The 63,237-nt window shown below is 25.1% G+C and overlaps 3 protein-coding genes across 4 annotated transcripts; 2 read left to right on the top strand and 1 right to left on the bottom strand.

Annotated features, from left to right (window-relative positions):
* The first annotated feature begins 23,572 nt into the window (after window positions 1–23,572).
* LOC145844262 (uncharacterized) lies at window positions 23,573–33,405 on the top strand. Of its 2 annotated transcripts, XR_014370278.1 has the most exons (7): window positions 23,573–23,669; window positions 24,146–24,442; window positions 25,500–25,685; window positions 25,822–25,932; window positions 28,596–28,834; window positions 31,641–31,751; window positions 33,312–33,405. XR_014370278.1 is itself a non-coding variant. In XM_082951643.1 (5 exons), the coding sequence occupies exons 1-5, from the start codon at window positions 23,604–23,606 to the stop codon at window positions 28,809–28,811; spliced, it is 876 nt and encodes a 291-aa protein (XP_082807769.1). In that variant the 5' UTR covers window positions 23,573–23,603; the 3' UTR covers window positions 28,812–29,547. The 2 variants fall into 2 exon arrangements, 1 of the variants encoding a protein (XP_082807769.1); XM_082951643.1 differs by lacking the exons at window positions 31,641–31,751; window positions 33,312–33,405 and having other exon boundaries at window positions 28,596–29,547.
* A 1,464-nt stretch (window positions 33,406–34,869) lies between these two features.
* Window positions 34,870–44,225, top strand: LOC145843797 (leucine-rich repeat-containing protein 51-like). The gene is made up of 6 exons (XM_082951027.1): window positions 34,870–34,946; window positions 38,009–38,208; window positions 39,365–39,525; window positions 39,793–39,882; window positions 40,288–40,472; window positions 44,044–44,225. The coding sequence occupies exons 1-6, from the start codon at window positions 34,902–34,904 to the stop codon at window positions 44,167–44,169; spliced, it is 807 nt and encodes a 268-aa protein (XP_082807153.1). The 5' UTR covers window positions 34,870–34,901; the 3' UTR covers window positions 44,170–44,225.
* Window positions 44,226–44,234: 9 nt separating this feature from the next.
* LOC145843796 (cysteine sulfinic acid decarboxylase-like) lies at window positions 44,235–54,813 on the bottom strand. The gene is made up of 10 exons (XM_082951026.1): window positions 54,506–54,813; window positions 52,755–52,845; window positions 51,917–52,023; window positions 51,061–51,311; window positions 50,153–50,269; window positions 49,457–49,521; window positions 48,262–48,340; window positions 45,947–46,060; window positions 45,213–45,353; window positions 44,235–44,643 (listed from the first exon to the last, which is right to left on the bottom strand). The coding sequence occupies exons 1-10, from the start codon at window positions 54,807–54,809 to the stop codon at window positions 44,371–44,373; spliced, it is 1,542 nt and encodes a 513-aa protein (XP_082807152.1). The 5' UTR covers window positions 54,810–54,813; the 3' UTR covers window positions 44,235–44,370.
* Between the last annotated feature and the right edge of the window lie 8,424 nt (window positions 54,814–63,237).

Consider the following 63,237-nt stretch of genomic DNA (forward strand, 5'->3'; position numbering starts at 1 on the left):
ATCCTTTTAATTTACAGTTGTGGTCTACCTTAAGAAAAAATCACCAAAGAAAAGTTGTTTTGCGAAACATATCTGCTAAAAATGTTTTGATTAACCCTAGAACTAAAGAGGCTAAATTCACAAAATTTGATTGTGCTTCTCATTATCGCGTAATTTTACTCGTTGTTTATTATATATACATATATATATATATATAAAATAAGGTTAATGTTTAAACTTAAACACTTTCAACTGAGCCCACTTGAAGGGCTTTTAAATAATTTATTCAAATGGCGATTTTAAAAATTCTGGAACATATGTTTCACAAAGCTTTAATTTTTCATAAAGCTTTGATCATCAGCCAGTTAAATTCAAAATAAAAAGCACTGTACTAAACAAAGATACAAAAGTTATGCAAAAAAACAAAAAACAGTATGACGTAATATTGTACATTACAAATATTCAGTACAAAAATCGATCTACCTTCTAACTAATTAAACAACTAAAATTTTAGTTGTTTAATTAGTCAGAAGATAGATCGATTTTTGTACTGAATATTTGTAATGAACAATATTACGTCATACTGTTTTTTGTTTTTTTGCATAACTTTTGTATTTTTGTTTAGTACAGTGCTTTTTATTTTGAATTTAACTGGCTGATGATCAAAGCTTTATGAAAAATTAAAGCTTTGTGAAACATATGTTCCAGAATTTTTAAAATCGCCATTTGAATAAATTATATATATATATATATATATATATATATATATATATATATATATATATATATATATACAAAAAGATTTGCACAAACATTAGTAAAAGATTTTCATTTATTTTTAAAATAACTATAAAAATATGTTATATCTCTATTAATACTTTTAAGTTCAGTATAGTGTTTTTATTAGTATTTTATCGGAAAAATGTTTCTATACTTTTAGTTTTACTAGTATGCAGCTTATATAGTTTTTAGTTATAATAAAATAATTTAAACTTTGTTTTTCTTTACTAAGTAACATTTATTTTCTTCACTATCAAAAAGAATAAGATTTTATCAAGACAAATAAACATTAAAAAGAAAATTTCCAAAACGTTTAATTTGGTCGTCCAGTATTTAGAGTTTGTAAAAATAGTATGAAAATTAATTAAAACAAAATTAATAAAGTTCAAAAGATTAAACTTTGCCTTTACGGTTTACTTTTGCTGCATATCAATTTAAATGTTTTAAAACTAATTCATAATAAATCAGTAAATTATAAACATACTCGTTTTTTTTACTCAACCTAGCTTTAAAAAACACCTTCAAATATAGTTTTGGTTGGCAAACCACTATAGTGGACCCGAAGGAACTAAGCCCTTTGTCATTCAGTCGTACTCTGGACCAGAGCACTGCCAACTCCCAGAGTTGTTCAACAAAAACAAATTCTACGAGTATGATTTGGATAGGTGGAGCATGGGACTGGTTCTCTACTTCATGGTTTTTATTTGACTTGTTTCAGTTTGTTATTTTGTTTTTTTGAATATTTTTTTCCTTACTATTTTATTTGTTTTTTTAGGTTGAGGGCAAACCTGCGTTCAACAGCAAAGAAGAGGTGATCAGTAAGGATCATGAAGTATCGGAGGGCTCGAGGAATTTCGGGTCGTTCATCAGGAAACTTCTGAACAAGACAAGAAAGAGAGGTTTACTCACGCACTCATAACTGGCGGGGTGAAAGCTCACCCTTGGTTTAAAAAAAAATAATATGGTGTAACAGCAATAATACATCTAAAATATAATTAATTTTTTACTTTTGTAATATTTTTTTCCTTTCTTAACTAGTTCCAGTTATTCAATAACTGTTTGAAACTTGTATTCCAGAAAATCAGTTTTACTGAAATTAAGTATATATCTTTGATTTATTTAGCTGGTTTTTTAAAATAATATTTAAATTAGTGTAATTTTCTGAATTTTTTTTGTTTTAATGATTTACTTATTTTTTTTAAAACTGATAAATTTAAACATGAGTGACAAATGTTAATGAGTTAATGATGTTTTAGAATTAATGTTTTTAGCTAGTGTTCGACGAACAGATAAAGTTGTAATTGAACTCTTTTTACTATATATTACATACTAATTAAAAATAAGTCGCTGACTGTACTATAGAAACCTAAGAAACTGTGCAATATTTTTTGCTGTGATGCAAAAACCACAAATAAATAATTTACTTAGCTAATTAGTTTTTTATTATTTATTAGATGATAAAAAGAAATAAAAAAATTAAAACATATAATCTTACTTACATAATTTTTTTTAGAACCTTATAATTGAAACTAATTGAAAAGTTGCTTAAACAAGTTAAATCTAATAATCTAAATTAATAAATAATCTAAAATAACTAAAACTTAAAATTATATCTTTTCCAAAAAAAAACTTAAACATAAAATAAGGTATACAAAATTAATTTATACAACCTTCAAGACTACAGAGCTAAAATAGTTTAATTGTGTTATAAAACTGTCTGTAAACAATAGTGGTAGTGTGAGATTATTTTAAATTTGAGGAAAATTACTAGAATCAAGAAGTTTAGCCTTTTATTATCCATATAGATAAGTACAAAGATAAATTATTTAACATAAACGGTCTCAATAGAGCATTACAAACGCGTCAAATGTAATAGTTTAGATAACATTAGATAATTTATAATTAAACTAATAAGTACTTTAGATAATTAAGAATAAAAATAATTGATTATAAAAATAAAACGATACAAAAGTCACAGTGATTTTCGAGTATCTAAATATGCTTTAATTCTACTTATTAAACAAGGGTAAATAAGCAGATTTTGAACCCAACATCCAACTAAACAAACATAATGTTCAAACACAAAATCTAACATGCATTCAAACAACGGAGAAGCTTTTATCTTAATTATATAAAAACAAACATATAAAATATAGTATTTAATTTAGAAAAATAACTGCAAAGTTATACCTGTTTTAATTATTTAAAGTCGTTCTAATAGTTATCCTTGATTGAAGTTTTTGTGCAAAACTTAATAAATGTTTGAATTTATCAAATTCTTAAACTAGGATAATGTAGTTTTTTATAAACTTCTGTGTTTTCTAATAGATACACAGTCTTTGTATTTTAATTTTAATATTTTTTAAAGAAATAGAAACTGATTAAGACCATTCGGGTTAACTTTAGCATTTATTACATAGTATAAAAAATAGGTTAGCTTTTTGCTTCGAAAAGTTCAATGATTAAGATAAAAAACGCTAAAAATTAACTAGCGTTAAAGATACTGATTAGTAATGTAATCAGGATTTATTAGGTAATTAAATTGTATTTTGGTTGAAGAAATGTAATGAAATCAGTTGTATTTAAAAGAGCTAGAGCCAACATATTCTAGTTGAAAATGATTTCGAATAGTAAAACTTTTTGTGCAAAACTTAATAAATGTTTGAATTTATCAAATTCTTAAACTAGTATAATGTAGTTTTTTATAAACTTCTGTGTTTTTTAATAGATACACAGTCTTTGTATTTTAATTTTAATACTTTTTAAAGAAATAGAAACTGATTAAGACCATTCTGGTTAACTTTAGCACTTATTACATAGTATAAAAAATAGGTTAGCTTTTTGCTTCGAAAAGTTCAATGATTAAGATAAAAAACGCTAAAAATTAACTAGCGTTAAAGATACTGATTAGTAATGTAATCAGGATTTATTAGGTAATTAAATTGTATTTTGGTTGAAGAAATGTAATGAAATCAGTTGTATTAAAAAGAGCTAGAGCCAACATCTTCTAGTTGAAAATGATTTCGAATAGTAAAACTTTTACTCAAGTCGAGTTAACGGTTGGATAAGTTGTTTTGATGTATCTAACAGTTAACTATTGATTAATCTTGAAAACATTTTACAATTATGTGTATTTATTCTAAGATAAGTACAGTGAAAACTTTTGTTAAATGTAATTGCTACATCTAATTAATATTCTTGTATAAAATACACTTTTATACAATTTCCTTACTTGTTTCAAAGTAAAAGAACAATAGCCAAATATAAAGATATAAAATTAAACTAATTTCATTAGTTATAATTTCTGTCTTTACCATTAAAGTTTTTGCCTTGATAAGTTTTAATAGTTTAATATTAAGACTTTGTGCAATATGCTTAATTTAAAAACAGCATCTGACCAAGGCTTGTTTTTTTATTTTTTCAAAATCTTATGCTAGATTTTATCAGTTAAAAGTATTTTTTATCTAACTTTTAGGTACTAACTCTTATATTATTATTACAAACGAATAGTTTTTTAAGCCTAAATGTTTTTTTTGTTCATATTGTCTATTGATTTTAACGTATCTTAAACTCAAACTGACTTGGGCTAGTTAGATGAAGCATAAGCAAGTTTTTAAAAACTAAGATAAATTTTTACTCCCATAAGTAGCAAGCATTTAAACAGTAGAAAATATATTTATTTTGCTCATCGTTTTGACAAAAGGCAAGAGCTGTTTGTGTTTAACACGCCAATAAATCTATTTAGTCTGTTTTTATTGGAACAGCCATAACATTTACCTGGATATAAACTTAAAAGTTTTAAAACTTTAAAGTTAAAGAAGTATAAGTATTTGAAACAACTTAGTTTATTGAGTTAAAATACAAACTGAAATTGTATTACAAGTAATGAAGTTTAAATACCTTTTGATTACTGCATGTCTGTTTATAAAGGCGTATTAATAAATTTAAATTGTTAGTAAGATAAAAGTACAAATAGTTGTTGTTAGATAGTTTACAAGTTTTTGTTGTTTAGGGACAAATATTAGCATAGGTTTCATTTATGTAAAACACAACAATATTAGTCATAACATCCAAAAATTATCATTTTGTACTAAATTGATATAGTTGATGAATAAAAAATATTTGTGTTACTTTCATTAATGTATTATTACCTATTAATAATTTAAGCTATTTAACATAAAAAGTATGACTCATAATAAGTTGTTAAAAGACGCTCAAGATTTCTTCAATCAGAACAAATGCTCTGACGCCATCCGATGCTGGGAGGAAGTTTTAAAACTGGGAAAGTCCCTAAACAGTGAGGGGTTTGGTCTCATGCTCAAGCCTTACATCAAAATGAAACAAGAATCATTGAAGCGTGTAAGATCTGGTAAGTTTCTTGAGTTTAGCTTAGCTCTATATCTCAACTATACTGACGTTAATATTTTGATAACAGTTATGAATATTTTTTAAAGATTTTAATATTCTTTTAACATATAAAAAACTATAATTATCTAAAGTCAGTGATTAGAAAACAAATATTATAATCACAATTTAAAATGTTTATTTTTACTACTATCAACAGGTGAAGTTAAACACAAGGAAGAAGTGGAACTCAGATGTAAAGAGATAATATACCACGTTGACGACTACTTACTTAAAAACGAAAATCGTGTAGATCAGGGGACTTTCGAGAAGCTTTCAAGGCTCCGAGGCGAATGCTACTATGATCTATTCGAAGTAAAAGGCAATAGAAACACTATAGCGCGCATGTTTGGTTTTTACCTCCTGTTAAAATTTATTTGCTCTTTGGTTTATTCTATTACTTCCGGGTCAATTCGCTTTCTCGGCAATTTCTTGTACCAGATTTGCTTGACTTTTTTTATAGTTTTTTGCCAAACTTTATCTTTCACAACAACCTGTTGGCAAAAACTTCGTGCAAACTTCAAAAAGTTTTTCCAAACGTCAGAAGGAGAGCATTTGAAGGAAAACATGCGCAAGTTAATAAATATAATCCATTTATTTGGTTAGATACTTTTTTTGTTCATTCTTGTAATGTATAACTTACAGTTAAAAACTTTCTGTGCTTAAAAAACATCTATGAACATTTTGTTGTCATTATTTTAAATAAACCTGTTAAATGATTATCATTTGTTGTATTATTATTTAGTGCAAACATACTAAATTTTGGTTTAATAGACGATGAAATAGAACAAAACGAAATAATAAACGTCAAGTTTATCAAAATGATTGACTGTATAAGGCCATTGTCATGACTTAACTTTTTTTTTAATGCTAGTGTTTATCTAAATTAATACTTAAAAACAATTTTGTTGAAATCAAAGAAAATTTTGCTACATAAGCGATAAAAGGTAGCGACGCGTGGGGAGATAACACTCTGATAAGTTGAAAAAAAAAGTTTTACAAAATGAATAAGTTTTATCCTTTTTGTTGTAATTTATTATCTGAACAAATATTTCATATAGTTTTATTAAATATTATTACAAAAATCGCCGAGGGGCTCAGTAAATGTGAACATGATATTCTTTAGCTGTTATTTGTAGTAACATAAAAAAAAATTATCTAAGTTTTTTCTTATATTTTTTATATTTTGTTCAAAAGAAGAAATCCATTACAGCACCTAATGCATATTTTTGTAAATGGCTATAAAAACAAATTTAAATATAGACAACACAAAATGTTATAATTGTAAACAAATGCTTTACTTTAAATTGAATTTGCTAAGTAGAATAGAATAAAAATGTTAAGTATTAAATAAGTCAAATATAAATAAAGATAAAGATAAAATCTACTCGTTATTAAAGTTAGTAAAATTTTTCTTTTATATTACTATTTTATATAAAGTTAAATCCTTTTCCTTTTAATATATGTATAGTATTGTCTTTTGTATTTATAATTATAAATACAATAAAAAAATTGTTAAAAGTGGGAAAGTCCCCAGTCTGCTTTTAACTAGAAGCAATTTTAAATAAAAAGCCATTATAGTAAGTATATTTGGTACATCTCGTATCTTTACGCGTTTTTTCTGTGGACACAATGTGCGTAAATAAGCGAGAGGTGACTGTACTGTTTTAAATTACTAAGTGTTGAAAACTGTTTTAATACAATAATGTTACATTAATGCTTCATAATGTTTTAAGTCACGCGGAACACGTAAATGGCATACGAGTGATTCAGTTTGCTTAACTTTTATAACATAAAACGTCGTATAGTTTTCATTGTCCGGAAGTTATTTCTTTAACTACAACTTTTGATTTGTTTTCAAGTTCTAAAACTTATATCTAAAAAATGTTTTAATTAGCTTCAGTTTACCAAAAAAAAATTAAAAGTCGTGCTTTTATAGAAAATTAAGAGTTGTACTAAGATTTCAAAAATCATTAACAACAAAAAGATGTAATATTCTAAATAACTGTACAATATCATAAGTTACAATTGCTTCAAAGCAGCAAAAAGTGCTTTTAAGTTAATATAAAAGTTAAAAGGTTTTCATAATAATCTTATCATAAAACAACTCAAAGTTTTACAAAATCACATACGAAAACTACGGTTAATAGCCTTTTTGTTATATGGGTTTTCATTTATCTATTTTTAGAAGTCTTAAAATGAATTTTACGCAAAAACTTAATTTGCTTTTAAAACGATTTATCAAAGAAGATAAACTTTTCTTTGTTTAGACACTTTAAAACTGCAATTTATTTTATTTTATTAAAACTAAAGCAAATAAACAAAATTTGCTTTTATCCAGTTTAAGTGTATCTAACTAAGTTAAAATTAAGCTGTCGTATAAGTTTTTAATTTGTTTAGATAAAAGGCAAAAGCATTTTCATTTAATTCGTTTTATACTTTTTACAACCTCTTTGATCTGACTACAAACAAGCTATAAAAAAATGTTGATATGTACATACACTATATTACTTTAGTATGTCGATACATGTTGCTTTCAAAGTAACATTTAACAAGTTTAACTGTTTGTTTATACAACATTTAGAAAATTTAACTATTTGATCGGTTAACTACTAATTTGTAGATTTTAATTTTTATCTATACTTTTAGATAAACAAAAACATATCATTTTCTCGAAAACATGATTGGAATAAAAAATTAACAATATTTCACTTGTAAATATTTATTATGTGTCACAAACTTTACTTCAAATCTAAGGCACAATTTTCTTTAAAACTAATAAAAAATGACGAACAAAACATTTAAACTAGAATACTCATACTTGCACTACTATAAGTATACTACTGCTAAAATGTATACTGCTAAAAGTATTCATAAAAGTATATAGTATATAAGTGCAAATCTAAGGCACAACTGTCTTTAAAGCTAATATAAAGTGACGTATAAGATTTCAAATGTAAATCTTCATACTACCACTGTTATGTATACATTCCAACTAGTATTTTTACACTTTTCATTTAAAATTAAACTACTTTAAACGTAAAATAATTATAACTTTTGTTTTCAGTAACCTATTTAGGTAGTTAACTGTTAAACCACGTAAGTAAATTTTAATTTATTTTTTTTACATCACAGTATGTTCAGTTTAATGTTGTAGCTTTTGATGATTATCTTTTAAAAAACTAACTTTGTTGTTTTAACTTTTTAAAATAAAAGCTTTTAAATTAAGAAATGTGTATAGGTTGTACACTTTTATGATCTTCCGTTATAATCTAATAGCTAGCTTGATATAAAATAATCAAATTACAAAATAAGCAAATAAATGTGTACAAATAATTTATTTTACTTATATTTTTAATAGATTTAAAACAAAATGATACTTATAAACTAACACTTATAAGTTTTTATATATATACATATTATTCAATGCATTACAAACGGATTGTATTTACCTTTTTAATGGTTTTTGTCCAGATTTGGATTTTATTTACTTATGTTATTGATTATCATACGTGAAAACAAATTACTTTAAAGAATTTTTTTCTGGCCTTTCTCTTAAACTAACAAGTTTACCAATCAAAGTTGACGGTAGTTAAAACAAACGATTTTTAAATTAAAATTAAAAGGAACTGCTTGCAAATATGTTTGCCTAACACAGCTATTCGTTAATAAAATGTTTGTATATGATTTTAGACGTTGAACAAGGAAAATTGAAATGATTTATACGCAGGTCCAATATCTTTTTGTAGTTTAAATTTGTTTGATTAGTCGAATCTTAAAGTTTTGTGTGGTAAAATGACCATGAAAATATAACTATTCAAGTCTCAATAAAATTGTTTAGATTGAAAAATAATTAAGTAAATAGCATTAAAACCTGAAACAAAATAAATTTAAATTATAAATACTTTAAATTGAAAACAGTTTTTTATTAAATAGCCAAGAGTATCGCACACCGCGCGCAAAGCGCGCTTTTGTGCTAGCCGAATAAGGCAGATAAATATCATAATAAGTAAATAATAATTATTAATTTAAAATTTTTCAAATTTATGATAATTTTGAAATACTATTAAAAACTCTTAAAACTTTAGAAAACTTATTCTAAACTAAGGATTAGAACAAATTAGTTTGAAACAGATAATGTAAAAAGAAGAAAAAAATTAATATATCTATTCACTTAACTATAAAACAAAAAGAACTACATAAGTAAGAAAAGAAAGCACGCTTCGCGCGCGATCTTGCTTTAACTTTCATGCCTCAAAAGCTTCGCTTTCTTTGTACGTCCCAACCTTAGAAAGCTCCGCTTTCCGGTTTTGCTCCGCAAGATAAGCACATCAGCGCGCTTTGCGCGATCTTGCTTTAACTTCCATGTCCGAAAAATTCGCTTTCTTTGTACGTTTGAGCGCGATTGTGCGATCTTGCTTGCAGCCTTTTCCGTACTGCTGTTTTTGATTTTGTTTTCCAACCCACTAGCCCCAAAAATTATATCCAATATATACTTTAAACTATTTTTTAAATTTCAGAAATTTCATGTTACGTCACTAACTCTTCCAGATGTCCTGTTTTAGTCGACATAAAATCGTTTAAAAATATGTATAAAAAATTTGCATAAAATTAGCATAACTTTTTTTTTTGAGTTTATTATCAAATTTAATAACTCTACTTTAAAATTACTGTAATAACGTTAATTCTTAATAAATAAAAGTGTTATACGTTGAAGAAATAAATAAAATACTACACAACTGTAATAACTAATAAATAAATCAAAGAAAGTCAATGTGCTATAAGAAAACATCACTTGTGTTTTTTTGAAGATTGATAAATCATTGCGATCTAGTATTGGTTTGAAAAAGAATAAAGTTTATATGTAGCTTACTTACAAATCTTAAAGTAAACATTAATGATTTTAAACAAAAAACTATAAAAAGATAACGCTTTTAAATTAACTTTGGTTGAATTAAGTCTAAAGTTATACTTTAAAAGCACTAGTTGCTTTAAGTTAGTTCAGAAACTGAATAGATAAATTGAATGTTTCGGAATAAAACAATCGAGTTTATATTCAAGATATTTGTTAAGCTTTAAAATAAAAATCTTCAAATTTTTTTTTGAAATCTACTTGAATTTTACTTGGTATACTTCATTATACTCAGTATACTTTATCAAAATAAGATTACAATTATTTAAAATAGTCCTAACATAAAACTATTTACCTCCATAATTTTATTTTCTACTTGGCTGCCTTCCTTTCCAAGTAGAAATAATTCCTTTCCAAGTAGAAATTTGATTTACTTTTCACAAAAATTGTTTCAAATGTTTTTCAAACTATGGAACTTTTAACTGCAGAGCTTTAACTCTTTCAAACTTTAACTTGAATTTTGTATTTTTCTGAACAACCTAAAGAATGTGTAAATATGATAGCGTGTTTAGAACATTTTACTAATTGAAGTTCTTACAAAAGCTTAATTTATGGTGTTTTTAAATTACAGTTTTAACCAAACTCTCGTATTACTCAGTCGTTTGTGATAGTCTTATTTAATCAACATGTTGCTGTTTACAAAAAAAATTAACATATAAAAGAACCGAAATTTATGCTGTTAAATAACTTCTACGATAAAAGTACAACTTAAAAAACAAATTTAGGTTAATAAATTATCGTTATGTTAGTACTTTTTAACTTGTTTCTATCGAAAACATTTTCCTTTTTACTTTTACTATAAGTTTATACCACATCTAATATTACTTTTGTTTATACCAGAACAAGCAAATAAAGTGACTTGTTTGGATCGAATATAAACGCATCCATGCATAGTAGTGGATGTACCAGCCCTCCAACATAGTCAGAAACCTTTTATCAAAGTATGCAGATAAGTATTGATTATAACGAAACAGCGTCAGTTAGACTTACTATTTTTTAAGATCGCACTCTTCGCAAGATGATCTTTAACAAAACGGTGTCTTGCAAGGTGGCGCATCCAATTATTCAAGTCCTGCGCAACAAAATAAAGTGATTAATTTTAATAAGACATTAAGCTCTATAGAAGTCTCATATGGAAGTAAATCATTTTTGCACCAAAGTAAACCAACTCAGTTAAAAGACAAGCTCACAGGTGCACGAGCAAAAAATAATAAAAAAGAGTTCGGCTTAATTGCAGCACGAAAATATGTCGCTTAATATACAAGAGAAGAAAATGAATGGAAACTCTAGGCCAAAAAAAAAAAAAAGCTTACCAGTGGTCAACAGTTTGTATCAAAACGATTGATTAACAAAACATTTGTTCGATGAATTGAATGTAGAGCTTCATAACCTTTTTGAAGAAAAGCTTAGAATGATGGGTTATAAGATCGAAAATGTTCTTAACAAGCTAGGCCTATTTAGTTTTAAAATAAATTGAAAAAGAATTTAAAATATTTCTTTTAGAGGAATTTATTGAAAACATGAAAGAACTAGACTTTCCCATTCATGTATACTCATAGTGCAAATAAAAATTTTATTTGATAATAATAACGCTGTATATAATTGAGTTAATAAAGCTTTCCACTATGATATACAATAAAAATTAATTACTTGCACATCTAGTAGATTTTTTTATATATTTATATTTTGAAATAATTAATGGGTCAACGCTTGGAAATAGTAATAACTTCATAGTTACAAATGTAATCCTAATAAGTTTAAAAATTATTAAACAATTAACTTCATCGCACGACCAACAACAACAGCATCCGAGACAATCCTACAACCGGTTTCGTCCTAGTTAGGACCCATCAGGCAAGCTTAGTCGCGAGAAACCGCTATTGTAAAACTTGATGAAACGAGCGTAGAGAGTAAAATCTCACATTAAGCTGACAATGATGTCTTAGACGTTGGGCTGTGAACGATTTGCCTTAGTCAATTTTTGGACTTTACCCTCAAACGGTTAAGATCACAACAGCGGTTTCTCGCGACTATGCCTGCCTGATGAATCCTAACAAGGACGAAACCGGTCGTAGGATTGTCTCGGATGCTGTTGTTGTTGGTCGAGCTGTGAAGCTCATTGTTTATTATCGATGGCATAAAACATCTCAACTTTGTTGACGATGGCCGAAATAAATACTGGCTAAGTTTAAAAATAAAAATAATCTAAATAGTTTAGAAAAATATTATATTGTTATTTTGGCCGTTTAACTTTCTAGTTTGATCCAATATTCAAATGATGTAACTGCTTTTATTTGAAACAAGCTTTTATAATTAAGATTATTACAATTTTTAACTGCCCAGACATATAAAAACGAACAGTCAACATAAAAATGTCTATCAAGATTTTTAGAATAATTTTAGTACAAATTTAGAATTATCTAAATTAATATTTACAGTTTCCCGACAAAATTTTATTACTTAGTATTTTAATCAATATTTTAAGAGTGTATCTCAACATTCTTATAATAAACATATAAAATTTATGTATTACAGGTAATTTAAAAAAGAAATATAAATTTTTGACATCAAGTTATGTTAAAAATTAATATAAACAATGTTCGGCGATTGAGATGTAGTTAGCAAGAAGTATTTTCATAAAATCGCCTCGTTACAAATGTTAAGAAGTTTTTAAGAACTTTGAATTAGGTTTTTATTATCTGGTATGAACTTTAATCTAACAGTCAGATAAAAAATATAATAGACTTTATCTTATTTATTTTAAAAGTTTTACGTAAGTAATTTGGATAAAGCTTACTTGTGATTAAATTTTCAGTTTTGACTTAGTTTTTATCATCTAAATATCCCTAAAATATTAAACAAACTATTAAAAAATTGACATTCTTTACTTTATATTAATTTTGCCAGTTTAATTAATGTAAAATGTATAATTAGTTACCTCGACTAAAAGTATTATATCGTACCGGGTAAGAAATTTATTAAGATATTTATAAAAACAAGCTAGACATGTTTAACAAATTTGTTGCAGTAACCTGCCGCTTGAGTACGTGCTTTGAAAACGGTGCAAAATTACATACTGCAGAACTTCTAGAATTTATAAAACAAATTAGAACACAGCGTTTTTAGATAAAAAGTGCATGCTTGAGAAATACGTACTCAAACGACAGGCTACTGTAATAAAAAAGAACAAATTTTGTATTATAAATACTTTATAATCTTACAACAAACTTTAAGCTTCAAGTCACAATAAAATTAATTAATTTTACAGTTCTTCAGCTTTGGGATCTCACAAATCCCGTAGAGATTTTTGCCGTCTCCACCGGCTTCGTCATACCTAGAAATTTTTAAAGTAGATTTTAATGAAACCAAAAATTAGCTCGTTCACACATTTTCATTTGTGTTCAAAGTATGAATTAATTAAAAAAAAAATTCAAAAATATAAAAAATTAAACTGAAAAAGTTACGGTTTGCAAACACTAAGTGGTGAGTTTTAATTTAAAGAAGAAATATATGAACAGAAAACTTTATTGTTAGTTTTATTAGTTAAAGGGGCAGATTCTAACTTTAGCAAACATTATAAGTTTATTCATTATTCTTTTATGTATAAACAAAAACGAAAATAAACATCTAAAATTAAAAGGGACGAAGATATTTTGTTTACAAATGTATTTACGAAGTTTCAAAAAATAGTACAAAATGTAAGTTTTTTAATTATCACAAACATATATCTTAAAAATACTGAAAGAGTGCTTTAAAAGTGTAAAAAGTTGTTTTTATAACTAAGAAAAAAACTTAACAATGTTGTTTGATAATGAATAAATAAAAGAACTAGTACTCATTAAGTGTAATAAAAATAAACTAAAACTAATAAATTATTATATTAAATTATCTAGTTTAACTTTTTATTTAGACAAATAATAATGACTGATACTAACAATCTTTTAAAGAACCAGAATCAGTCCCTAAAAAGTGCACCAGATAGCGGTAATTTAAAAATTAAAGTAATATTAAGTAATATCAGATCTTCAATTTATTATTTAGAAGAAGATTGATATAAAAACTAATTTACCTGTCACAAGGCAGGTCGTTCAGTCCGTTGTAAGTGGTCCATATGTGTACACAGTCTTCCCCATTGTGGTTATCAGGATTGTTCCCCAGTCCAATCGTACAAGGTCTCGTCCGAAGGTTCGAACCTGGATCCGTTCATCATCCTAAAAGATCCTTCCACTCCGATGTCGTGCGCTCCTATCCAGTAGTTCTTGCTGTAGTCTCGATCAACAAGGGCCGTAAGTTCGCTAATAAAATATTGAGATAGGCTCAATTTCTTAAAAGTTTTTGTAGTATGTTTGTTAGAGTATTTTTTTTGACATTTCGGTTAATTTATCAAAACTCAAAACGATTAAATTTTCAACTTAAAAATTGTTTATAGTATATCTGTTAAAAAAAAACTATTTCTACTTTTATGTTTTCAGATAATTTACCAAAAAATAATTCTAAGTTAAAGTGTTTAAATAAATACTTCTAACAGCTTTTCAATAAGTAGTCACTAGATCAAAAGTAGTTAACGATTTTCGTCTGAGAAAACAATTTCAATTTAAAGACTCATAAACCGTGAAAAAAATAACTTTGATTGCGTCGGTAATGTGTAAAAATAGATGTTTTTAAACAAACTCATGATATCGTGACCCCTCTGAACCGAAGTTGTGGTACAACAAGTCGCCCCCCATGTCAAGACACTGCTCACGACACTGCCAAAAACCTCCTCTGTTTGTCGTCACTTTGAACTCGTATTCAACTGAGTAACGTATAGTACGTTTTTATCAAAAAGAAAGTTTTGTAAAAACAAAATATTTAATTTAAGATATGTAGTATTATGTTATGCCAAAGTGTCAACAATTCTTTTCTAGGAATTAAGACTTTACAAAATTTGGTTCAATAAACTATTTTTTTTAAATATACTTAACTTTAAAATGTATATTCTAATTACTTTTACTAAAACTATCGAGTTCTATTTTAAAGAGAGCAAGATAACACGTGATAAAGAAGCACAGTTGCTAACTGAAACCATATACAGTTGCTAACTGAAACTATTACTTATAAAGTTATTAAACATGTTCAAACTACATCTAAAGCTTTAAAAAATTTGATACAGACAAAGGTTACTACTAGACTAACTGAAGTTGTCAAGAAAAGAATCTTTCATGTTTTCAACTTCTTTACAAGTGTATGCTACTTCTGCTTTGTTTTGATTTGCGGCTACAAAGTTTGCAAAAGCGGTACATATCAGTACTAATGTGCAAATAAACTTCATGCTTTTTATCTGAAAACGTCTATAAACAGTTTTAATTAAAAGTGCAGGTATGTAGATAAAATTGATTGATAACTGAAAATAACTTTGCAATGAAAGGAAAGTTGCTGGCAAAAATAGTTATATCAGTGAATAGTTTAACTACAATACTTTTAACTATTTTTCATATAATAATGATTTTTAGAAGTAATAAAAAACTTTTAAACAATCCTTATTAGACTTCTGTAATATAGAACAAAACTGTTCAAAAAGTTTTTAAATTTATAAATAACTATTAATTCTCTTTATGTATAACTAAGCTTTTTTTATACATAAATTTTATTTTATTGTTGTTCTTTGCTTTTTAAACTTGATTGTTATGTGCTTAAGTTTGCTAATGTTTTTACATTGTACTTGTTTTGATCGTGTTGTAGCCTGAGAGTTAAGCAAGCTGTCAGGGTTTGTGGAACACAGTTTTTTAACTTATATAACTATCTCGTTGAAAGCGAATTGCGTTTAACCTAAATAATAGCTAGTGCTGCTAGTTATTAGTTTATGATTTAAGCAGCAAAATATTGCTTTAAGTTTTTCTTTAAAGTGTATAACTTAAAATTAAAATTAAAATTAGATATAAGGCTGTCATGCAATTAAATTTAAAAATACAACCTGTTTGATAAGACGCGTTAAACTTTGTTATGAAATAAAACTTGGCACTTATTTCTCCTCTCGCAAAAATTTTTAAAGAAAACAACATTTGGTTTGTATTCACTTTAGACTTATGATGATTAAAAAACTAAAGTTTTAAAAATTCAGCTGCAATGTATTTTGCTGTTTACATTAGTTGAAATAGTTAAATTTATTGTTACTCTAATGAATTAGTCTAATTATATTCAAACTGGTCAAAATATTGATTATAGTACAATTTATTTCATTTGCACTTTAATCTATTTAGATACTTCGATATAAAAGTAAAATTATTGTTCTACAATTGATTTATTACTCAGTTACTTGGTTGAACGTAAATCGTTTGTTTATAACCTCTATAAAATTTGCAACATAAAAAAATATTTTACGTACTAAAATTCAAAAAAAGATTTAAAGAATAATCGCCCCAATTTATTAGATATTTTCCCTCCCCTTTACTAGTTAATTATCAATTTACTTTTAAGCTTCCTTACTAATTAACCACTGCTTTAACATTTTACCATACTAAGTACTTTTATAGTTTGTTTTAAGTAATATTGATAAAACATTGTATATTTATGCGTGTCAGAAACAAGTTCTAAATAAAAAACTACAACGTTTTATTTACCTAAAATGCTACTAAAACGTTTTTAACTCATTTCATTTCTATAAGAACTATTTATTGAATTTTAGTTGAAAAAAAGAACAATACACTTATACTTATCCATTGAAATTTTTTAAATTTAATATATAGTGTTAGTTTAGCCTGTTTGAGATGCAAATCTTTCAAACTGTTTAGTTTATATTTTATACTAAACACGTGAGTATTTTGCATCTAGAACTTTTAACGTGGTTGAAATTCTTTTTTAAAACACAAACGTAATACCAAGTTTTAAAATCATTAAAATTTTCAGTTTTTTGTGATCTACACTCATTCTTAGTAAATTGCTGCATACATTTCCTTTTGTGTTGTACGAAACTAGATAAAAACTAGTTGTATCATGAATTTTTTAAATACTACCTATAAAACTATTCGTTTTAAAATATTAGTGTTTGTTCTTGAATAAATCAAGAGCTCATGCAAGAAATTACAAATTTATAAAAATTTTAACTTTTTTAAATTCAAAAGTTAAAAGTACAGAAGTTTTACCAACTATTTTATTTTTGGAAGTATTTTAATTACTTACAAAAAGACACTTGAGTTTTGCTATCTAACGATCAAAAACGTTTTGTTAAGATTAAAACAAGTATTCATTATTTTATATAATAACTTATAGAAAAAATGAACACTTGGTATGCAGCGAGAAGTTAAAAAATCATTTTATCACAGAAAATAAAAAGTTGAACTACTTTACATTTAAAACGATCAAAAAGGTTAGAACATATTTAAAAACACTTTAAAAACAAAGTACCATACAAAACTTAAAACAACAAAAGTATTTTGATAAACTTCAAAGATATCAAACGTACACTTTAATAAACAAATTTAAAAGTTTAAAAAACAGTTTGAAAAAAGCAAATTTCGATACAATAGGCCTATAAACTACGTACACATAAACGTACTCACAAATTGAACATCAAATTTAATTTAACTTAAATAGAGAATTACAAGAAAATTTCACTTGATCATATACCAAAAAAAAAATTATACCGTTTAAACTTATTTAAATTATTTAAAAGGCGTTTATAACACAAAATACAAAACCGTTTTTCCTTTGATAGAAGATGCCAAGATAATGACTTGACGATAAACAAAAACAATTAACTGCGAGTTTTTGTATTTCTGTACATAAGATTACTTGAGTTACGAAATAGCAAAAGCAAAGTGCGTTAATTTAAAATGTAAAAACATGTATCTTTTAATAGTAAGTAAAATTTAAAAACAAAACCATGTTTTTTTCATCTTAAGGTTTTTTAAACTGCTGTGGTCAGTTATAGTTCGAAGTAACTGTTTATTATTTTTTCGAAATTTTCTTTTATTTTTTTGTTTTAATTTTGAATAGTAGTATTTTCTTTGAAATGCTTTTGCAAAACATAGTCTTTCTTATTAACGTTTCATCTTTTACATATTCTTTTAAAATTTTTATTTAATAAGCTTTAGAGTTTTATGAAAAAAGACATATCTAATGTTTTTAGTTTTAAAAAATCTTTGCGGGCTTCAGTTGTATTTTTAGTTACGACATGATTTTTTTTATAAACAGATCCGATATACTTAGTGTAGGTTTTAATTATTTGTTTTGACATTTTTACCTTAGACATTTTTACTCTTAGTTTAAACGAAAGAATGTCTAGTGTATGTTTCAAAATTTTATTTTGCGGACCGCAACTGATTTATAAAGAAAGTATGGTTGTGGACCGCACCTTTACTTTTCTTGGGACGTATATGGCCTGTGGGCGGCAGTTTGCCATCCATTGTTTTAAGATTTTACTATACTAAATGCTTTTATAGTTTTTTTGAAATAATATAAATAAAACTTTTACACTTATGCATGTCAGAAACAAGTTTTAAATAAAACACTAAATACTTTTGTTAACGAAAATGCTTACTAAAAAACATTATAACTTCGTTCTTTATTGTAAGAATTTTGAAATAGATTACAAAAAAAAAATTATAAACTTTATTTCATACTTAAAAATACTTTAAATAAATAAAATGTTATTTTAGCTTCTTTGAGTTGCAAACTTTTCTATCATTTCACAACTATTTTTAGCGGTTATTTAGGTGTTTATTTTGTTTGTAGAACTTAAAACGTGGTTGAAATAATATTTTAAAAGACAAATGTGATATCAAGTTTAAACTATATTTATTTTCAGTGTTATATGATCTACACCCATTTGTTAGTCAATGCTATATGCACTATATATTTCCCTGTAAGTAGTACGACACTAGATTAATGCTAACTAGGTCATAATTTATCAAAACTTTTTAAGACTTATTTCTTAAAAGTTTGTTTACTTTGTTTTTTCTAAAACATTTTAACATTTAATACAAAAGGTTAAAAATTGTAAAAACTTCAAAATTTTAACATTTTAAAGTCAAAGTTGAAAAAAAATAGAAGTTATACCGATATTTTTACTCCCATATTTTTTTTTCAATTACTAACAAAAAGACACTTAGTTTTTAGGTAATTAACAATTAATATATTTTTGTTAAGCTTAAAATCAAAGTAAAACTTTCGAGTAGAATTTATAGAAAAAAAAAACTATGTCAGAAGGGCTAATTGAGTGTAGCTAATCTAATTTAAGTAAGTGACAAGAGTCTAGTATCATCGCAAACGTATTTGTCGCCAAGTATAACAAGTTAAGTCTATTGGGAATAATCATGTTAAAAAATTGAAATTTATGATGTTAAAAACTACTAGACAGACGACGTTTATAACTAGACAGATCACGAGATGGAAGCAAAAAAAAGATTTTAAATTTTATTGGTTAATAAAATGTTTATGAAACAGTTATTTAATATTAAAATAAAAGTTTCAAATATTGATCTGATATATGGTATAGTTTATAATTATTATGACTGATTAGTGTTGATAATTGATTTTTATTGGAACAGTTAAATTATTACTTGCTTAATTAAATTATATCTTCAGTTTTATATTTTTTATAAGTCTAGTACAGTCTTAGAGTGATCTTTTTGCCTATTTCTATATATAAAAGTCTATTCTTTAACAGTTTTAAAGTTACTTTGTTAACTATATAAATACTTACAAACGTAAAACTTGCTGAGATTTAAAAAAATTTACTGTTGTTTCATTACTTTTTCTACTCAATTTAAATTAAATATTTTTACATAATTACAAATTAAAAATAAACTAGATTTTTAGTTGCTTCAAGTCAGGGTACGGCAAACTGCCACCCGCGGGCGAAATTAGTCCAAAAAGTAAAATATGCAAATTTTATTTTATTTTTTAGTTTATAAAATACGTTTTTAAAATAATAAAAAAAGTTGATGTGATAAAACAAAAGCCTACTGATCTAAAACTAGAAGTTACTAGTGCTTTACTGTTGCTTATTTTGTCACATCTCTGGCTAAAACATTTTATCAATTAACACGACAGTTTTAAATAACTGCGAAGCACGTAAGATTTTTTTTATATAATGACAGCCAAAGTGAAACTACTTCTAGAAAAGTTGATATATTTCTCATAAGAGGCTGTAGGTAGACCCTTGTATTTTGCCATTTAAAACATAACTATAAACGTAGTTTTTTAAATATGATACACAAATTAAATGTGTTAAAGAGACTCATAAAAGTAAAGTTTTATATATATATATTTTAATATAAAAACTTCCATACTAATTTAAATTTTGATGGTAAGTTAAACTATTCTATAGCAAGCCTAAAAATATTTTAATAAACTTAAAGGTTTAAGCGATTTTAGTCACTTACTATTTACTTTAAATGCAAGCATGCTTATAAGATAACTGCAAACCTGTGTAATTATTTTACTTCTTAACTATTCTAACTATCTTATTCTAAATTAATATCTCACTTTAAATTATGTACACTTACATGGTTAAAAAGGTTATAAATATACCTATTTAAATTTATTCATGTAAGACTATTCAATAAAAGTTTACATAAAAATTTAAAAAGTGTTTACAATGAATTAAGTTGAAAAATAAACTGCTTGAAGATAAACATATTTTTTGAATTTTAACATAAATTTGTAAAGCCATTGTATTCATATATTTAATAGATTAATGGTTAAATATATGAAAATTAAACTAAATAATCTATAAACTTTTATAAATTATTTTTATACACATAAATGACATTAGAATTTAGATATAACTAAAAATGAAAAAAAAAAGGTTTAAAACTTGGTGATAGTTTATAAGTAAATAAAGTTTAACCAAAAAATTCTTTGAATTTTTAGCTGTGCGGTAATTTTCCATTTGAACTTGGTTATACCTTAAGTATATAATTCGTTTCACTTAAAACAAATTAATTTATAGGCCATTGCTTTAAAACTTTATCTTTAAATCCTGTAGTTTTTATTTAAAAGAAAATCGCCTAAAAGTCAATTACACTAAAAAGTAAAAACCTTAAGTTTTTTTTATTCAGCCCTACATATAGTGAGTTTTAACTTTTTTATGTTGTTAAAGCTAATAATAAAACTTTGTATTATAAATTGTAATCAATAAAGATAATAAACTATTTATAAAGAGCACTTCTAAGGAAACACTTAGTGTATACATCGAGGCTTAAATTAAGTTTAAAAATAAATCAAATTGCCATGTTTTAGAACATATAACAAACATTTTTTTGAAGACTAGTGACAAGTTTAAGTTTACTTTGAATGTTACTTAAATAAATAAATATATTTAAACTAATAAATTTAAATTAATAAGTTAAACAAAAATACATTCACTATATAAAACACAGAGTTGTTACATTTTCAAATATAAATAATAACCTATAGGAATTGAAAACGTATAAAAATTTATATAAAACATAATTTTAAACAAAAGTATAAAAAAACGTATTAAAGCTTTAAACAATCTTTTTCTTAAAACTATTACAAGTATAAGAATAAAAACTCTAAACTTTTTATGAAGTTATTTAGATATTAAGTACATTTTTAAATCCTAGCTAGTAAATTTAGCAGTAAATTAAATTATACAACTTTCACAATAAACATGTTGTGATGTAACATCTAGATGACGTAAAATATATGTCAGACAGTTAAAGATGTGAAGTGCTAGCTGTCAAAGTGTAACAATTAGTAAAGGTTAATGCAAGGCAGTATATACTTTAATAAAAAGGAAAACAAAACTTATTTATATTACTAGACTTACATAAAGCTTATAATATTTTTTTCAAGTCGAAAGTTTATGTTTTTCTAAGATATCTAAATAAAAACAAAAGTTAAGACTAGGTCATGTTTTGATAATCATAAGCTTTTCTGTTAAATATGTTGTATTATGGTTTCACATATAGTTAGATTAGGAATCGTTTTATTTTATTTTTGCAAAATTTAAACTCTAAACTAGATATATTTGCATGAGGTAAAAATTAAATAAAAAGTAATAGATAAAGAACCTTTTTTTTTTTCTTCTTTTATACTTAAAAATGATTTATGATTCTACTTCAAACTAAAGTCAATCACCATATTTTAAACTAGTAGTTTCTAAATAACTTTATTAAATAATGTATTAAAATTCCTCTTTTTTCTTAAGGTTACAATTATAGAATACTTTACACTTAAAAAACTTTAATATTCCGAACAATATCTTAAAAAGTTATAGAATTTGTAATGATTACAACAATTGAAAATAAATATTTAAAACAAATCAAAAGTTGTAAACACTACTAAAGAACATACTTTCTATTTCAATACTCTACGACGCCAGAAAAGTATTAGTCCTTCAAAGAAAATCTATAAAAAAAAGCCGCTTCTTTGTTTTCGTAAGCTAGTTTTAACCTTTTTTTAATTAACTCTTACACTGTCTGTTTCCCTTTTTCAATTAGTTTGATATCGCGACAGACACAATTATATAACTCTTAATTGAAAGTAGACTGTGTGTTATACGCAGAGGTTATTTAAGAGAGTATTAAAATAAGTTTCGTTTAGCCTAAATAAAAGATTGAAGCTTATAGGTTATAGTATAAGTTAAAGTAAGACTTGAGAAGACAAAACTAAAAGAAAATTTTTTTAACACTTCTTTAAATTTTTTTTTTTACATTTCTTTAGAAGTTATTAAGTATGAAAAATAATAGTTTTTAAGTTTTCTGATCATGTTAAAGTCGTCGATTTATACTTGATAAGAAGTGTGTTTGTTGAAAACGTTATAATGAAAACAAATACTTTTTAAGCAGCAGGTTAGATTTATTTTATCGTAGATTTAAAAAACTAAAAACATAATTTAAGAGAATTTTTTTTTGAACAAAAAAAATTTTTTAACAAAGTTATATAAAAGTAGATTTAAATAAAGAGACAATATTAGACAAAGTTATATGTGTACTTTTTAACCTATAACTAAACTAAAACACAAAAACTAATCAGGCCAGATCAAACCAGTCAATAAAAAAAATCGATCCTTTTCTTATGTTTAATTATAAACAAACTGTTCAAAACAACTTTTTTTTTTTAGACTATACCATAATAACATTATTAGTTTGGTTTTTGTTCTACTTTTATTTTTATAATATAAAATTACGGCTGTACGTAAAAGAATGTTTTCATTAAACTCGCTTTATCACTTTTAAAAGGCGTCCAATTGTAGCTTTATTTTTGAAAACCTAGATTTAATTTAATCATCTTTTTCTAAAACACTTTATTTTAGTTTAACTATCATATTTTTTATAATATATACTTTGTATTACAGTTTACTACTTTACGCTTGAGAATAATTTGCGTTGACAATGTTAAAGAAAAAAATTTTAGTTTGATTTTCAAACTTTAAACAACTTTTTTAATCAAAACAGTAAAGTATTATAAAAATACGTTACGTTGCAGTTATTTTATTACTGAAATTAAAAAATATCTATTTCCTTCAACAATTGTACTTTTAGGTATTTTTATAACAAAAAAAAATTATAATCATTTAATGGCATTCTTTCAGAAACAAGTTATTTCAAAAATATTTCTTAACATAGAATACAGTGCAATACAGGTGAGTGAAGTTTTGTATGTACACGTTGTAATAAGTATTAGTTGAAGTAAACGCCGTTAGTTGAAATAAAGTTTTAGCACAAGAACATCTGTGGTAAATATATATATATATATATATATAAATATATATATATATATATATATATAATTTATTGAAATGGCGATTTTAAAGATTCTGGAACATATGTTTCATAAAGCTTTAATTTTTCATAAAGCTTTAATCATCAGCCAGTTAAATTCAAAATAAAAAGCACTGTACTAAACAAAGATACAAAAGTTATGCAAAAAAACAAAAAACAGTATGACGTAATATTGTACATTACAAATATTCAGTACAAAAATCGATCTAATTATGAAAAATTAAAGCTTTATGAAACATATGTTCCAGAATTTTTAAAATCGCCATTTCAATAAATTATTTAAAAGCCCTGTATAAACATTAACCTTTTTATAATTAACTCAATTAACTTTAAACAGTTGAGAAAGCTGAACTCCTTCAGGAGCCAGGCAAGCAAGGAGGCCCAGCAAAGCTGCACCGACATGGTAGAAACCTGCACAACGACACCCGTGTCCCCCTCCAACCAAATACTGGATTCCTACCAGGCCGTGACCGACGGGCTGACGCTCGCGTCGAACGGGGAATTTTTGTGGGGGTTTTCCGAGGGGAAAATTGTGCTGTACTTCAGCGTGATGGCCCTCCTGTGGTTCTACGACAAGAGGCTGGAGAGGGAGCACAGGAACCGGGAGATGGAGCTGGAAGTTGTGGAGAAGAAAGCTAGTTCAGTTTTTCTGTTTTATTTATGTGTATTTTCGTTCTAGTGGTTAACTAAATATAGTTTAGATAAAAAATAAAAAACAAAAATTTAACTGCTAAGAAAATTTTTCAAATAATTTATTCTGTTTATGTATTTTTTATAATATAAATAAGAAAAAACATAAGTTGTAACAAAGTTTAAACTTTCTTTATTATCATAGTTTTTCTATATTTTATTTAAAAGAAAAAAAAATCTGTTATTATATGTATATGTTTCAAAAATGTTTTTATCTAACTGGTTTTGCCATTTTCTTTAAATGTGATGTTTTAATGTCTTCTACCTAACCCATTTCTAAGCCAGGGGTCGACAAACTGCGTCCCGCGATAGCCTTTTTAGCTAAAACAACAAAAAATAAAATTTAAAAACTTGTTGTGAAAAATACATTTAGGCTTTTAAAATAATAGTTAATAACTTCTAATGCCATGTAGTTATATGTTTTTTTCACATTTTAGTTTCAAAAAACATTTTTTTATTGATTACTACAACTATTTTAAATAACTAAAGCCTGTGGAAGACTAGTTGTTTGTTTATTTTTACTACACAGTGCTGTTTGCGAGCAAATTTTTCAGCAAAACTGGCCCTTTACTTGTAAAAGGTTGTCAATCCCTGTTTTAAGTATTAAAGATGTCAACTCAAAGTGTAGATGAAAATTATTTTAAACTTTTTATATAAGTTGATACTAACTTAAAGGTAACTTTGAGAAAAACAAAAAGTACCTAAATAAACACTTACACATTTTTAAGAACAGTAAAGTATAAACAAAGAAATAAGTATTTGATATTTGATGATATTTAAGTAACTTTAAAAAGTGTTTTTGATATTTGCAAAAATAGAATTACTAACAATTTCAATTTATTAAGAATGTTTTCTGACTGGATTTGTATACTGGCTGCCAAATGTTTTGGTTTTTATACTATACTTCATTGCATAAATTAAATGTTGTCTAATCAAATTAAAAAATAATCCTTTTAAATTGTACAGTTAATCTTTTTAAAATTATACACAATTGTTTACAGATTAAAGACTTATACGGCCCATTGTATGGCAACAGACTCGTAAGAGTAACAGCTTACCAAGCAGCTCTAGGACAATATAACAATGTCGGTGAGTATTTAAAAGCAGCAGAGGAATTTAAAAACCCTGAAATGATTCTTAAATGGAGGAACTATTATCATACTTTTATACTACCACTCGACGAAAAGGTTTTTTAACAAAACATCGAAAAATATTTTTGTATTTTAACTTTTAACATAGAAATAAAAAACTTTCTTTAAAAAATTTTTGTAATACTTTTCTACAATAAATTAACGTTATACTGTGCATTTAACAATTGTACAGGCTGAAGAGTTGATACTAAACATGGCTCATTTGATTGCAGACGATGGGGACCTGCCTAAGGAGTTTATTGAATTTTTACAAAACTTTGCTCGTTTCAAGTTCATAATGGAAGTGAGTGTTTTACTTAGTTATGGATGAAATGAATTGCGTAAAGTTAAAGAAAACATAAAGATTAGATTGAAATCAAATTAACACACATTTAAGAACTCAATTTGATTTTTAAAATAAGCTCTTATTCTAAGTTTAAATAACTAGATTATTATTAAAAAAAAATCATAAAACTGATAAATTTATTTTGCTATTTACTTATTGTAACCATTTCCTAGTATTTTTTTAAATAAAATATACTTAATTATGGAAAACTATATCAGTATAACAAATTCAGTTAGCAAAAAGTCAGCGAAATTGCTTTTTAAAAGGAAATCAGTATATAACTCAAAAAAGTTAGGTACAAACGTTTTGTATTAATTTTGTTCGAAGTTAACTTGATGTTTCAAAAAAGACGAAACTTAATTATATATTTAAGTTATTTTTTTGGTTTGAAAATAACATTTTAAGCTTCATAGTATTTATTTTAATGTTTTTCCTAAACTATTAAACTTTGTTACATTTATCATAAAAACTGTAGATACACAGTGAAACTTTGTTATTAAAAGGAAAATATTTGTTGAACAATAATTATTAAAAAAAACAATTTAATAGTAATAGTTTACAAGTTTTTATGTATAGACTGACATTTTACAAAAAAAAAATAAATTCATATAGCAACTTTCAAACTACCACAATTTTTTTGGCAATTGATCAGATAATTAGAGGTTATTCACACCACATTTACACCATGCTGTACCACACTTGAATTAAGATAAGGTTAAATAAGAACAAATTTGTATGTAGTAGTCTGCTTAAAAAATGTTGAAATATATTACTTATGATAAAAAGTATAATACCAATAAACTTATTTAACTTTACAAACTTATATACAGAATTTTTCATTAATTGTTTATAACAGCACAATATAAAGTAATGAGTTTGCTTTCTGAAATAAATCTAACTTTCACTTTAGCTAATTTAGCATGGGTGTTTAGTTACATACGAAAATGGTTACGTAATTTACTTTTGTTAAAGTAATTTTTACTTGCCAAGCAATCTTGTGTTTCAACACAATTACATTTAGCGATAACTCTGTTACTTATGTTAATTAATTTAAGCAAACTATTCTTGTTAGTCTTAATACGTTATGAAATACAGCACGGCTTAGATTGTACAATAAAATTAATCTTGTCTACAAAGTATATGAAACATCTATCTAAAGTATGTTTAATACTTATTATCTGCAACTATTTTATCTAAAAAAGTTAGTGATAAGTTGATTTAAGAGAAGTATAGCGTGAACTAATTTAAATGACAAACTGTTTATATCGTAATCTTTATTTTGATAGTTTTTTAACGTTTTATAAGCTTTTATTTAGTCTATAATTTAAAGTTTAAACAGTCATATTAACTTTTGATTTAGATTTTATTAGTTTTGTCTATCAACTTTGGCGGTTTTTTGTTTAAAATTAGTACTAAGCATTTTCCAATTCAATAAAAATATTTATTTGTTTTACAGTATTATTAGTTTTTTGTCTAAAGTTTAAATGGCTTACATTTTTCATAACTTTTTTCAGCTTAAATTAACTTCTTTATAGTATAAAACATAATGAAATATTTTAATTTTTACTTTTTTTATTGAAATTAATTTAATATTCATAAGTTCAAGCATATAGAAAAATTTTAATTAAATGTAAACCATTAAATAGGTTAATTTTTTTTTAAACTACGCTTAATTGGTTTAAAAAGTTATATAAATTCTGCTAACCGTATGGAAAGGTCACTCAGTAACAAAAGCATTAAGTAATTATTATGCTATATTTTTGAATTTAATTTTGATTTAAATAAATAAAATAATTTACTTACGTAATATATATATATTTTTTTTTTTCACTAATAAATAGAAATGTTTAAATAAAAACTTATATTACTAACGTATCTAAAACCTTTCAGATAGCAATTAAGACTGCTTTCTAAAAGTTTTTAATGCAATTCATTTCTATATGGAATATTTGTAAGCAATAAGCTATAAAACAGTTTCTAATATTCTTTACTACTTTCATTAAAATATTCAATACAGAATATGTATATGTACACTTTCTATCTTTAAAATAATATACATAACTTTGCTTAAAGCAAAGACTAAGTATTTTAAAGTATTTTAAGTTAGTCTAAGAATAGGCACAATTAGACTAAGACGCACGACAAATAACACCAGTCCTGTGGTTAACCACGAATTTAAACAAATTTGTTTAAATATAAACTAAATCAAACGTTTGCCAATTTTAGATGTAGATTACAAGTTCAAAGCATACCCGAATAAAATGATGCTATTACAACTAAAATAACATAATAAATAAACGAGTAGTAATCAAGTATTATATTTCAAAATAAAAATTACTTTCAGAAATATATGATACAATATTTTTTTGTTGAATTTAAAGTCAAGTTGTTAAAATTAAATAAAGCAACTAAACTGCGTATGCTTATAAATGTTGTAAACTATAATATCTCTAAATTTTTTGCTTATAAATTTAGGGGTTTATAGAAACTATCGATCAAACACTGTTACCTTAAACGTAAAGAGCAACATAACAACTAGCAATGTATTTTCGGAAATTTAATTTAAGGTATACATAATAAACTTTAAAATAATTAAATTTTACATAAATATTGTTAAGCAGGATTGGAAAAATACCAACGGAAGCCTGGAAACGTGTGAAGAGATGTGTGAATCTGATTTCTTGATGGAAACGAACCATGGATGCGAGAACGACAAGATACTGAGCCTGGTTGCGAGCAAGTACAAAAAGCTGAGGTCGCGCCAAAAGTACTTGTCGCTGGAAGCAAACGAGAACGAGTACAAATCGAAATACATCACAAAAATTTTCAGTCGATAATAAATGATTTAATGTTAGCGCAAGTAGGTAGTTCGTAAAAAGTAAAATGTAAAAGGAATAACAATAATTTAAATTTTTAAGTTATGCTTAGAAGTCAGATTAAAGTGAAATGTAGCAAGGTAAGGTAAAATATTCACTTTTTAGTTTTATCTAATAACATACTCTGATAATAATTGGTTTAAGTTTGTGTTATTAATACTTGATTATTGACAAAATTTTAGTATTAAATTTTGATGATAGCAGGGTTTTCCAAACTCATTTTTACAAACGCATCAATGACAGAATTTAAAAGATATTTGCTTCCATTTATTTGACATCGCCCCCGTTTTAGTAAATTACCCATTTACATTTTTATCCGCTTTACTGATTAACGCCCCTTGATAGCAATATTGCTCACTTTCGGAAGCTCTAGTTTAGAACAAGTATTGAAGCAAAATTTATTAAAGAATAATGTACTTATGCAGAATAGTATGCACAAAATACACTTTACTGTACATAAAATCGTTGAGCATAACTTAAAACGTTTCTAGTTGAAGTTTATACCTTTTAACTTTTTTTAAAATTCAAAATTAACTTTCACAAGTTGTAAAGTAAGTTTTATAACAAAGACAAGTTTTTAAATAAAGAGTTTACTAAAATATGTCGTGTGCGTGCACAGGACATATAAATAATTTCATAACAACATAATAGTTTACTGAAACTGATGCTATTTTGAATTTACGTGTGTTTATTGTTTTATGCTAGTTTAAGTAAATTAGTAAAAATTTGCTCTACATACCTTTTAATTTTAGTTTTAATTTTTTGATTGTTTTTTAATATGTTTGTTATTTATAGAATCTTAAACTATTTATTCTGTAACATACTTTTTGTATTAATTTTTATAAAAAGTTTATTCTTTTTAATGAAACGTTGAATCATTTAAGTTTGGATAATATGTTTGATTTTTTTATCTTTATTGTTATAATTTTCTAAACTTATTACAACAGTAAATACAACTTGAATATTATAAGCTACTTTGACTTGAAAATTTATATAACAACGCTACCTAAACTTGAAATTTTTTTTAGTAAAAGTCTATTAAGAATTATTCTACACAATGACAATACTTAAAACTAAAATTATAACTTAACAAAGTGTTTCATGCGCTTAGGCAATTATCACCTATAACAAACTCTTTAAAGCAAGATGGACAAAGCTATATATAAATAAACTTACGCTTAAAAGTAAAACTAATTAGTATTACTTAATATTACTTAATGATAGTATATATAGCTTTGTCCACCTTAATTTATAGAGTTTATAAAGGTCATTATTACTTAAGTGCATGAAACACTGTGTTAAGTAATAAGCTCTAAGTTTAAAATTTTATCATTATTATTACTTATTTGCTTCTTACCAGCTTAGCACTATATTTTAGAATAAAAACTTGTTTTAAAAGTTACTAAAAACTAGTCATGAGTCCTGATGATCGAATTGGTATGATCAAACCTTGTAAATTTATATTTTGATAGTTTTATTTAGTAAACCTATCTTTTAAATGCTACCTTTTTTCTAAGTTTTAATGTTGTTAAAACTGTTATAAAATTTAAATAAGCATGTTTTAATTTCAGTTTAAATATAAAAGTAATCGTACCTTATTCTTTTACTTTATTGTAATTTAATGGTATAAAAGTTTTGCCGTATAAACTGTTTCATCGTATTTCATTTTTAGAAATTTTAGTTAAAATAGCTTGAAAGCGAGATACTAAAATGAAAAACCTAATACCAGTGTTAACCAGGAGATAAAATTTTGCATATGAACTCAAATTAGTCTGCAGATTTTCAAGTACTCAGACTTGTTTGTTTTATAAAAACTTACGCACGACGAATTTCAAAGAATTGTAGCAGAAGTTTGTAAAAATAAGTAAATGTTGTTTTCTTTTATAATGAAGTCATTAAATGAAATTTTCTCCGTTTATTTTAAACAATAAGTTATGTTAAAGTTTGGGTTAATTCATTTTAAACTTCTATTCAGGTAATTTAGTTTAAGAATTTTTTTTAGTTTAATTATGCTTTTATTAAATGAATGTATGAAAAACATTTTGAAATGTAAAAAATCGAAGTAAATATTGACCTAGTAAAGGCATTAATTCCTGCAATATAAAATACTCACGAACATTTGCGTAAATAATGTTTTACCTCATTCAAATAGAACATCTTATATATTAAAGTTTATTTAACTCTGATAGTTAAGCTGTTTTTTTTAGAAATTAAACGTTTATTTTTTATATAAAAGCTTGTTTGAAAAAATTGTTCCTTATAATTTTTTATAGCTTTTTATTAGATAACTACCTTTAGTTGAGATTAAGACAAGTTTGTTAATTATTAGTGTATTTAAAAAAAAACATTAACGAACTTTGCCTTAAAATACTTTTAGTATTAAACATGTCACATAACTTTACACAAAACTAATAACATCTACCTACTTTATTAGTTACAAAAATCTGTCAACAAAGTAAAACTAGCATATTATTAATGAAATCGATAATGTTTGTTACACAATAACATTACATTCGAATACAATAACTATTTTTTGACGAATAAAGTTTTAAGTTTAACGAGCAAAATGTTATATTTTAATTAGTATATCATTCTTAATTCAAAAAATTCTAACAAATAAAACCATGTTTAAACACAACCATACTTTTAACCAACAAAGCCATATTTTTAACGAATATAATGTTATTTCCTATAATTATATTGTATAACGTATACAAAAAAATTTTAAGCAAAAAGAAACATTTATTACAATCCTATTCTAGCAAACAACATCATACTTTTAAATAACAGAGTTAAACTTTTAACAAAGGCATTCATTCGTAACTTTAACAAGCTTATTGAAACTGTTTGACGAAACAAATCACAATTTGAACAAACTCTGTTGAACAACAAGCCATACCAGTAAGTTGTATTTATAACCAAATTTAGAAGAATTAAAAAAAAACTATTCTAAATTTTAGTCAATAGGTCTAAAAAGGTCCTAACTAAATAGGTTTTATAGATTTTTTTATGTAAATTATTTTTTTTTAGTAAAATGTATATTCAAAAAAAATACAAATTTTATTTAACTTTAGATTTTTAGGTTATCAAAACAATGTTTCACTCGAATAAAATAATTCAAACGAGATTCTCAGTAAAAAAATAACATCTGTAAAAAAAAACTACATATTTTATTATTCAACTGAGGATCTCGTTTGACTTAATTTTTTTAAAGGATTGACACATTGTTTTGATAATAAAAGTATAGTGTTTAAAAATTTTAAGTAATTACTCTCCTTTTATTAAGTTCAGAACTTTTATTGTAATCTTAAAAGCAAAAAGTACACACGTTTTATTTAGTATGAATTCGTTGTGAAAGTATTTTAGCTATTTTGAACAGAAAACTAGGTTTATTATTAAATTGCTGTGTCTTACAACAGACGACATAAACATTAAGTTTTTTAACAGTCTAAGTTTATATACCAAAATTTAAAATCACAATATCTTAAGCTCCGAATTAGTTCAAGCTTATTTTAGTCAGCAACTTCAAAAAATTTCCGAGTTAAAAATTTTACTGTACATGTGAATATGTGTACAATGTTCAACTCTGAATTTTTCACCTACAATTACAAAACCTAGTAAAGTTAGTACACGCCAAAACTTAATTTATATTTCCAAATAAACTTATCTGTTTGTTAGCTTTTTATCACCGAAAATGTTAGTTGACTTTCATCCTATTGATTTCGACTGTATGATGCACACGGAAGGTGGGAGCGAGAAAGTTTCTTTATTAACGTGCAAGAGACAGACTACATCGACCACCTGATGGCCATAGCGGCCAAAAAGTATTTCTTGAGATTCAACCGTGACGTCATTCCCGGACCCCCATACGTCAATTCCCCGATTGACGGCACCCGTCGTCTGGTAACGATAAACACGTGCGGTCAGTACCCGCAGTTTCTTATAAATTTAGGCTTTCTGAAAAGTTTGGATTATCGTGATAAAAAAAAAAACTACTAGTTCTGTAAAAACAGTTTCCTCCTCATTTGTCTTTTATTTGTCCTTTTCATAAAGTTTAAAATAAATGTTAACTTTAAAAGTTTCGTGATTTTTGCGCCTTTACAAAATATACGACACATTTCCGTCTTTGGAAGTATTTTTGTTAAGTACTTGATAAAATTATAGGAAGTTTTCGCAAAAATAGAAATTTTCGCCGAGAGAAAAGCCAATTTTCTCAAATCATATCTGCATAAAAGCTTAGTTTTGTTAATTCAGGGGCCTTACGAGTAAAAGTAAGCCAGACCCTTGGCCGGGGTTTTTTATAATAAAAATTTACAAGTAATAAGGGTTTCTTATAGAATTACGATGAAACAACATCTTTGAGTTGCTTTTTATAAAGTTATGAAGTTTTACAATTGTTACGTCATTTTGTGATTCTCGTCAAGTTAGAAGCTAAGTCAATAAACCCTAAAAATCGTACAGTGAACTCTTCACCCGACTCAAGCTCTTTAGGTATCCTAAATCTGGAGAAAGTTGCCCCAAAACGTGCCCCCTTTAAGTCCCTCGAGTACTCCACATTACGGGAATTCCCGAAATATCAAATCGTTGTTGAAAAGGTATTAGTGTCGTTTTGTGTATTTTTATGTAGTACAATTTACAATGAGGCAATAAGTATTGTTGTGACTATTTACTCGTTTAAACTTTACTTTAATGTAAATACTTTATTTAAGTTAAAACTAATTTCTCTTATCGAGAGTTTCAAATACTTAACAAGTTAATTAGCATTCTTACTTTTAAAAAAGTTTGGTGTTTTATACAATTCGTTACTGAACTTATTGTATTTAGATATTAGTTTATATACCAGATATCAGATTAAGAAGTATGTATACAATTACTCATTGATTTAGTAGTGCAGTAATAGTGTTGTAATATTTAACTTTTACCTAATCGTCCGTTTAATATGTCCTTCACCCGACGTAGCCACTTTTCCAATGGTTATAGTTCTAACAACGATGTCATTAAGTTGATTATTTTGTCCTTTAATTAAAATTTCTATAACAAAATTTTTTTTAGTTTAATACACGTTTAAAATTATTTTCGTTAAAAACTAAAAAGTTGCTTGTTTTACAAATGTAATTTCTAAGCTACTGCAGTTTGTCGACGCCTGATGTAGAATTTTTCTCGTACAATTAATGCAAACTGCAAATAATTTATAAAAACATCTTAGGTAACTAAAAAGAATTATAAAAAAAAATAATTTAACAGGTAAAAAAAAAATCAAGTTTTTTATTTCTCAAAAAACATTCTAAATTTTATTCAAATAAAAACTTAAGAAGATATTTTTGGTTGGCGTGGAATAAAATTTTGAATATACTAACTGCATAAAAAATAATGATAAATAAAACGAATTCGTAATCTTTTATATATCAATAAATCGGATTAAAACTATAAAGAAAAAAAAAGTAAATTAATTTTAAACAAACAATTTGTACGTTTATATATTTTTTGCTAGTTTAAGATATAAACATTTATTAATTAATTGTTTATGTTTAATATCGTATTGCTATAGCTTCAGTAAAATTTTTTTTAAAATAAATATTTAAAAAATTAAACAAATAATAACTTAAATTGAAATAAATTTAAAATTAAAAAAAAAGTTTTACTGTGCTTTCTTACTTATAAAAACTATCTTCATTAAAATTAATTATTTATTAACTCGCTAAATTGTTTAACCTGTTTTATATTTAGTTACTATATGTAAAGTAGACTACATTTAGTATACTAACAAAAAAAAATCAAGTATTTTTTTCAAAAAAAAAAAAAAAAACATTAATAAAACAAATTTTTAAAATAAAAAAATGTTTTATAATTATAAATGAATCAGTTTTACCAAAATTGCAGGCTGGTGGATAAGTTTTGGTACACAACTCAATAGACATTTTGGACTATTTATAATAAGACTAAGTTACCATGAATAAGTTGTAAACAAAGTTTAAATACAGAACAAATTAGAATAATTTTAATTAACTATCAACAACTTCAAGACAACAGCTCACCACACAAAAAATAAAAATGATTCCTCCTTCTAATGCTACTATCACTCCAGATTCTGATGTTGTAAGTAAATTAAAAAAATTTTTAGAGTTTTTTGGCTTGTAATTATCTGTTTAGTAAACAGCTATTTTTGTTACACTTTTTATAGTATTTTTTGTTTTGTTCTAAACATGTTATAGCTTTTATTTAGTCATTGGTTTATTTAAATTTGTACCAGCTAATTATAAATCACTTTGGTGGCAGTGATGACATGATTGGATTGTTAATGTAATTTTTTTGTTGCAGCATTGGCAGATACTTATAGCAGATTTGAGCTTATATTTTTTTCTCACATTTCATTGTTTTTAGAGCTGAAATTTTAGGGGAGTATTTTCCAAACAACATGTCACCAAGGATTTTTTTTAGTTAGAATAGACTGTTTTTATCTCTTAGTTAGTTATATTTTTCAAAGGGACAAGTAGAATTACACAAATTTAAAAAAAAATGTATGTTGTTAGAAATGGAGAGTAAGACTGATTTTTTTCTGCCATAATAAATAATTCTTTTTTTTTTTAATAAAATAGGTTTAGTCTTAAATTAAAAAAAAAAGTTAAGGACATAGAGGCTTCAAAGATTTTATTTTACTAAATCTAATATTGGTTTGTATATAAACGGTAATTACCTAGGATGATGTCACCCTAATTATAAGCTGAAATTATATTATATCTTATGTCTTTCTTGACAATAAATTAAGGTTAACAGTCAATGTTTTAAGCCAATAAAGTTTAATCTAAAAAGATGCTTTGTTTTAAATAAGCTATATAAATACATAGTAAGAATTAAATTTAATTATTATAGATTAAAATATTTAATAAGTTTCATTTTACAATATTGTATTGGAAGTAAATTATTGTTATAATCCCTTTACATTGTATAATAAAAGCATAAAAACAGTTAAATATTAAGTTTTATAAGTTTATGATATATGAGTTTCAGTTTATTGTGTATTTATAAAATATAATAATATAATGCAATTTAAGCTTGATATTGGTTGGCTATCATTCTAGGTAATTATTTGTTAAAGTTTAAAGTATAATTCAGTTTATAAAGAATATAAAAAGTATAATTATTTTTTGAGATTAAATATTTTTGTAAAAAAATTCGAATACTAATGTATGGACCAAATTTGTTCTTGTCAATTTTCTTATAAGTTTAAAAATTCAATAGTTTATTTTAGTTTATGTTTTGTCCATCATTTCTGTCTATTATTAGTATTGTTTGAACTTTTATCTGCAAAAATAAATCAAATAAAATTTTATGAAAATGTAAAATATTACTAAATTACTAGCAAAAAGAAGGTTAATGAACGTGCTACACTTCTTGTCAGATGACAGTTAGAGTTCAGTTTGTGGCCTGATGGTTTAGGGGATCTAATAAGGGCTTCTAAAACTTTTTGAGTAAAAATTTGCAAGATCAAAAGCTAGTAGTCACAGATATAAAAAAAATTCTGAACACTACCAATTTTATGGCAAGTTACTGCAAATATATTTATAAAACTTGCAGTGATCATATATTTAAATTGTTGGCGTTGTTATAGCTTAAACACTTGCTTGGGGATTTGATCTTGATAATTTTCCCTCACTTTTTGGTTTTTATTGTTGAGATTATACCTTTGTGAGTTTTATGCAAATGAAAAGTATTTTTCAATTTTATTTAAAAGTTTGTTTTAGTTTTTTATTTATTTTGTTAACTATAAGTTAAACATTTATGGGAGAGTTAAAATTACACACTTGTTTTGTCCAGAAAACTTTTATTGTTTTAAAGGGTGTAGTAATAGACTTTTTTTTTTTCTAAAAATATAGTATACAATTAACAATTGATTTTTCAGTTCTAAATTAATCTATAAAAAAAATTGTCAGGTTGTACAATTTGTCTTTGGTTAGATCTATTACTTCAGAATGGCAATTTTATTTTACCTTGAAACCTGGATTTTGACATTTAAAAAATAATAATGGAATAGCTTGTAATTTGTTTAATTTTTGTTTGAACATAATGAAGTTTAGATTAGATAACAAGAAACTAATATATACAAATAATATTTTATTCAGAGTTTTATTTATTAAAATCACATTCAAAGTAGCACTACAATATCTTTTCTGTAACTTCATGATAATTGTATTTTTTTTTTTTTTATGAGACAAAAAAACTTTTACTATAGAAAACTTTAAAGTAAGTCATAAATGTTTTTCTAAAAAAACACTGGCTCAGCTAAAATTACTAAACTGTTTAACCTATAATTTAGAAGACATTTTTTAAAGGTTTTCAATATACAACTTTCATAACTATATGTGCAGAAACTCACCAAAATTAAGATTCTGGTTCTCAACTAGAACTATTCTCAAAAAAGAAGTGTATATAGATGATGTTGAGTAACACTAACAACTTTTGTATTTAAAAAATAAATAGTTAATGGTTAAGTTAATGTTTTTTATTGTTTAAGTTAGATGTACAAATATTATTACATCATTTAAATAGAATAATTTACTTCTTAAAACAAAGGCGTACTTAAATTTTCTACATTTAGCATCTAATAGGTTTAACATATTTAGAACTGTCTTAGTAATTTACACATTAAATGAGCAGTAACTAATACATATTAGTATCAATGAACAATTAAAACTTTGATTGTTAGTTATTATGTTTTTCTACTTACACTCAAAGGAGTAGTAGTCCTTAAATTTCAAAAAGTGTTCATCATAACAAATAAAATTTTGTCTGGTTATTGTGTAGCATTATGTTAAAAAAAAATTATAATATTTTGAATGTCTATTTCGATATAGCAAATATAAAAGCTTACTCAAATGAATCATAAAATTAGATTTAAAATATAAAAAATAGAGCATATCTTAACACTCAAAATCTAAATTATAAAAATAAGAAGTTCTAACATTACAGAAGCCAAAAGTAAAAGTAAATCAAAATGCATTTCAAGTTTAATTTTTTTAAAGTTTTTTTGATAAAATTCGGCTGAATGAGGCTAGTTTTCGATGCTAGTTATTTTGTTTATAACAGTAAAAAATCAGTACAAAATTAAACTTTTTTAGCTTATGTAACTTTATTGTTTATGAATACATTTAATTAAACAGATATTGTATGAAAGGGTAGAAGCGGATTTGCAAAAGCCTCATGGATCTGTAGTCGAGTTGTATTTAGGCGGATGTAAATTAAAAGATGTGAAATCATTAGCCAGGTTCACAAACTTACAAAGATTATGGCTTAATTCTAACAACCTCCGAACATTAAAAATAAAGCAAAAAAGTTTTTCTTGCATACGATCTAATTACAGGTAATAATAATGTAGTAGTTAGTTATGCTTAAAATTACAGTATGACTAAAAGTTCTTGTTATATTTTGTTTTCTATAAAAGTAGAGTTTTATTTCATATGCAAAGTTTTATAATTATATTAAAAAAGCATTTAAGGCCATAGGGTATGCCATGTTTTTTACAAGTTGATTTTATTTTATAAAGTTATTATTAAGCTCCAAGTTGCTTTTTACCATTAAAAAAAAATTCTAATTATTTTTTAAGATATGACAAGTCAAAGTGGGCCGCATAATATGTTCAAATGGGAAAGAAAAACTAAAACAGCAAAAAAAGACTATTTCATTTAAAATCCGTCTACTCCTACATTTTTCAAGCAATCTTTTTCGAAATTTTACAGTCTAATCTTTATACAATAACAAAAAAATGTTACTTTGAACTTTAAAATATTTTAAAGTAAAAATACTTTTTTTTGAAGACTAAAAGATTTTTTCTTTCTAATTTGTGTCGTAACATTTTTAGTTTTTTTAATTATTAAAATTCATAAATAACTATTTTTTCTTATTATATAAGTTAAATTTCCTGAATATTTGGAGAAGATTGCTTGAAAAATGAAGGATGAGATAGATGTTTAGTGATTTTCAAAATTTTTGAAAAATTGTCTCCAAAATTTACCGGAAACTTTTTACAAAAGTAAAATATCTCAAAAGTTAAATGATATTATCGAATTCTACAAAAAACTGGCTTGTAGTTTCTACTTAAAGCTTTCATATAAAAGCAATATTTAATTTTTGTAAAAAAAAGTGTTGGACTCCCCTATGGCCTTAATCAGTAAAGTTTTAAACTATTTTCAAAACTGATAAAAATAAAGCTCTTAGTTGTATTTTTTATTTGAAAATATCTTAAAACTTTATGCTAACTTTAGAGTATTTTTTTTCTTGCTAGAATGTTATATTTAATTGAATTATATATAAATGTTTTAGATTTCTTTAAAAGTTTGTTTTATTAACAATCTAAAAAAAACTACTCAATATTTATACTAATGTTATCTATCAAAACTAAAGACAGTTTGAAAGCTTATTACTTAAACAAACAATTTCCATTAGATATTAACTTATTTTCAGATCGTATTGTTAGAGCTAAGGTTAAAAATTTTATAATTTGGTTGATTAATTTTCAGAATAACAGAACTGCATTTGCAAAAAAACGAGTTAATTTCTATCACTGGTACTATTTCTCACTTACACAACTTGCAAGTTTTAATGTTGCACAATAACCAATTAAGCGATATCAAAGGATCTGTGAAAGAACTTTCTAGCATTTTTACTTTAAAACGTTTAAGTAAGTTCACTTATAATGAGTATTAATGTTTCTTATTTGTCACTTTTACATTTATTTATAGTTATTGCAAGTTCATAAATTTTCAAAGTTTATAACTTATTAACTAACACAACACATATTAATAGTGTTAGTTAAGGAAATTCTATTAAAATTTTTCAAGTATAATTTTTAAATTATAATTTTAACTCAAAACTTCCTGTGTTTTGAGATTTTGGTTCAAGTTATACGTTTATGATTACGTTATACGTTATGATTACGTTTACACAGACTTTTTCGGCAATCCATTAGCATTAGATGAAAACTACAGATCATTTATTATCTACAGTCTGCCTTCAGTTTCTGTGCTTGACAGGCGAAGTGAGTTTTTAAAACCTTAATTAAATGCATTCAGTTACCTTAATTAAATGCATTCATGAAACCAAGTTATACTTTCTTAAAGGCATTTTTTAAAATCCATAAGAATTTCTAAAAAAATAAGTTTTATGTTAAATGAATATTATATATATTTAAAACCGTTTTTTGTATTAAAAGTTTTATTATAAAAAAAACTAAACTGATGTTACAAAAATCTTATGAAATATTTACAAATATTTACTGGAAGTGTGTCTCATAATTTACATATTTTAGAAGATTATTTTTAATGAAATCACATTAAAAAAAAGTTGGGTTTACTTCATTAAAAATTACCCTTTAAGTATCAAAAAAGATTAATTATTAAATCCGACAAAAAATATATTTTTGCAAATAAACGTCTTTTTTCAGACGTAAGCATTGAGGAGCACATAGCCGCCGGTGAATTTTTCAAACCTTCCAAAACGAAAAATCAGGTGGCGTTTGGAAGACACGACACTGTCATCACCACCATACAAGCCAGCAACAACACATATCAACCTGCAAAAGCAAAAAAGGCGTTTCTGGGCAGGAGACCCACTTCACCAAGAAGACAAGTTAGATTTGCACGTGAAATTAGCAAAAACAACTTTTATCTTGTTGCCGTCTCGTGTATATTGTTTGCGTTATTAGCATTGCTTTATGCCAGAAATGAGTGTTTAGACTTTTTAAACCAAATCGTTGAAGCATGAAAACAGTTGTGTCTACTTATGTTTGTGTTTTCTTGTTTTTTTAATTTGTGTATAAGTTGCAAAGTGGCTAAAGAACTTGAATTCTTTCATTGAGGCCTATGATTTACAAAGAATAGCTGTATCACGGTTGACACTCAATTAGGGTAAGTCAGTGTATTTTAATTGTTTTTTGATTTTAAGTTTTAAAATATTCAGTTTAATTGAGTTTTTTCCAAATTGACAATGAATATTAAATTAAAAAAACTATTTTTATTACTAGTACTCAAGTTTTAAGATATTTTTAATTGTTTAAGGAGACAATAACATGCTTGCTCATAACTAATCTAAAATTGTAGGTTTATAAATTACTTTTTCGTAAAGACTATCAAAAGTTTACGTTTGTTAGAAATTTAGTGAATGTTTTCTAATCGTTTAAAAAATTGAGTTTAAACCATTCTTGTTTTTATGTAATTTTTATCACTTTTTGTGAGTTTCCTTAAATTTTCAGATCTTTTTTAAGAACACGAAATGTCATCACAAAACTTTCTTTAAATCATCTTTAGTTGTGCACAATGTGTTTTATGTAATAATTTGCCATATGTAGAAAAATCAATCCGTGCTTCTTTTAAAAGGTTGTCTAGCTGATAGCTTACACTGTTCATTCTTTCATCTTTAACTTAGCTCCATTCAACGTACACAGTTTGTCTTAAGTTTGTTTTTAGCGATTAGCGTTACACATTTCTTTCTTACATTAGCTTTGGTTTGGAAAGTTTTGAACCTTTAATTTAAAAATGAAATTCAGGGTTCGTGCACTTCAGGCTAAATCAGTTTTTTGAAAAAAAGTTGCATAATATCAGTTTTTTGCTTGAAAATTTTAGTATATGTCATTTCAAATGCTTAAAAAATTCTGAAATTAAAAATTATTTCAGAATAAATTTTATTTTTTGAGTTAATCTTATAAGGTGTGAAAATATTTCTAAATATAAATTTAGGTATTAAATGCAAAATCAGTCAGTGTTTGTAAAAAATAATGCTTACCTTTTGTTGAATCTCTAAAAGAATTTTAAGGATCTTTATTATTTTGTTTTGAGTAGATTATATACGTCTCAATTATAAAATTCATAAAAAAATGGAGTTCAAACATTACAGTTTAATGCAACAGCTTGTTTGAATTTGTTTACATCAGCTATGTTTTACAGAGCTTAGTTGGTTTAACTGTTTTAATTCCTAAATTAGAACCTTCATGCCAAATACATTTTGAATTAAAATCTTAGCAGTTTATTCATATATTTTACTGTACGTTTACTTAAAGTTATTAGAGATATTCACAATACTCAAACTTATCTTTAACGTTGAAGTTTCTATCCATATATTCGTAGTAGAATTATATTTTAAAAATTATTGAGATGATAGTAATTTTTATTTTATTTTTTTAATGTTTTAGTTTATTATAACACTTAGACAATTTTGATAAGCATAGTGAAGCTTAATTTAAAATAAAGTTTTTTATTTAATAAGTGATAAAAGCATGTATTTTAAATAACAGGTGTATAATAAACTTTTTTCGAATAGTTAATGCTTTTTAGTTTTAGTTAAATTACTATATTTAGTTAAGTGGTAGCATTATGTCAAAAGTTATAATTAAAACTTATTTCAATGATAGTTGCTTGATAAATAAAGAGTAATACTAAAGCAATCGATAGAAGTTGAAAAATAACTTTATAAAGTTTTTATTTTCTTTAATGTTGTTTTTGAGAATATTTTTTTCGTTAATTTACTAATTAAGACCCTCCGATACCCAAACTGACATCTAAAGGAGATTTTCCTTACTTTGAAGAAATATCAAGCTAAATCGGTCAAAATCAGGCTAAATTTAGAAAAATTCGCGCACGAACTTTGGAAAATACTTTGGAAATTTGAATTAGAAAGGTTGTATAAAGCATCACTGTTAAAACCAAATGGGTCGTTTTTGTTTCTTACTAAACCTGAATAATGCTGTATTTTAAATTTATTATTTTAAAAATTTAAATTTTGTGTTTAAAATAAGCATTTATTAGAGTACGAACTTCGCTTAAAAATTCTTAACATAAGTCAATGTACAGAGCGTACACAACATAAAAAGTCACAAATTGATAATATTTCGTTTTTATACTTTCTCGTAAAATATTTACAACTTTTATTCCAAATACATGATTTCTGAGAGGCTAAACCACAAAACCTTCTCTTTAAAATTTTAACTGTATCAAGGTTGCCACTTTACCTTGAAAAACCTGGAATTTGACAATTTAGGCAAAAATAATCTGGAAAAACCTGGAATTTGAGAAATTTTGAAAAAAACCTGGAATCTTGATCAAAAAACCTGGAATTTTTAATAGTTTTAACATTTTCAGTACTAAAATTTCAATTTAACACAAAAAATCTACTATATAAATAAGATTTTTTTGTCTTCATCAAAAATTTTCATTTAAAAACACATTTAAAGTAAGTTTATAGCATCTTTTAATTTTTTTTGTACTATTTAGCACAGTTTCTTTTATAGAAATTAACTTAAAACTAAAAATAGACCCAAAAATGTTTACTTTTAAAAACCTGGAAAAAACTTTTAAAAAACGAGTGGCAACCCTGACTGTATATAAACTACAGTAAAAACCAAAACTCAGTAAAGTTTATATATTGGTACAAAACTTTTAAATGCTATCAAAAACTACGCAAATAAATGTAAGAGTGAAATAAGGCGGTAAATTGGCTGTTAAAATTTTACAAACTTTTATTTATGTGGTGTTCGAATAAGGATACACAGTGTTGATTAAACAACTCTAAATAATATCTATTGGTAGAAAAGTCAAATTTTCCCGAAAAATCATATGTTATACCTTAATAAACGATAATACTAATTAAACTTTTATTGACAACAAGTCCTAAAAACCTGGTACCCAAGTTCAAATCCAGAAACATAATAATAAATAATGCAAGTTTTACGCGTATCCATTGTAAAAACTTAAATTTCATTCACATTGCTGTGTCCAATTGATTTCCAATATTAAAAAAGGTGGTTTATCATATTTTTTTTAACTTTGTGTATATTTATAACTTAGTTATTTTTTTGCTTTTAATTGTTATGGTATTTTTTTTACATGTTATACGTATGTTATAAACAATAAGCTTATTTTTATACTGTTTGATTCATTTAAATTTTTCCCTATCATTTACAACAATACTTGATATTTATCACTACTTTTTAAAGTTGCTATTTCTCTTTTTACCCTATTACTCATTATTTACTCTATTTACCCTATTACTCATTACCCTATCTTTAAGTAAATTACAAACAAATTACTATGTATAAGATATAAATCTAATTAAATTGTTTTAACTATATTGTGTATTAAAATAACTTATGCAATAACTTGTTGTTGAATGTGCCAAAATTTAGATTTATAAGTAAATCATTTTTCAGGTCAAAAAAACCACCAACAAGAAAAAGGTGCTCACAAACTACGAATTCACAACTTTCAACTGGTCGGGCCTGAACCGAAAAAACTGCCAGGAGGAAGAGAACCGGATAACCGTTTCTTACCACTGACATTCAATTTATTATTTTTTCATTGTTCTACGTGTACGCCATGCAATAAAACTCAAAAACACTGTGGCTCGCGTTTATTTGAATTTAAACGTGAATAAATAAATACAGCAGAAAGTTTGAAAAGCGTTAAAAAGACAGTATAGCTTCTAATTCATTACACTAATGCTTAAATATAAGTTTAATAAAATGTTGAAGAATAATTTACAATTCATTTCCTAGTCTCTCGATGATTTCCACCACCTTCTCCATGTCCTTTCTCCCCACCCGGTCGTTTATCACCACCATGCGGAAGAAATTTGGCAGGTTTTTCAGCGGCTGGAAGCCGACCAGCATGCTGCCCTCCACCGTCATTTTCTCCTTGATCTTGGGCGCCACCTTGGACAGCCTCGCGCAGAAGTCCCGGTCGCCCAGGTCGAATTTGGCCGTTCGCATTTTTTCCGGCACGAACCAGAAGCAGACGTTGGTGCACTCGGGCTGTGGAAATTGATTCTTTTCAAATTTTTTTATTTATCAAAATTTTAAACACATTTAAGTTACCAATGCACGTAATAACTAATTATTTTTTATTAAGGAAATGTTACAGTTTTAATAATTACTATAATTAACAGGGTTGCCAAAAAACCTGGAATTAAAGAAAATTAAAAAAAAACTGGATTTTTAACCAAAAATCACTAAAAACCTGGAATTTTAAACAATTTTTTTATATTAAGTAGTAAAATTTTAATTTGACATGAAAAATCTAACATAAAATTAAAAAAAAATGTCATCATAAAAAAAATTATTAAAAAACACATCTAAAGTACCTTTACAGTATCTTTTTAATCATGTTATAATTAGCACAGTTTTTAACCTTAAACTTAGCTTTAAACTAAAAATTGACGCACAAACGTGTACTTTAAAAATCCTGGAAGAAATTTCTCAAAAAAATATTGGCAGCCCTGAGTTAAAATATTTTTTCATTCTCCAATTTTTAATAAAAACAGTTTTACATATTTTAGTATTCGAACGGCTACCAATCTTTTTATCAAGCAAAACTTTCTCACCTCCTGCAGCAAATGAAATCCTTCGCGGTTTTTCACCAGTTCTGCCAAATATTTAGAATTTTCAAAACTTTTATCGACCCTCCTCTCCATACCTTCCATGCCGAGAGCTTTCAACATGAACCAGCACTTGAAGACGTCGACCTGAAATTTTATTTTGTATTTTGTAATTGTTTATTGAACTACAAAAAAGAAAAAACCTAAAAAAAACTTTCTAAAACGTTATTAATTTAAGGTGTAAGCCAAAACAAACATCTTTTAATTAAAAAAGGCTGATTATTGAAGTCGTCTTTGTATTTTTAATAACAAGTAGTTTTCAACGTTTTATGCGAACTAAGCTTTATACAAACCATTTTTATTATATACAAAAACACTGTATATTTTAAGTATAAAAAACAGCCATATATCAGACATAAAAATGCAGCAATATATTGATTATTATTTTGTAAAATATTTAAAACTAGTTTACATTGATTAGTAATAATATCCTTAACTAATTTGTTCACGCTTTACTGAAAAAGCTTAACAGTTTTTCTAAGTTCTTGTGCCTTGATTAGGAATATAAATTCAAATTTCAGTTTATTAGTTCAGCCAAAACAAAAACAAAGTTTTAAATGTGTAATGCGAACCATAAAATTGTTATTTTTATATTTCTGAAAACCTCCATGAACTTAATCTAAATAAAAATAGAGCATTTTATGTATAAAAACATAAATAGAATCGAAGTTCAAACAAACTTTTCTTCCACACTGAACAACTTTCTTGCCAATATCCATCACCGGGTCGTACAGAGTTTTATCAGTTTGAAACAAATACGGCACTTCTAATGAATGGGCTCCAGACAACACTTCCTGAACAAACATTTGAATTGTGATAAAAAGTTAGACGCTGCACTTGTATTATTATACGTTTTTATAAAGCAATTCATTAGTTTTTAGTACAATAAATGTTCTATTAAAACTATTTTTTGTACTTAACTACCTAAGAAATTATGAAAATACTATTTTGTATTTTATGTTACAAATTACAATTGAATACATTAGTATAAAAATATAAAACGAGGTATTGTGACAATTTTTAAATGTTAATTCGTGGAAGCAAATTAAAAAGTTATACTTCAAATTTTTATCTGAAACAGTCAACAACAAAAAGAACAACTTGATGCTTGTACAAAAAAAGATGCACTTTTCATTTTGTTTTCAAGTTAAAAACTAACAAATTTATTAGCAAAACTAAATAGGATTAAACAAAATTTGTTCTACAAACTAGTACTACTTAATGAGTCATTTAAAAAAGTAAACAGAATTGAAAAGTTTAAAGCAAATTATAAACTTAATTTTATCCAACTTAGATTAAAATTTAACTCAAGTAAAACTTTTAAAATAATAAGTTCGTCATAAAATTGACTAAAACTAAAAAGCACTTCTATCAAGTTGAAGAGCTGTATATAAAATTCAGATGTTTCTGTGTAACCAGCTTAAAACTTAGCAAAACAAGAATCGAATCACAATTAATTTAGTAAAACTGAATCAACTAATTCATAATATTTCTACAAGTGTAAATAACCTTGTTTTTTTCAAGCTATTGGAGTAAACCAGCGGCTATTGCGACTCGATATGAATCTGTGCGCGCTTGTTTGCGAGATAAGTAATTTTAGTAGTTAAAAATTAATAGAAAAAAATTGAATACATATTTATATGTATGTCGGTTTTATTAACACTAAAGTAAAACTAGATTAAATTAAACAGTGCGTGAAGACTGCACGAGAAATGAAAGCTAAAAACACCAGTATGCGATAAAAAACGTAATAACAATAAAAAAACAAATTAAAACATAACAAATAAGATAAATAACCGTAATTTTTCTTTAACCGAATAGTTTACAAAATAAGCGTTTTTATAACTACCCGTTTTGGAAAGTAATTGCCTTTTCAATATGAAATAAAGAACATTTCTCATATCTTACGTACAAACTTCTTGTTATTTTAACAATAACTTGTTTCCGTTTACGAACTTAAGATATGTTTACTTTAGTTAAATAAATATTTTTATTTAATTCGTTAATTTAAACAAAATAAAAAACTTTTTTACATAATGTTTTTGTAACATATCATAGTGTTCTTAATAAACACTTAATAAGTAGTTAAGTAAGTTTTACTTACTAAATAATTACTTGTTAAATTGTACAAACTTATATTCAATATTTACTCTCTGAGTAAAGCAGTGTGAATAGTTAATAGCGATATTTAAACAAGTAATTATTTATTTTTAGTACAATACTGACTTAGCACTACACAATAATTTTAGAACCCATGAAAATAGCATTTTCATCGTTATCTAGCTCAACAGATGTAAACTTGAAATTTGATTTTAAAAAATGTTGTTTCAACTTTAAGGAAACGCACGACTAAAACTTTAAAGTTAAAAATAACGTGTTCATTTTTTTGGTAATCAAGTTTAAACATCTTCGTGTTCTAATCAGTAGTAGAAGAATGAAAAACTACTTTGAAGCTAAAAACTAAACTTTAAAATGCTAAAAACTACAGTTAATAAAATAAGCTCAATTACTTTAAAACACGACTTAATGCAAGAAAATTAAGTATATATCTAAGAACCAAAACTCAATTTAAAATGACAAAAAAATTTCAAACCTAAACTTCAGGACTTTTAGTTAGAAATACTAATTACCCAGTTAAAAACTAAAGTAATAGTTTTAAAAATACAATTTTTTTTTTAATTTTTAATTAATAAAATATTCATAAAGCAATATGTAGCAGTTCATGCAACTTTTTTTTTTTTAATCTATAATTGTCACTATAAATAATAAAGTATACTACTATTTGATACTTAAATAAATGCTAAAACTATTTTGTTTCAAAAACTTTAATTGTTCACAAAACTAAAATAAAAAGGAATTTTATTCCATCATGACCAAATATATAGCACAGTCTAGCCAAATTAAGAAAAAAAAAGCATAAATTCATATTACTAGAAAGTTGTACGAACAATACAGTTTAAACAGAGATACGCAAATAAATTAATGTGTAACAAACCGGATGTTTAGTGATAAAGAGACAGGACTGTAGGGGTGCCATGGCCAGTTTGTGTAAGTTCCAAGCCACCGAATCCGACCTGTGATAAAATAGTGTGTTATTTATATCTGCAAACACGTACCTGAGGTTTATTATTGTCAAGAAAGCATTCGTAAGAAAATGAAAACACTAATTATTTCTATAAATAAATTATAATTTTTTTTTGTTAAACACGGTTATTGAAACACATATTTTTCTATGGACAACAACTGAACAAGTATTTAATTTAAACACTATTTTGAGTTTTAAAAAATTGATTAATTTAAGTAATTAAGTTCTTTATTTTTTTGACAATTACTTAGACCTCGAAAATAAAAGTTATTTTTTTAATTTTGCACTTATTTACATATTTAGTTCAAGCTTTTTTATTCGATTGTATTTAAATCTTTTTTTAATTTCTAAGCAGTTAAAATATTTTATGTGAAATTAAATTACCATAATAAAAAACTAAATGCATACATACACATTTTTCAACTTACAAAGTTAAAATATAACTGCATTATTTTAAATTGAATGTTTGCTAAATACAACTTGTCTCACATGGTACAGATAATTGTTGTAATCACAGTCAAGCTAATTAAAAAGTAAATTATTCCAAAAAATAACTTTTAATTTTATTAATGAATGTTACCTAAATAATGGCTTGATTACTATTTTTTTTTCAATTTATCATACCTAGTAAGAAATCTTTTTACTTAAAGAGTAAAACTTATTCATTATATATTGATCAAAGATTTGATAACTAAGTTATAAATAACTAAAAATATCTGAACTTCTAATATCTTATTTAAGTAGTTAAAATAGGAATGAATGATGTTTTTAAGAAAAACAGAAAGCGACTTTTAATGAAATAAAATACTTCAAACAAATGTTTTATAGCCTCGCTTTTTTCGATACTGCAAGCATAAAGCGTTGACAAACTAAGCATAAAGAATTTCTACATTTCTCTATTAAAAAAACATGAGGAACTTGAACAAACAAGAATATTAAAAACTTGCTTAAAACTAATAAAACATTCTTGTTTTTAATAATTTTTACTATAAGAAACTCAAAACACCTTAATTTAAACATTTTCACAAAATATAAAGATGTTAGTTATAAAAAGATATTAAAATAAAATATTAAAAGCTTGAAAGTTTTTTATTGAACAACTAACTTTTCAATTCCATTTAAAAGATGCTTGTGTTTTCTTGAAAACAATGCCGACCCACCCCAGGCCGCCTGGAAACAAAATTAAATTCACAAATTAAACTTACGTATTACATCATAGACAATGTTAATTCTTATAAATAACAATTGTTTATTTCAAAATTCAATTATTTTTTATTGTTAAGTTGCCTCTTAGCTATCATAATTTTTGATGATGGTTTTTACTATATTTACTAAAATTTAATTTTTGTTTTAGTTCATACTTTTTGTTAGCTATTGGATTAAATATTGTACAAAATAACATAAACTTATCTTTAAAGTTATGGAAAAGCTTATTCTTTTATTTTATATATTCAAGTTTATTAATTAAATATTAAAATAAATATTTTTTAACACCATAAGTTATAAATTACTCAATCATAAACTTTAAACTGTTGTTTTTTTAATTTTAGTGCTCGCTAAAAAAATATTATTTGATTTTAAAATATTCAAAAGGACTTCTTATGTTTTATTTAAAAAAGGGTTACGTTTAATGACTACATTGTAAAACAATTTCAAACCAAGTTTAAAAATAATCTAACGTAAACATTTCTATAACTTTTAAATAAAAAATTTTTAGACTTAATTAAAGTTTCAGATTCACAATACTACTTTTAAAAACTGTTAATAACTGTTTTTACAACTAAAATGAACACAAACTCACGTCAACATGCAGCCAGATGTCGTGTTTCTTGCAAACTTCTGAAATTTTATCAATCGGATCGTAAGCGCCGAGAACAGTTGTTCCGCTGGTCGCTATCACACAGAACGGAACCGCACCCTTCAATAGTTGTTGCAATAAATTATTATACACTTTTTCCAATCAAAAAAAACTCTAAGCAGTAAACATTCAGTATAAGTTGCAAGACAAACTGGTAATGAAAGTTTGCTGTTTACAGCAGTGCTCTTTAAGATAAATTGAGTTGTTTTTTAAGCAGGTAATTATCTTATGTTGTTGAAAACAAACATGTTATTAAGAAGGTTATTGTTTCCCGTGGGAAGATACAAAATATTATGTGAGGTTTTTTATAACTTTGCTCATTAATTATTTTACTTGATATTACGCATCAATAAATTTAATAAAAATATTTTTGTATACATAGTTTTTACTTAACTTCTTGCTAAGCAGAAAAAATATGTATTTTTATTAACTGTAAAGAGGTTTTTAAATTTTTGAAATCCCACTGGTATAGATAACACTTTTAAACATTTAATTTAAGTCGTGCGTTGTTAAACCTAGAAAAAAACAGGAAGGACAATAAACTTGTACGTTCAAATAAAAACTAATTGTTTTTTATTAAATCTAATTTGTGCAACAGTGTTTTGTGGTTTAAACACTCAACTCTATTAGTTTCAAAAAAGTTTCAAGAACTAAACTCAATTTATTAATTTGATTCCAACATATATTTGGAAAAAACTGACGTACCGAACAAACTAAACTCACAGTAAAAGTGTACAACTCACAGCACTTAAGCTTTAAAACTTTACAACTTACATCTTTACAACGTCAATCTAGCTTTAAAGTGTACAACAACTATCTCAAAAAAAAAAACTAATACTCGAATCCCTCACCTCCTTTACAACATCATCGACCAGCTTCTGCAGATGACCCACGTCCATCCTTCCCAGCTCGTCTGCGTTGACAGGTATCAGGTCGTCCGTCCCGATGCCCAGCAACGACGCGTTCTTCTTGTTGCTGTAGTGGCACTGGTCCGACGTGAACGCCACCATCCGCGGCAACCTCCGCATTCCCACCTCCTTGATTTGGGGGAATTTTTTGAAGCGCGCCAGGTTCATGCCGAGCATGTTGGAGTAAGAACCGCCTGCGTTGAATGTTGAGTTGTGAGAAATCGAACTTTTGTATGGAATTTAACAACAATGTTTAAAGCAGTGAGTTTTAAATATTGAGTTAAGTTCAAAACGTTTATAACTTTTTTTACAAATAATTTAGGAAAAATACTTCAATTTAATATTTGTATGCTTTTTTTATTATCAATTATTAACATTGAATAAAAATTAAAACAGTAAAAAAAAATACATTACACTATTACAAACTTATATATACTAAGTTTTTGTTTACACCTTAGTGCTAAAGTATTAGCTACCATAATAATTACTATAAAAATAATTTTTTTAGAAAAATAAACTTAAAACATAAAAACAACCCTATTTAAAAAAATCGTCTTAAACTAAGGCTACTATCAAAACACTTACAGTTAGCAAACTAACAGAAAAGCTACAACAGTTAAAAGGCAAAATACAAAGTTTTAAACACTTTCCACTTAATTAAACTTATACTGTTTGTAATCGATATCTACAAAAACTTATAAAAACATTTAAACAATAAACAGCTATTAATGAGATTATTGCTAATAATTTAACCACACACGGCTTTAAGCTCATTTTATTTTCGTTTAATTATGCAAACCTGGGCTGAACGTTCCGTCTCCATTTTTGTAGCCGATTATTTCGCTCATCTGACCGATAAAAGAGTTCTCCATCATCACAAACACTGGAGTGACCTCGTAAGTGTATCTGTAAAGTAAATTAAAAATGTTGAATGTACAAAAAGTTCTTGAAAAGTTTAAACTATGACTAACATTTAATATAATTCTATAACCAGATATTAACTACTTTCAACGCTAATTCAAAAGTAGTCAGTGACAAATTAGAATGAAAAACGTTAAAATGCCTATAAACTGCTTTATAATCAATACATTAAATTCTTAGCTTTATTTTCAAACATCAGCTTTAGTTTATAGCCTCTTTAAATATTTAAACTTAATGAGTTTATAATAGTTTTTGATGTTTAAAATATATCAGTAAAGTTGCACCCACTTACTTTTACAGCTTGGAAATAAACGAAGTAAAATTTAATTGAACAGGAAGCAAATCTTGAGAAAAAACGTTTTAAAGTAAGTATATTATTAAACGTTTAGCGTTTATTAATTAAATCGAATAGAAAATGCAACTAATTATGCCAAGCAATTAACTATCTAAATAACTACAGTTAGCATTTAAAATGAGACTGAAGACTTGCACATTAAAGATAAAAGCAAACTGGAAATAACTGTGATAAACTCGTAATAGCTTTTAATCACATTTGCCAACGATTGTGTACTAAATTTAATTTGTGTTTTTTACACTAATTCACAAAAATATTGTCCAAAAAGCTTTCTACATACACTGTTTAGAAAATTAATTTAGCTATCTGCTTCAACATTTTCCAAGCAAAATAGACCAAAAACTACATTTTTCAAACTAACATAGACGTGTTCAGCACATCTGTGATCACGCTGGCAGCGAAACCATACGGATCTATTCCCGCGTACAGCTGGTTGAAAAAATGAGGGTGGCCTGTACAGTTGCTTATGTTTATAAAAAATAATTTTTTTATTAAAAAAAATAATATTTGCATTATTTTTTACCACAGAATATGTGCAACAATCCACAAGTAAAAAGTGTACTTGTTATATCAAGTAAGGCTTTAAACGTTGTTTCAGTTTAAATAGTATAAGTAATTGAAGACATTATAAACATGAATTTATTCCATAAAAATTACAAACTAAATCCCAGCATCATTTTGATATACAGTAAGCTTAATTTAAATAAAATAGCAACTGTATTGCTTTATTTTTTAAAATAGAGTTTTAAGATGTTAATTTATTTATGACAACAATAAAAACCAATAGGCAGCTTGAAAATTAAAAAAATACTTTCATAAAAGATACAATTTAATAAAACTTTAAACAAGTTCTAAATTAATAGCACTTTAATAAATAAAATTAAATTTATTATATAGCTTATTTATTATTTTATAAAAATCACAACTAAATAAAATACCTTTACAATTTAAATTTTATTTTTAAAAGTAATAAATATAAAGTTTAACGTTTTAATATTTAAAACAAATAAGCCTTTTATTAACTTGATTTTGTTTTGCTGAATTAAAATTTAATTTTTAATTTTATTAAGTACAATATCACTGTATACATTAAATTTATTTTTAAACCAATATAATGCTTAATTATTATTCGAAAAAAAATATTTTTTAAAATATATTTGTATTAACTATATTGGATTTAACACACAAATTAAATAAAAAATACAACCATTATAAAATAAACAATAATTCAAACATTAAGTTTAAAAGTTTATACTACAATCAATCTGTTAATAAATAAAACTTTCAAAAACATTAGTTTTAAACATAAACAATTTTTTTTGTTTTAGAGATAAACAATACAAAATTATCATTATATGTTGTACGTATTTTAATGTTTCAACTAGTTTTTTACAACTTTTCCAATGTTTTGCAGTAAAATTTAGATTTATTGATTGACATAAAGTTTAATTTTATTGCACTTGTGCTTTGTAGTTTTATTGCTAAACAGTTGTTTATCAAGCTTTTATACGTTACTTTCCCAATGCAGTATATCTGGTTATTCACTTTAAACAATAAGCACTTAGTTAATAACCATAATATTGCCCTGAGGCTTTAATATTCAGGTAAGCTTTATATCTTAAACTAATTTCGCGCCTAAACTAAACACAAACAAACGTACTTTGTAAATATTGTAGTTTAAAAGCTAAATAATTACAAATTAAAACAAGTCACATAAGTATGCTTTAGCAACAAAACATAAAAACCTGTTTATTTTAATATTTTATAAACTCTAACATTAACTATTTCTAATAAGTTTAAAAACTTATATTTTAAATACGATGCACTTTTGTTGCTCTCTTGTTCAATCAAAACAAAAGCATTGACTTCTTTTCATTAGCATAATAAAAAGAAAACACACTTAAGTTCTGCAGGTATTTGTGTTTTTATTAAGCTACTTGAGTTAACTCAAGCATTACAATATTTGTTTAATACTTTCGTTCATTAAGATAAACTATACTTCTGTTAATTAGTTTCAAACAGTTTAAAGAACAAGCAAAACTTTTAGAAAGACAAAAAATAAAAACTTATAAATTTCTTTAATTTAACTACAAATAACTTAATCACAAAAACCTGTTTTGACGCTGTAAGCAAAAACGTCTTTGCAAATGGTCAGCAGCTTCTCATGACAAACCGAACTGTCATCAACTTTCAGCTGAAATATTTTCTGCAGCTCTTCGGGCGACTTGAAGTTGACGACTGAGCACTTTTCGTTCACCTGGTCAAAGTAGCCTTCCTCCAAGCACATGGAGAAGACGGAGTTCAGAAAGGTAGCAACATCGTCGTTGGACTTTGCACCGTTCAAGTGCTTCTTCTTGTCGGCAATAAGGTTGCCATTGTTGTTAGAAGTTGCATTGGAATTACAAGTTTCAGGCATTTTATCGACTGAAATGATTTAATTTGATAAAAAACTTTAAACAAATTATTATCAGTATTTGTTTTGAAAACTGTTACTACTAGATAACTTTGAAGTATATTATGTACTAAAAGTTACTATCATGATAAAGATAAAAAAAATAATCCAATAAAAATTTAAATTGAACTTTCTGGTTTATAATTGTTTATACATATATTCTAAAGCAAGAGTAAGAAATTGAAAAAAAAAATCAAAATGAACAAAATTAACACATCTAGGATAAATTCAAACTTTTAAAAACAGTACTAAGTACATCATAAAACACATACACAAAAAACAAAAAATAATGTGATAAAGCTTCCTTTATGAATTTGAAAACCTTTAATTGTGTATTGCATCAAATTTAATATAGCTATTTGGCAAAAAAAAATTGCTATGCAAAAATAATTATGCGCACTAAGTGTAGAACTGCAAATATTTTGAGACACATTAGTTACTAGTTTCAACAACGTTTGTAACATAACTAGATTGACAGGCTTCAGTTACATTATTCAGGACAAAATAAAAGCAAACTGATTAAATTAAAGGAAACTATTTTTTGACTTTGACTTCTTAAATATAATTATTTTAATCATAATTTATACTATAGATATTTACTTTTTAATGAAATATTTATATCACTCTACATGATTTTAAGCGTGGTAAAAAAAAGTTAAAAAATATAATCTAACATAAACTCAAATCGCTTTAAAAATACAGTTACTTATATTAATTTATTACTACTCTTAAACTCTTAAAAACTCAATACTGTGTTTAAGGAAAATAAACTTATTTCTAAAAACACAACTAAATAATTCAATGACAATTCAAAAATGAAAGTTCTGTATAATTATATAGATATAAAAGGAGAGAAACAAAAAAAAGTACTTCAAAAACGTTTCGCAATCAAATGAAATTTTTTCAGCTAGCACTCAGTTTATTGTGAAATTACTTGTCAAGTTCATTGCGTATAAACATAAAAAATTTTGAGCACATTAAAATGCTAGCACATTGGTCAAAACTGTTTGAGTTATTTGTCTTATTATAAATAACTTATTTGAAAAGTTATGCTAATTATAACTATATATATAAATTTCTATATTTAAAGAGATGCAATTAAATTTTTAACACAATACTTTGTTAAAACAAAAAAAAATGTGTTATTCTTTTTAAAATGGTATTATCAAATTGTTATTCATTGAAAGTATGAAAACTTCAAAGGAAATAAAACTACGATTTTTTTATAAACTATTTGAACTCTTTTATTATACAAAAATCAGCCTTCTTAGTAAACAACTTAAACCAATTTTCTTTCTATCAGAATTTTTGTTTTAAGCAATTAAGAAATAAGTCTTTTATAATTCAGTATATACACAACACAACCTATATTGGTTTTTCTTATTAATATATCTTTAACTACTGACTTTAAACCTAATTGATTTTGTTGTTGAATTATAATTGCGTTTAATATTTCACTTTTAAATTAGCTATACTCTATTATTCAAATTTTTGTGCGAATCTTCTTAATTAATTTTATGGTTTTATTTAAATATAAGCAATTATCAAAACTGTTATTGTACTTATAGTAAAACCCGTAAGGTTTCATAACATTATGCAAATGAGGAAAAGTAAAAATACAGCAGTGTATTAAGAACATCTATATCCCTATCCCAAATTCATCTTACCAAAGTATATAAAAAACTAATCGAAAAAACAAAGGTTTAATAATTAAAACTTAAAGTAAAACTAAGTAAATCTTTTTAACCTGATTTTAAATCAGAACTTTAAAAATCACTAAAAATCTATCTCCTCCTTCATTTTTCAAGCAATCTTCTTCAAATTTTCAGGATATGTTCCTTATAATAAATGGAAAAAACGTTACTTATGAATTTTAATAATTTAAAAAAACATAAATTTTATGCAAAAAATTTAAAAAAAGTCTCTTTTTTTCAAAAAAAAAAAAATTTTTACAAAAATTAGTTTAAAGTCAAGTAATGTTTTTTTGCTATTGTATAAAGATTAGACTGTAAAAGTTTGAAGAAGATTGCTTGAAAAATGTAGGAGGAGATAAATTTTAAATAAAATAGTCTTTTTTTGCTGTTTAAGTTTTCCCTTCCCATGGGGAACCTATTATGCGGCCTTACTTTGACTAGTTATCTCAAAAAATAATTTGAATTTTTTAAAACGATAAAAAGCATTTTGAAGCCTAGAAACAACTCTACAAAATAAGATCAACTTGTAAAAAGCATGGCTTACCCCCCCATTATTGCCTTAAAGCTTTTAAAAAATCATTAAAAAAACTATCTGGATAGGAAAACTTATAACTAAAAACATCTTAAAGAAAACATATATTTAATACAAAAAACTTCATAAACATAGCTTAAAAAATAAGTTTTTAAATTTCAACTTAAATTGCTTTCTTAAAAAAGCAAAAACAACTCAACTAAACATGCTAGCCTATGTGTTTGCAAACAACATAAAAATAACAACAAACAAAACCAGTAAATTCTAAATTATATTTTATCTTAAAAAAAAACTTGTATCAAAACTGATTATACACTCATTCTAATAACTATATTTTTTAAAAGTCATATATATCTGGTAAATATTAAAACTCAAAACAAATGAGCAAATTCAAGTAATGAAAACTTATTTACGATTAACGTACAACAACTTTGTAAACTGTTTTTTTAACAAAATTTTATTAATAAAAACAGAAATAGGCAGTCTTTTATTCAGTTTTACTAAGAAAAAGTTCTATGTGACAACACTAAAAGAAAACAGACACTTTAATAAAAAAAAATGTTTAAATAGAATAATTAGCAAATGTTTAATAAATATTTTTCAAACATGCAGTATTGTATTTAGAAAAAGAACTAAAGAACTTATTTGTAAACTTTTTTAAAAGAACCTCTGATATAAACTTTTATGTACTGACCGTATTTACTTAATTAAAATTTATTAAAATAATGCATTTATAGCAGTACCTACTAGAAATAATTAATTATCATTATTGCAAGTTTATTGTCAATATGACGAACCAAAGCATCAAAACCTAGGCCACTTAAACTGAAGGACACATAACAAGAGACTAAAAACTAAAAATAACAAAAAAAGATCATATTGGCTAAAATTAAAACATAAATAAGGGCGTAGGGGAGAGGGAGATTGACAAGTTGATCTTATTTTGTAAACTTAAATCAGAGCTATCACACACATTTTACAGCTTAAAAATATTCAAATTAACTTTTAAGATATAAGCGATCAAAGTTGGTGACCTAAATACTTTCCTTAATAAACGTGCAAACTAAAAATGCAAAAAAGAAATATTTCACTAAAAATATATCTAATCCTACTTTTTTAGCCAATCTCTTTCAAATATCACAGTAAGTCACAAACTAATATTCAAATTGATTTAATGCAGGACTTTTTTATATTTTAAAAAATGCAACATTTTAAGTCTTAAGGGCATAGAGGTGTAAATCACTTTTTTGCACACTTTGATCTTACTTTATACACTAAGCATGTTTTAACTAAGCTACAAGATGCTTTTTACAGATCTTAAAAAGTTCAAAGTAATTTTTGAGATATAGCAGGTCCAAGTCAGAGGCAACAATAAGTTCCTTATGGGCGAATAACAAAAACTTACAGCAAAAAAGACTGTTTCACAAAAAATCTATCTTCTACGTTTTTTTAAGATATTAACCAAGGAAATGTTCCTTGCAATATTTAGAAAATTGTGTAGGAAAAATTATTAAAAAAATGTTCAAAAGATTTTAAAATAAACAGTACAGAAATATCAAAGTACATCTGGAAACATGAAAAAACAACATTGATTATAAAATTGATTGGGAAATAATCCACCATATTGGCAAAGCCAAAAACGCACAAAGTAATTGCAGTACTTGCATACTAGAAAAATAAAGTTTCTAAAGAACAGAAAGGATAACTTACATAAAAATAGTACAAACTCTTTTACTCCTGCCTACACTTAAAATAACAACACTTCAAAACTTAAGTTGTTTGTAATTTATTTAATAATAAGTTTTATGCATGCTCTTAAAAAGTTTATATTTTGCTATTATTTTCTTGACTGAAAGTTTTTTTAAAATGCATTTCAGAAATTTCAAATTTTTTTAGTTATTAGAAACAGGGTTGCCTCTCTTTGAGTCAAAAAATCTTCCCTGAGTGACCAGAAACTTCCCTGAGTAACCTTAAACTTTCTTGAGTTTTGTTCAAATCAATAAAATTTATTAAAAAATTACAATGATAATTCTAAGAATATTGGAGAACTAGCCGCGAGACTAAAACATTTCTAAATAAGCACTTAAATATAAATTTTTTTTTGAACAAAATATTGAAAGTGGACAAACTAAATCTCATTCTAGCTGAGCAAAAATTTTCCCTAAGATTTTTTGAAAACAAAGACTGCCCTGAGTTTTCTTGAGTTAAAAAAAGAAACGATTTTCCTTGAGATTTTCTATAACTTAAAAATTTCCTGAGTTTCAATGAGTGTGTGGCAAGCCTGTAAAAGCATATAATTTTTCAAATGTTTGATAGTTGTCACAATCAAAATTAGCTACATTAAGATGTATCTCAACTTAAAACGCTAACACTATTAATTACATTTTTACTTAAGCAATGTTTATTTTGAAAACTCACTAGGAAAAATAAGCCTGCTTATAGGTTCTTATTATTATTATTATTATTATTATTATTATATTGATTTCAAAACTTAACTTAAACTTCACCATAAATTCAAGCTTAAGATAAAAATTTAACTTTATATTGCTCTTAAGTAAAAGTTTAATTTTATTTAATTGTTTAATTACTATTTTTCATTACTGTTACATATTTACTTAGATTTTTTGTTTAAGCACTGACAAGGCCTTTGATTAGAAACTTAATTTGTATAATAAAATCTTAAAAGAATAAATACAATAAAAATAAACAAAAAAGCAGTTTTTTTTTTTTGTCATAAAAATATTTATTTTTGAACTTTTTTAAAATTTTGTTCTGAAGAATCTTCTAATGTTTTGTTTGAGTTGAAATTTGATTTATGTTATTTGGGCATCAGATTGTGATGTTTAGGTCTTTACTTTATAATTGTCCTGGTAATGAATGAGTGATTGTTATAAATTATTGTAATAAATTTGTTTATTGTTGAGTTATTTTACTTGTTTTTATTTTGTTATTGTGTTAGATTTAAGATAGTTTTTTATGTTTTTTATTAGAAATTAGATGTATAAGTATAAATTTGATACAAAATTTTTATTTATTTTTTTAATTTTTTATTTTTTAATTTTAGTTTTTTTTTTTTTTTAATTTTATTTAATATTTTATTTATTTTATGTTTACTTATTTTATTTGTTTATTTTTTATTTTATTTTTATTATTATTTTTTGAGTTTTGTACAAACTCAAAAAAAGTAAAAAAAAAAAAAAAAACTTAATACTTACAAATTTTAAAAACTCTTATTATTTATTGACTTTATTGTTGATATATATGTATATATTATTATCCATACAAGTAGTATTTTTTTTCATACTACAGTATTTCTTTATTCTAGTTAGTTTTTTATGTTTTTAGAACTAAATACTTTTAATTAGATATTTGTTTATTTGAGTTTGCAACAGCTGATTGTGAGTTCACACTGGTGGCAGTGATCACATGATTGGATTGTTGGTGTGTTTTGTCGGCTTACTTACTTGGGGATTTGAGCTTCATGATTTTCCCACACTTTGTGGTTTTTAGTGTTGAGATTTTAACCTTGTGAGTGTTTGCTAAATGAAGTGTCACCAAAGGTTTTTTTCAATAAAGGGTTAGGATTAGTTATTATTTCAGTTAGTTAATTTTTTTTTCTTTTATTATTACATAGACATTTTTATTTTTAGTTAAAAGGTTTTTTTTTTCTTAGTAAATTTAAAGATAGGGCAGGTGGAATAACATGTGATGAGCTCAAACTCACTTGCTTGACCTTCAGAAAACGTTTATCGTTGCAGAGGGGAGAGTGAGTATTTTCTGATGTTTTTCTACCTTTAAAAAAAAATATATTGAAAGGAACATTTCCTGAAAGTTTAAGATAGTTAACTCAAAAAACTAGGAGATATACTTTTAGTGATTTCTACTTCTTTGCTGTTTTAGTTTGCGCCTTCCTTAAGGAACGTATTTTAGTCTCTGACTTCGACCAACAATATCTAAAAAATATTTTGAATTTTAAAAATCTATAAAAAGCAACTTGTAGCTTAGTGAAAAACCAATAAAATAAGGTTGGATTGTGATAAATGTGATTTAAATGTTGGACTATGCTTTAATTACAATTTAAATTTTATTAACGCCTTAAAGTTAATGGTGTATTTTCTTAATATTAAAAAGTTAACTTCAATCAAAAAAAATCTTAGTATGTATCTAAGAAAGTTGAATTATATAACTAGCACACTATTTTTCATGGGAATAAAATAATGTTTCATACTAAATATTATTAAATTACTAAAAGCCTTTCGCAAAGATTACAAAATAATTAAATGACATAAGTAGTTTAACGATTTAAAAACAATTCAAGTAAATAAAGTGTTTAAAAGAAAACTTTAAAAATTTTTAACAGTTTAGAAAAATAAAAATAAATTGAAATAATTTTACTAAATTTAAAACATCTACTTAAAGAAACGGAATTGTATTATTAAATTTACAATTTTACTTATAAGAAAGAGAATTAGATTAAATTATAAAAAAAGCTACATAGTTTTTAATCAGTAGAAAAAAATAAAAACCAAACACATTTATATAAATACAAGTAAAAAAACTATAAAAATATAAACAGTAGTAAATATTTAGTTAAAATAATTGCTAGTAATCTAAAATGAAATTAGTCCTAAACAAGACGTTAAAAGGTATCGAAGTAGTGTGCGATTCGATAACTGAAAGATTTTTCGTGCACCAAGACCTAGGATCAAATATTTTTTGTCGCTCAATAAACTATAATGTAAAAAAAGTATAACATGATAAAAAGTATCAATTACATAAACAAATTATAAACAAATATTTTTTTTTAAACAAAAGTTCCATGTTCAACAAAAATTTTAGACATGGAAACAAAACGTTATTTAAACAAAATGATAATAGAAGTGTAATATAATACAACTTAAACAATTTTTAACTAGAAAAATAGTAAGTCTGACAAAACACTCAAATTAAACTTAACAAGCTAATTTTTATTTTAATGAAATTTAAACAATTTTTTTTTGTTTTTGATTTATTTTTATGGTAAATAACTCTTAAAAATATTTATTTTTCGATGATAAAAGAGTCTTAATGATTTTTCGCCAAAAAAAAAAAACAGAAAGCAATAATTTCAAAAAAACTCTATAAATGACATTACTAGAAATTTGATCTTCTTAATGCAGACATTTTCCGTTTGTATAATTAAAACTTTGATTCATTATATTTAAACTTTTGGCAATTATTAATGTTTAAAAGTTTATAGTTTTTTTTTTATAAATAATACATTGCTAGTTTTAATCCATTAATTTTTTTAAAGTTTTCAAGTTTTAATTTGTATTCATTCTTTCAAGACTTTATTTTACAAACCAAGTTTCGGTCAAAGACTTCGTCAGTGCTTAAATAAATCTAAAAAGGTATGTAACAGTCATGGAAAATAGCATTTAAACAGTTAAATAAAAACAATTTTTAATCAAAATTTTTACTTAAAAACAAAACAAATTTTAAATTTAGATGCAGCGTCTCTCACAGTTTGATTGTGCACTCATTTTTATTGGCGAAAGGGATATCTTTAAGGCAATAGTTAAATTCTATCTTTTGTAAATTTTCCATGACTCACTATTTGGTTATCTTTATACATTGCAAAATTCATGATTGAAGAGCAAAAACATTATATGTTTTGATTTTTAGAAAACAAATAAAGAAATCTCAACTAATAGATGAGAAATATTGAATTTGCTGTTCAATCATGAATTTTGCACAGTATAAAGAAAACCAAATAGTGAGTCATGGAAATTTACAAAAGATAGAATTTAACTATAGCCTTAAATATATCTCTTTCGCCAATAAAAATAAGTGCACAATAAAACTGTACGACGCTGCTTCTAAATTTAAAATTTGTTTTGTTTTTAATTAAAAATTTTGAGTAAAATTTGTTTTTACTTAATTTTTTAATGATATTTTTCATGACTGTTACATATTTATTTAGTGTTACATGTAATTAAAAATAAATGTTAATTGTTTAATCAACTTAATAAATATATAAAAAGTAATTAAGAATATGAAAACTTGTTTAAAGTTTTAAGTTATTTTAAAAACGATGTTTCGCACAAAAAAAAAAAACAAATATTAGGAATAAAAATTATAATTCTTAAACTACATTGTTTATGGTAATATGTATTTTTTATAAAAG

The sequence above is a fragment of the Thalia democratica genome, chromosome 9, assembly GCF_965202585.1.
Source record: "Thalia democratica chromosome 9, ktThaDemo2.hap1.1, whole genome shotgun sequence".
In the NCBI taxonomy this organism is placed as follows: domain Eukaryota; kingdom Metazoa; phylum Chordata; class Thaliacea; order Salpida; family Salpidae; genus Thalia; species Thalia democratica.

Excerpts from the sequence above, each read along its gene's own strand:
- LOC145844262 (XM_082951643.1), top strand. The coding sequence starts at position 23,604 with ATGGCATTCTTTCAGAAACAAGTTATTTCAAAAATATTTCTTAACATA. Across the intron at positions 23,670-24,145 it reads TAGAATACAGTGCAATACAG|TTGAGAAAGCTGAACTCCTT; the intron begins GTGAGTGAAGTT and ends AACTTTAAACAG. Across the intron at positions 24,443-25,499 it reads TGGAAGTTGTGGAGAAGAAA|ATTAAAGACTTATACGGCCC; the intron begins GCTAGTTCAGTT and ends AATTGTTTACAG.
- LOC145843796 (XM_082951026.1), bottom strand. The coding sequence starts at position 54,809 with ATGCCTGAAACTTGTAATTCCAATGCAACTTCTAACAACAATGGCAAC. Across the intron at positions 49,522-50,152 it reads ACATCTGGCTGCATGTTGAC|GCGGCCTGGGGTGGGTCGGC; the intron begins GTGAGTTTGTGT and ends TTTTGTTTCCAG. Across the intron at positions 44,644-45,212 it reads GATTTCATTTGCTGCAGGAG|CCCGAGTGCACCAACGTCTG; the intron begins GTGAGAAAGTTT and ends CAATTTCCACAG.
- LOC145843797 (XM_082951027.1), top strand. The coding sequence starts at position 34,902 with ATGATTCCTCCTTCTAATGCTACTATCACTCCAGATTCTGATGTT. Across the intron at positions 34,947-38,008 it reads TCACTCCAGATTCTGATGTT|ATATTGTATGAAAGGGTAGA; the intron begins GTAAGTAAATTA and ends TTAATTAAACAG. Across the intron at positions 39,526-39,792 it reads TTTTACTTTAAAACGTTTAA|ACTTTTTCGGCAATCCATTA; the intron begins GTAAGTTCACTT and ends ACGTTTACACAG.